This window comes from Citrus sinensis, chromosome 2 (assembly GCF_022201045.2).
Source record: "Citrus sinensis cultivar Valencia sweet orange chromosome 2, DVS_A1.0, whole genome shotgun sequence".
Classification (NCBI taxonomy): Eukaryota; Viridiplantae; Streptophyta; class Magnoliopsida; order Sapindales; family Rutaceae; genus Citrus; species Citrus sinensis.
Window position 1 is genome coordinate 3,253,866 of NC_068557.1, and position 61,097 is coordinate 3,314,962.

The 61,097-nt window shown below is 33.1% G+C and overlaps 5 protein-coding genes across 19 annotated transcripts; 3 read left to right on the forward strand and 2 right to left on the reverse strand.

The window, feature by feature from the left end:
- The first annotated feature begins 8,002 nt into the window (after nucleotides 1-8,002).
- LOC102612728 (ABC transporter G family member 15) lies at nucleotides 8,003-15,249 on the forward strand. Of its 2 annotated transcripts, none has more exons than XM_006470585.4 (9): nucleotides 8,003-8,546; nucleotides 10,424-10,503; nucleotides 11,329-11,790; nucleotides 12,413-12,535; nucleotides 12,636-12,767; nucleotides 12,918-13,202; nucleotides 13,508-13,780; nucleotides 13,894-14,001; nucleotides 14,606-15,249. In XM_006470585.4, exons 1-9 carry the CDS (start codon nucleotides 8,279-8,281, stop codon nucleotides 14,966-14,968), a joined length of 2,094 nt encoding a protein of 697 aa, XP_006470648.1. In that variant the 5' UTR covers nucleotides 8,003-8,278; the 3' UTR covers nucleotides 14,969-15,249. The 2 variants fall into 2 exon arrangements, with proteins under 2 accessions (XP_006470648.1, XP_024950968.1); XM_025095200.2 differs by lacking the exon at nucleotides 8,003-8,546 and adding an exon at nucleotides 9,949-10,291.
- A 4,184-nt stretch (nucleotides 15,250-19,433) lies between these two features.
- LOC102613039 (ABC transporter G family member 13-like) lies at nucleotides 19,434-25,939 on the forward strand. 3 transcript variants are annotated; one of them, XM_025094899.2, is made up of 10 exons: nucleotides 19,884-20,033; nucleotides 21,104-21,426; nucleotides 22,138-22,217; nucleotides 22,365-22,826; nucleotides 23,172-23,294; nucleotides 23,724-23,855; nucleotides 24,093-24,377; nucleotides 24,493-24,765; nucleotides 24,861-24,968; nucleotides 25,303-25,939. In XM_025094899.2, exons 3-10 carry the CDS (start codon nucleotides 22,161-22,163, stop codon nucleotides 25,657-25,659), a joined length of 1,797 nt encoding a protein of 598 aa, XP_024950667.1. In that variant the 5' UTR covers nucleotides 19,884-20,033; nucleotides 21,104-21,426; nucleotides 22,138-22,160; the 3' UTR covers nucleotides 25,660-25,939. The 3 variants fall into 3 exon arrangements, with proteins under 3 accessions (XP_024950668.1, XP_006470649.1, XP_024950667.1); XM_025094900.2 differs by lacking the exons at nucleotides 21,104-21,426; nucleotides 25,303-25,939 and adding an exon at nucleotides 25,053-25,283 and having other exon boundaries at nucleotides 19,434-20,033; XM_006470586.4 differs by lacking the exon at nucleotides 21,104-21,426 and having other exon boundaries at nucleotides 19,436-20,033.
- A 1,830-nt stretch (nucleotides 25,940-27,769) lies between these two features.
- LOC102613335 (protein TRAUCO) lies at nucleotides 27,770-32,958 on the reverse strand. Of its 2 annotated transcripts, none has more exons than XM_006470587.4 (4): nucleotides 31,753-32,953; nucleotides 31,529-31,651; nucleotides 30,783-31,092; nucleotides 27,770-28,284 (listed from the first exon to the last, which is right to left on the reverse strand). In XM_006470587.4, exons 1-4 carry the CDS (start codon nucleotides 32,710-32,712, stop codon nucleotides 28,019-28,021), a joined length of 1,659 nt encoding a protein of 552 aa, XP_006470650.1. In that variant the 5' UTR covers nucleotides 32,713-32,953; the 3' UTR covers nucleotides 27,770-28,018. The 2 variants fall into 2 exon arrangements, with proteins under 2 accessions (XP_006470650.1, XP_052291466.1); XM_052435506.1 differs by lacking the exon at nucleotides 27,770-28,284 and adding an exon at nucleotides 28,337-29,922 and having other exon boundaries at nucleotides 31,753-32,958.
- A 5,607-nt stretch (nucleotides 32,959-38,565) lies between these two features.
- On the forward strand, nucleotides 38,566-39,660 carry LOC102619462 (cyclin-dependent kinase F-4-like). Its single transcript, XM_006470698.1, has one exon. The coding sequence runs from the start codon at nucleotides 38,566-38,568 to the stop codon at nucleotides 39,658-39,660; it is 1,095 nt and encodes a 364-aa protein (XP_006470761.1).
- Nucleotides 39,661-41,406: 1,746 nt separating this feature from the next.
- On the reverse strand, nucleotides 41,407-49,254 carry LOC102613621 (exosome complex component RRP45A). Of its 11 annotated transcripts, none has more exons than XM_006470592.3 (12): nucleotides 49,117-49,233; nucleotides 48,890-48,933; nucleotides 48,632-48,782; nucleotides 47,858-48,067; nucleotides 47,361-47,456; nucleotides 46,474-46,588; nucleotides 45,561-45,641; nucleotides 45,287-45,475; nucleotides 44,155-44,441; nucleotides 42,527-42,585; nucleotides 42,009-42,276; nucleotides 41,407-41,792 (listed from the first exon to the last, which is right to left on the reverse strand). In XM_006470592.3, exons 3-11 carry the CDS (start codon nucleotides 48,766-48,768, stop codon nucleotides 42,053-42,055), a joined length of 1,398 nt encoding a protein of 465 aa, XP_006470655.1. In that variant the 5' UTR covers nucleotides 48,769-48,782; nucleotides 48,890-48,933; nucleotides 49,117-49,233; the 3' UTR covers nucleotides 41,407-41,792; nucleotides 42,009-42,052. The 11 variants fall into 11 exon arrangements, 10 of the variants coding, with proteins under 10 accessions (XP_006470655.1, XP_006470651.1, XP_006470652.1 ...); XM_006470588.4 differs by having other exon boundaries at nucleotides 41,407-41,779; nucleotides 48,877-48,933; nucleotides 49,117-49,223; XM_006470589.4 differs by having other exon boundaries at nucleotides 48,877-48,933; nucleotides 49,117-49,223.
- Nucleotides 49,255-61,097: the final 11,843 nt, after the last annotated feature.

The following is a 61,097-nucleotide window of genomic DNA, read 5'->3' on the forward strand; positions in this document are numbered from 1 at the left end:
TTATAAATTTTATGTTTTTTTTACAAGTATTTATTCTGTCCACAATTTTAAAACATTAATTTGACACTCTTATATTTATTTACTTATTTTACCTTCAATTTACTAGTCATATATATAATTTAGAAAATTTATATTTATTACAATATTGATGCCGCGATCATAAAATTTTCCTATTTAACAAATAACAAATATGAATTTATTCAAGTTTAGATGATGTCATGAAAGAGATATAATTCCAATTTTGTTGCTTGTTTTGCTTCTGGCAGAATTGTGTATGCCATCTAATCCATTCTAATTTCTGATGTTTCCCTTCTTTTTTTCTTTTTCTTTTTTTGGAGAAAAAAACCTGGTCGCTGTTCTCTTAGTACTACATGTAAGAATTTACATCAAGATTTTAAGACATTAGGTAACGATTTTCTTGTTCCGCTTGGTTTGCTCAATTACACCGTTCTGTTTTCTGATTTCTCTTAATAAAGGTTAAGTATTTTATTAAAAGGCAACCCCTAAGTTATACTTTAGTATAACCTACGACTAATAAGAACAAGATTAAAATGAATAATAAATGGTTTCATATCCTCCAAAGCAGTCAACATTTTGTTGATTGGAGTTGGCCAATTGTACGTAGCACACTAATTAATTGATTATAACTTCTAACCATTACAACAGTGACACCTTTGCAAGGATAATTTAATTCCCCCAATAGATAAAATGCATTTAAAATATTACATGTATCCTTGATGGGGGCCCGACACGGGTTATTCTCAAGGGTGTAGACTTCTATAGCCATTACCCGACACAAGATTATTGATAATATATACATGTAATTATTCTGAAAAGAATTAATTTATAACTAAACTAATTCAAGACTCGGTTAAAAAGTCGTGCATGTGGCATTCGAATTCAAGAAGGCATGTAAAATTTCAAAGGGCTGTCAAATAATTAAAGAAAAAAAATGAAAAGTTGGCAAATTTGTTAAATTTACCAAATGGACACCATTGACATATTTGCATGGGTTATGTGGAATAGTACTAGCTTCAAGCCTATAAATAGAGAGCATTTCTTCATTCTATTTCATCCCAAAATTGTTAAGCTTATAAGTTTCTAAACTTTTGAGAGAAGTGAGAGAAGTGAGAGAAGTGTGTTTGGAAAATTTATTTTTCCTGTAGAGTGTGAGAGTATTGGGTATATTTAGGTTTCTGGAAAGTGAGATTCGTTACTCAAATATATGTACTCTATTAATTGTTAAATAAACAATTATCATTTCTTGCCTCCGTGGATGTAAGTTTAATTACCGAACCACGTAAATTTTGTGTCCTTTATTTTTCAGTAATTATTTGGTGCGCTTGATTCCGCATTCAGAGCACAACAAGTGGTATCAGAGCTGATGGTTCGTACTTGGGGGATACGGTACTATTCACATATACGATACTGTTCACGTATATGGTACTATTCCTGTATATGGTACTGTTCACATACGGTACTGTTCACGAATACGGTGGAGACGGCCATTTATACTTGGGAGATAGTCTATTGTAAGTAGTGTGTATTTTTACATGTCTACGAAAGTTCTGTCAACAAGGCGATAAGAGTCTAAGGATTCTAGTTTTTAATTGGGACCAAATTCCAGTCCAGTCTCTTGGAAACTTTCCTAGTGCATTTATTCACGCAAAATTAACATCATAGAGGTTGTTTTTCAAGTGAAAATAGTTCGTTGAGAAAATGATAGAATGTGAAACTTCCAGAATTAGGGAGAGATCTACCGATACTATTTCAGGAGACACTTTAGGTGGGAGGCGAGATTTGTCAAATCGCCATTCAGCACCTGTTATAGGAGGCTAGAAGATCGATATTGAAAAGTTTGATGGGAAAATCAACTTCGGCATGTGGAGGCGCGAAATTATGGATGCCCTTATTCAAATCGATTTCGATGTTGTTCTGAAAAATAAAAGACACTTGTATGATGAAGAAATTTGGGATCGTATGAATGAGAAAGCATGTGGTCAGATCAGATCTTGTTTGACCAAGGAGGTGAAATATGAGGAGTGTGTGATGACTTTGTGGTATACATTGGAGGAGAAATACTTGCTGAAAAGTCCTGAAAATCACCTTGATGTAATGAGCCAAGTATATGGCTTTCGAATGAAGTCTGGGGTGTCAATGCACGATCATGTCTCAAGATTTGAAAAGTTACTTGCTGATTTGAAGAATCTTGATGAAGATATTAAGGATGAAGTCAAGGCTATGATTCTGTTACACTCACTATCAGAGGAATATAGTTATTTCGTGACTACTTTGATATATGGGAAGAGTGTGATTGTCTTTAAAGATGTTTGCACAGCATTGACTAGCTTGGAGATTCGGAATAATGATAAAATTTCTGAATGAGTATCGTTTGAAGCTTTGGTGAGCAGAGATGGGGCGATGGAGAAAAAGAAAAGCGTGGTGGAAAGAATTCTCGATCCAAATCAAGAAGCAGAAATATAACTCGAGACGAGTGTGACTTTTGTCATGAAAAAGGTCACTAGAGGAAAGATTGTTCAAAGGCTCAAAAGAGAGATGGGAAGAAACCAGCAGCAGCAAACATGGCACGGAAAGATGAGGACTTTAATTATTCACTAAGTATTACTCCTGCAGCATACGTGGCTAGTTCGAGCGAGTGGATACTTGATACTGTAGCAATCTATCATTTGTTCCTATTAAGAAATGGTTTACGGATTTTCGTAATCTGAAATCTGGTGTAGTTGTGATGGGGAATGATCAACCTTGTCGCACAATGGGGATAGGAACAATTCGGCTCAAAATGTTTTATGAAATGATCAGAGAACTAAAAGAGGTTAGATATATTCCAACTTTAAAGAAAAATTTAATTTCTGTGGGTGCTCTAGAAGCTAAAGGCTACAAGGTTACTATTGAAAATGGCACAATGAAGTTTACATATGGGGCTATGGTGATTCTGCAAGGGGTTTGGCGTTACAATTTGTACTATTTGAAGGGAGGTACAACTGATGAAGCAAATGTTGTTGAGGCGCACAGTGACACCACCAAGCTATGGCATGTACGATTGGGACATGCTGGAGAAAAGTCTTTGCAAACTCTGATGAGGCACGGACTCTTAAAAGGTACCAAAACTTGTAAATTAAATTTCTGTGAGCATTATGTAATAGGCAAGAAAACAAGGGTCAAGTTTGGTACAGCTAATCACGATACTCGTGAGATCCTTGAATATGATCATAGTGATGTATGGGGACCAACCAAGACTGCATCAATTGGTGGAAGCCATTATTTTGTTACATTTGTTGATGATTTCTCTAGACGTGTGTGGGTGTACACCATGCGAGCAAATGATGAAGTTCTAGAGATTTTCGTGAAATGAAAGAAATTGGCGGAGACTCAAACTGACAAAAGATCAAAGTATTATGATATGATAATGAGGGTGAATATACTTTTGATCCATTCTTGCAAGTATGCCAGAACGAGGGTATTAAAAGACATTTCATGGTGAGACATATTCCGCAATAGAACGGTGTTGCTGAGCGTATGAATCGTACTTTACTGGAGTGTTATCTAATGTTGGTTTAGATAAAAATTTTTGGACTGAAGTTGTGAGCTACACAAGTCACTTGATAAACCGGTTGCCTTCTGCTGCAATTAGAGGTAAAACTCCTATGGAAATGTGGTTTGGAAAGCATGCACAAGACTATAATTCCCTTCGTATATTCGGGTGTCCAGCTTATTATCATGTCAAAGATGGTAAATTGGATCCTCGTGCTAGAAAAATTATTTTTGTGGGATTCAAAGGTGGAGTAAAGGGCTTCAAGTTTTGGGATCTCGAAGATAAAAAGTTTGTGTGTATTAGAGATGTTACGTTTGATAAAGCTTCAATGATGAAAGCTTCAAGTTCTCAGCAGGTGGAGAACAAGACCAAAGAGGTATTACAGTGGGTGGAGTTTGATGCAACTTCATATGTACCAGTTAGTTGTACATCAGAGAAGAGTTCAGCTATGGATGTGACACCTAGAGTTTAAGAAGATGTTGTTTCTTCTGATGTCCCACAAAATAAAGAAACAATTGATGGCGTAAATAATAATGATTCTATAGCAACAAGGAGGCCAAGAAGAGAGATAAAGAAACCTAGATGGCTTACTAAAGACATGGTGGTAACCTATGCACTTCCAATTATTGATGATGACATCCCCAACACTTTCGGTGAAGCATTACGCAACAGTGAAAGTGATAAATGGAAGTTAGCCATGGAGGAAAAGATGAAATCTCTCCATCAAAACCAGACTTGGGAACTTGTGGAGTTACCAAAGGGGAAAAAGGCTATTGGCAATAAATGGTCTACACCAAGAAGCAAGGATCTCCAAATCAAACAACTCTTCGGTACAAGGCAAGGCTCATAGCAAAAGGCTTTACTCAAAAGGAAGGTATTGACTATAAAAAAGTGTTCTCTCCAGTTATAAAACATACTTCCATTTGTATCCTACTTGCCTTGGTTGCAAAATATAAGTTAGAGTTAGCTCAATTGGATGTTAAGATGGCGTTCTTACATGGAGATTTGGAGGAGGAAATCTATATGACTCAGCCTTGTGGTTTCAAAGTTGCTGGAAAGGAAAATCGTGTGTGCAGATTGAGTAAATCTTTATACTGATTGAAACTAATTCTTCGAATACGTTGAGTTTGGAGAATCATGAACTACGATTGGCTTGATCCCAAATTTGTGGGTACGTAGGCATTCACAGAGATGCAGCCACTCTGGGGATGATGGTTCGTTGGTAGTCGGCTCAGATTTGGACAAATTTTTGCCGAGGTGGAGAATTGTTGAAAAGTCATGCATGTGGCATCCAAATTCAAGAAGGCATGCAAAATTTCAAAGGGCTACCAAACAATTAAAGAAAAAAAATGAAAAATTGACAAATTTGTCAAATGGACACCATTGACATATTTGCATGGGTTAGGTGGAATAGTGCATGGGTTGGTGGAATACTGCTTGAATTAGGTGGAATAGTACTAGCTTCAAGCCTATAAATAGAGAGTATTTCTTCATTCCATTTCATCTCAAAATTGTTAAGCTTATAAGTTTCTAAGCTTTTGAGAGAAGTGTGTCTGGAAAATTTATCTTTTCTCTAAAGTGTGAGAGTATTGGGTATATTTGGGTTTCTGGGAAGTGAGATTCGTTACTCAAATATTTGTACTCTATTAATTGTTAAATAAACAATTATTCTTTCTTGCCTCCGTAGATGTAGGTTTAATTAGTGAACCACGTAAATTTTGTGTTCTTTATTTTTCAGTAATTATTTGATGCGCTTGATTCCGTATTTCGCGTACAACAGACTCAACTCAGAAAAGTGTGTGAGTATATTCTTACAAATTTTACACTAAACATCTACAAAATTTTTTATTGTAATCGAATCAAATTTTTAACCCGTTTGAGATTATGGTTGAGAAATTCAAAAATAATTTAAAATTAATTTTATCATTTTAGAAAATTTTTTAGTGATCATTTTTGGTAAAACTATGTGAACTACTTCATTTTGAAGCAAATTTTAAAAAGTAATAAATGACTAATTTTTTAAATTTGATTTTAAGAGTTCATTTTGTCCTTAATATAATTCCATATAAGTCTACATATATTTTATGTAAACTCAAAATTATCAAAAAGAAAATTAAAAATATGCTCATGATATGAGTTATAGATATTTTTATCATAATAAAAAGAAGAGAGGTCCCGATAATATCAATTATTGATACGCCACAAATGGCCAATTGATCAATTACGAGATTGATTATTGATACGCCAACTGATCAATTGGCCGTGACATGAATTTTATGCCAGCTTATCCTGCATTATTAATTCGATTATGACTCTTAGACATGTGTTTGTTATACAAATGATCAATTACGAGATGGATCTTTAATTCAAGAAATTAAAGAGAAAAATATAAATAATTAAAAATAATAACAATAATAAAAACTACATTGCAGGATTCAAAAGGACCAAAAACCATATTTTGCCACATAAACCTTAGCTGATAAAAAGCTGAAGCTTATCATCTGGGTATATGGACAGCCTGTATTCATTTGTAGTTCTCATTAATTGCTATAACCACTAGTAGAAATCAAAAACTAAAGAGGAAAGACCATGATATATGAAAGTTACTGTTTGTGATAATACTAAAAAGAAGGAGCTTGTCAAATATAAACTGTAGCCTAAAAGCACTTGAAAAAAATAATAATAATAATCATGTGTTGGAAATCCAAATCTCTTGCCATTTATATTTATGTGAGAGGCAGGGGTGGTTTTAAACATAGGTAATTAGACGGTCATTTAAGGCCCCATATATTAGAAAGGTCTCATTGTAACCACTTAGGCCTCATATGTTAGAAGGCTTTTTTTTTATTTCCTTAATATACTCAAATTAATTTTTTTAACTTACTTAAAACAAGAAAGCCTATTTTTTAAATCTCTCTTTAATTGATAATTATCTTACAATTAAATTTTTTTTACATAAATTTTATATTTGATAACATTAATGTCAAAGAGTTATAATTAATAGCATTAATTGTTAATTCATTATTATTTTTTTCCAAGAAAAATATTAGAAAATTATTTATCTATTTTTAAAAACTTAATTATTTAATATTTTTAAATTTCGTGCGCTCTTCTCTACAAAGAAAACTATTACATTTAATATTATATATCTGTTTAAAAAAAACCTTAATCATTTAATATTATAAAATTTCTTGAAATAATTGTCTCAGGAAATTATTTTTTTAAAAAATCTTGATTACTTTTCTTTTTTGAAATTTCTAACTATCTTATTGATTGTTAATTTTATATATAGTTAAAAAAAATTGATTAAATTTGGACTTTTTTTAATTTTTTTTAGTTTTGAAGCTAGAAGCTAGTAAATGCAAAGAAGTTTCATAAAGAAATTTTGCCTAAGGCCCCTAATACTCTAGAGCCAGCCCTGGTGAGAGAAGGTTGGAATCCTTATTTTTTATCATACTTTAATAAATTTTATTAGTCTAAAAAAATATATTTTATCGGTTAAATTAATTAGTGCCCACAATTCAAAAATATTTTGAGGCAAATTAGTACTCTAATGGTATAAGTATTTATATCTTCACCGCTAAAAAATCAATTTGATCTTTAATTTAAAAAAATAATTCAAAGTGCTAATTAATTAAATTTAGGGCAAGTTTGGTATTGTTAGATTTTAAAATAATTGTTGTTAACTATATCGCATAAATAATAAACTGCAAAGAGAATCAATTAAACGTTTGGTAAAATTTATTTTTAGAATAACTATGAGTTTTAAAGGTAGTCGTTTATATTTAGTAAATCTTATTGTTAAACTAATAAGAATGCAAAACACTAAAATATTGAATAAAATTTATTTACACATTTATAAATATGTATGTATGATATTTTTATTGTGTGTATGATAGTGGATAACTAAAAAAAATTATTTTGTTAATTTTTATTTTTATTTTATTATCTCAATATTATTAATAATAATGATAATCTTCAAATTTAATAAGTTTATTTCCTAATTGAATAATGATAATTTTGACTTTTTATAATATATGTGAGGATATATATGAAATTATATTAATTATAAAAACGATCCTCAAAATTTAAATTTTGAAAAGCTACTCTTTCCTTACTTTTCAAAATTTACTGTAAGATAAATGATTTTACACCAAAATTAATTTTTAATTTTTCAAAATCCCAAGTGGCCATGTCTCTGCCCTCAAAAAATCTGCTGCAAGATAAGTGACTTTACACCAAAACTAAATTTTAATTTTTCAGAAATATTTTTGAATCTCTTAAAAGTAATCTCAGGGTCCTTAGAGTAAAAACTAGTTATATGCTTTTATCAAATCAAAAGCAAACTTCAATTTTACCATACCGAAAGAAAAATTACATATAAAATCTGAAATTGAGAGAATTCTTCGCGACAAAGCAATGAATGTGTTTGGTCAACTGTCTATCATTCATATTAATCAGCCCACATTTATTTCCTTCACTTGCCACCCATAAGAGTCTGATCTGTTTAAAGTAATACCATTAATTTCTCTCTTCTCTCCTTACATATCCACCATGCTCAACAGCATGACTCTCCATTCATCAAATCATCATTGATAGTTAGTTGTTTGTTGTTTGTTGTTCATGTTCTTCTAACAAAAACCCTAGTCATTGATATTTCATGTTCTTGTTATCCATGTTCTTGTTATCTTAATCATTTTTGAAGTTTCAACTCAAGCTTGTGACATGGACTCTATGGAGATAGAAGGAGCAAGCAGCAATGCTTACAGCAACAGAAATGGTGATAATAAAACTATTTCGTTTGATCGAGCCGCCGCTAGGGGAACATTCTTAGTATGGGAAAATCTATTTGCTGTTCTGCCAAATTTTGGAAACAATAAACCAACAAAGAGATTGCTTCAAGGACTTTATGGCTATGCTGAGCCTGGAAGAATTATGGCTATTATGGGTCCATCTGGTTCTGGAAAATCAACTCTTCTTGACTCACTAGCAGGTTTGTTCTTTTATTACTTCTCATCAAATGTAATTATTTGCAGGTTCTTCTAATGTGTGAACAAGCCGCGAGAGAAATTCTTTTTCTTGTTTTAGAAATTTTGTGGGATGATTCTGTTTTTTCTTTTTCTAAAAAAACTATCGATATATATGGGCTGTTAGGAAAATTAAATTTGAGTTTCCATTTTAGGGTTTTAAGATTGCCTTTGCATCCAAATAAGAGAAATCCCACTTGTGAAGAAATTATTTTGGGATGTGTGAAAAAGTATGGGTAGCTAGCTGTCACTTAATATTATATCACGGACAATTGTTATTTTTCCTTTAAAATCTCTTCTCCTTTTTTCTCCCTCTTTTATACTAACGTAATAAAACAATCAACATCTTAAGTAATAGTGACCCGTTTGATTAGAGAGAAGACTCAGCATGAAAAACTAAGAAGAGAGTCATAGTACGAAGGTGTTTCTTCATTTTTGTTTTTTCTATTCTAGGTGACACTTTGATATATAGGATCAAATGTTGAGAATTTTCGAAGGCTAACGCAATTTGCCGATCTTCTTGCCTAAATTTTAATATTGGTAAAAAAGAAATATAACTTTTCTAACGCTGTGTTTCAAGAACATAATATCAAATGCTTTCCTAATCCTAAACAACATTGCTTGATTTTGTTGCTTATTTCAAAGTAAATTTCTAAAAACAAGTTAGGCCTATATCTCATTGATACTTCAAGCTCAACGGTATGAGATAGACATTTGGCAATTAATGCATTTGATATTGATAGGCAACTAGAAACTACATACATTGGATAAAAACTTATGTGAGGTAGGCATCACCTCAACCTGCTCTAAGTAGTGCCACCAGGCCCACCACCCATTAAAAGCCTGTTATTTAATAGGTCTATTGGATCCTATAATGAGATCCACAAATTAAATAATATAATTTTATATGCTTTTAAATAAAAATTTATGAATTCCGCTATAAGACTCTTTAAACTTGTTCAATGATGAGTCTTTAAAGAGTACGAGTCTGCTGAGATAATGCATTTGGACAACAAAAAACTGTTTTTTTCCATACATTGAAAATGGGTGGGGCAAAGCAAAGTCATTGTGTCATGTCCAATGGTCCAACAAAGACAAAAAAACTTGTTATCAATGACATGTAATAAAATGACTTTAAAAATTAAAATAGGGAAACTAGACTAGTAGGTAGGGACACATTCCATCTCTACGATATTAAATGAGACAGCTGGATTGCTGTTTGAGATAAAATGATTTTAAAAATATTAGCATTATACTATATTTAATTTGACTCCTTAGTTGTTTACACAAGGATAATGTCGTTCAATAAGCCTCATAATATATAAGAAGTTTATAGATTGAATTCTCCTCACAATAACTTCTAGAGAGAGATTAGTGTAATTTTTGTTTATATCGTGAAAGTTTGGAGTAGGGTATGTGACAAAAGAATAATTTTTTTTTTAAAAAAATAACTCTTTAATGGTCTATATTTTATCTCCCTAGTCCCTTCATGGCTACATGCTCCAAATTTCGGATTCAATTATTGAAATCAATTGTTTAATCGGATCACCAATAATTTTGAAAAAAAATAAAACTTTGGTATGAAGAAGTTATTTTTTTTTCTAATTTGTTTATTCTTCTAATATATTATTTTTATTATCCCTCTATTTAAATAAAATTTATATTTATCCCAAGAGACTTGACCGCGTGGTCGAATTCAAATTAAGGAAAGGTAGGAGCTAAAAGTATTTATTTCGAATTTATCAACCAAAAATGTCATTTGTATTTATCATACTTCTATATGAATAAATTTATGTTTATCATACCTCTATCTCAATGTTTTCGTTTATTTAAATTGTCACAGGTAGACTCTCAAGACATGTGATCATGACAGGAAATGTTCTTTTCAATGGGAAAAAGACTAGGGTGGACAGTGGTGTTCTTGTAAGTATTTTGGTTTTTTTTTTTTTGGGAAAAAATTAGTCAGTAATTCTGATATTTTCGAAGTGAAAAAGATAAAGGACTTCCAATTCACTTTTTAAAAAAATTTAACATTGAGTTTTACCTTCCATTTTGTGTTAGACTAATTCCCAATATCATGTATGATTTTTAAAATAATTACTTGAAAATTAATTTGAGTTTAATGGCATAGCTAGCCTTTTCTATCAATAATTACTTGAAATTATAGATTTTTTCTAAGATTTTACTATTTCAGTCTAGTTTATTTTTTTTAAAAAAAAAGTTTACTATTTGACTCTGGAGACCTATGCGATATTACAAAACATTTAATTCATAATTTTAAGAATTTAAAGTATAAATAAAATAAAATTTAATAAAATTAAAATTATCGGAGAGGAATGAGGCGACATATATCTTTAGGGTGGCCAAGTTGTTAAATGAAAAAATAATAAAGAAAATAAAATTGAAAATTTTAATTGATCCATTTTATATTAACTTCATCTTTAGCACCCTTTTTCTTTACAAAATTATGTTATAGCCTAAAATTTAATATTTATTCATTATAGCCCCCACTATTGGCAAATTTGACCTCTTGAGTTTTGCAAAAATTTTGTTGTAACTAATCGAAGTTATAGTTTCTCCATTATTACCACCGTTAAACGAAAATCCTGATACTATCGCTGAGTCAAATGAGGTGAATAATGTTACAAATCAAAAAAATGTATCTCGTAAAATTCACTCCAAATCACATGGCCTGTACCGATGCAACAAATATTTTAACCTTTTACGTTTCTGTTATGTAAATTTCAGGCTTATGTGACCCAAGAAAATGTGCTGTTGGGAACTCTAACAGTCAGAGAAACAATAACATATTCAGCTCACTTGAGGCTTCCAAGCTCCATGAGCAAAGAAGATATAAAGAGCCATGTAGATGGAACAATCCTGGAACTAGGTCTCCACGATTGCGCCGATACGGTGATCGGAAACTGGCACTTGAGAGGAATAAGCGGAGGAGAGAAAAAGAGACTTAGTATTGCCCTTGAGATCCTCACAAAGCCGCAGTTATTGTTCCTTGATGAACCTAGCAGCGGTCTTGATAGTGCCTCAGCTTTCTTTGTGATTCAAACACTCAGAAATATCGCCCGCGATGGAAGAACTGTTATCTCTTCAATTCACCAGCCGAGTAGTGAAGTTTTTGCACTCTTTGATGACCTTTTCTTGCTATCTGGTGGTGAAACTGTTTATTTTGGAGAAGCAAAGTTGGCTGTGGAGGTATGTCAAGAAGTTTCCTTCAAGTAATAAGCATGATTTTTAGAATTGATATCTTGATGTCAACATTCAAGTATTGACGCAAAAGTTATTAGAGGGAAAAAACAATAAACAATAAGCCAGGTCTTCTCATTTGCAGTATTAATCATATTAGAACTATTATTAATGAAGTTTCTATTGTTAGAGTATAATTAGACAGAAAACTGTTAAAAGAGACAGAGAGCTGACAAAAATAAGGTAAAATCAATGTCGGTTTAACTTGATTTTAAATTAAATTGGTAAACTGACAACAGATTTAACTTGCTTCTGTCAACATTTTATCAACGTTTTATTAAATATCATCGCTTAATTAATTAGGAAATCTGATTTTGAAAGAGTTGTGACGAGGGGATTCTCACGCTAGTCTTGACCGTGACACCATGTTATTAACCACCTTTAATCCCTTGGGTAAGGATAAGGCTAAGGCCAGCCATAGTAAAAATTAATGTTAAAATGTAACAGTTTGAGTTGAATTATTTATTTTAAAGTTCAATTATTTTATAAGCATTGTGATGCCTATTTGAATACTGCGAATGATGGCTAGTCTTGCGCATTTCAATCTGATTGTTTATACGGATTTTTGCAGTTCTTTGCTGAAGCTGGTTTTCCATGCCCAAGTAGAAGGAATCCTTCGGATCACTTCCTGCGTTGTGTAAATTCAGATTTCGATGCTGTAACAACAACATTGAAAGGATCTCAGAGAATTCGAGTAAGTACATATTACCTTTTACTAAAAATGAGATTAAATTTATATTCCTAGTAACCCATCCTAGTCCTTGAATTTAACTTTTCCATTTGTGTAATGAAAGGATGTCCCAAGTTCATCAGACCCTTTCATGAACATGGCAACAGCTGAGATCAAAGCAAGGCTTGTTGAAAGCTATAGGCGTTCTAAATATGCCAAAAGGGCAAGAGCTAGGATTCAAGAGCTATCGGCCATGGTAAGTATTTCTAATCATTCTTGGGCTCTCCAATTTTAATTGCTTCATTAATATTTCACATCTCCGCTAGTTACATTTTCGCTTCTTTTACTCTCTAAGTTTCTAAATTAAGAACACAACAAGAGAGGTTTATAAACATATGAATTGCAGGAAGGGCTGGAAATTGAAATCAAAACTATAAGTAAAGCAAGTTGGTGGAAGCAACTTTCAACATTAACCCGAAGATCATTGGTGAACATGTCAAGAGATGTGGGATATTACTGGGCAAGAATAGCAATCTATCTAGTTGTATCTATTTGTGTTGGCACCATCTTCTTTGATGTTGGCACTGGCTACACTGCAATCCTGGCTAGGATTTCTTGCGGTGCTTTTATTACAGGCTTTATGACTTTTATGTCTATTGGGGGCTTCCCATCTTTCATTGAAGAGATGAAGGTAATCAACGGAAATTAATATATTTTAGAAAAAAATAATTTAGTTTTTTTTTTTGGGAGAATGACACCTTAAGCTATATAACGGTAACAAAATAATCAATTATTAAAGGTAAATGTGTACTTTTCAGGTCTGAGATAATCTGTTTGCATGTGAAAATATTACAATTACCGTTTAATTATGTTTTTTTTAACTGTTCAATGAGAAGTTAAAAATTGATCAGATACCGTAGTAAAATAAGGATGTAAGTATCATTCTTCGTATATATTTTACGCTTTTGATTCATTTTCGTTATTTTCTTGAAACAGATTTTTTATCACGAAAAATTAAATGGGTATTATGGAGTTACGGTTTACATCCTATCAAATTTTCTCTCTTCATTCCCCTTCTTGGTGGCAATTTCTCTAATGAGTTCGAGCATAACGTTCTTTATGGTGAAATTTCGGCCGGGATTTTCATATTTTGCCTTCTTCACTATGAATATTTTCCTCTGCATTTCTGTGATCGAGAGCCTGATGATGGTTGTGGCTTCATTGGTTCCCAACTACCTGATGGGAGTTGTGGTTGGCGCCGGAGTGCTTGTAAGCAATGTTATTAAACATTAAATCTCAAGCATCTTATTATTATTATTATTACTACTATAATTAATTATGTATTTAGTTATAGATGTTAACAATTTTTGCAATTAATGTAGGGAATCATTATGATGACTTCTGGTTTTTTCCGATTGCTGCCTGATCTTCCCAAGCTCTTTTGGCGCTACCCTATTTCGTATCTCAGCTATGGTTCATGGGCAATCCAGGTACTTCTATGAATCCCAATCTTGTTCTGATCCTCTTTTGAGCTAGTTGCTAGTGGAAAGTCTATTAACTTATATATGCGGAAGAGTAGTGCTAGAGAGAGAGAAGCACGAGAGAAAGACGAGAGAATTTTATCCTCTCTCTCTACCCACTCATTCTCTCTCTACCTCTTTCTTCATTGTTTCTCTCATCTTTCTCTCGTGTTTCTCTACACCAAATATTGTTTCTCTCGTCTTTGACTGATTTTGGTGGAGGGGCAAAAATGGAAATATGACGGACTTACGGAGAAAATAATATAAGTACAAACTTAATGGGCTAAACGTAAATTTCAAATGGAAATTGGCAAAATTTCAGTAAGACCCTTAATCTTTGAAAAAAATAAAAATCAACTTGGGACTAAGTATGCCCCTACCCTCAACCTTTCTTTAATGTAATCCTACCCCATTAATACATTAATTTATTACCAAAAAAAGATGACTAAATTAACTATACATAACTCTTGTAACATAAAAAAGACAAAATTGCCGATAAAAACGCTGGCTATGGAAGAATTAAATGGTTGTTGTGCAAATTATTGCTCGGTGTTACATTTCTTGATATTTGTAGGGTGCCTACAAGAATGATTTCCTGGGCGTGGAGTTTGACCCCATGTTTCCTGGTGAGCCAAAACTGAAAGGCGAAGATATAATCAAGAACACATTTGGTATCTCAATAGATCGATCAAAGTGGTGGGATCTGTCAGCCATTGTTGTTATTCTTATATCTTATCGGCTTCTTTTCTTCATCATTCTCAAGTTCAAGGAAAGAGCTTGTCCAGTATTCAAGTCAATTTATGCCAAGAAAACTCTTCAGTATCTCGATAAAAGGCCTTCCTTCAGGAACATGCCATCAAGAACTTTCTCTTCAAGGCGGCACCAACCTCCCCATTCACTGTCTTCTCAAGAGGGTCTCAGTTCTCCACTGAATTAGAAAGCAGCTAATTAACAAAAGTGATTATTTTTAAGTTGAAAGCTGCTTATTGCAGCGGTTGCTACTTTATTTGTAATATTCTTCCTTATACAAAAGATACTGCCAAAATTTCAGATTTCCTTGTTGAAGTTTTTATTTACAGGAAATGTTTGAAATTGCTTCTGATTGATGAAAATAACGAACTTATTTGTATATGTAGCATAATGTATGAGACATATCGGTCCACTTGAACTTCCATGAATGTTATGATCTTAAATATCACTTTGTTTGATCGTTTGGTAGCAAGGGTTCAACTTGGTTTCTTTCTTCATTTTGATAATAGACAATAATCAATTTCAATAGCAAAGCTATTTTTTTCAGTTACTTGCACCCCAACCCCTCGCTGCACCCTCAAATTAAGTGTATGATATCCATCTTTGTGGTGATTACAGCGCCATCATCGTCCATCATAGTGATGTTCGTTCACCTTGGGCAGGCTTTTAGTTCCATTAAGGAGCCGCTTAAGATCATTGGCACGAACAATTGGCAAAACTTGAGACTTTGGTTTGATTTATTTTATTGTAGCTTGCCATTGAAAAGATTCTGATAACTGAATCTTTGCTGAATGTGTTTCATTACATCAATCATTAATACATGTTATGTTTTATAAAAGAGCCAAGTCTCAAAGTAAATAACCAGTGAAATAATAGAGATGTGTAAAGACAAAGCCTCATCTTCAAACATCCAGCTTGCTGTGTAAGTGTTTTCTTATGTCACAACGCAATTCAAAGAGCTTCGGTGTTGGCCCTCTTTCGGCGTCACTTCATCTGGGCTTTGTCTTGGGCTGTTGAATGCTATGGACCTTGAAACTATTTCAACCTAAAAAAGTATATATTTCTTTTAAGTTTTTACTTATAAATGCATACAAATCCTAAAATTTTAAATTATTTTCTTCTTATTACATAATCTTTATCTCCATAATTCTTAATTTTTTAAAAAAATTTCTCAAAAAATTTAATTAAAATTCAAAACATAAAGAAATATTACCAAATGGGATGGGTGTAAAGAAATATTAAAAGAATAATTTATTTAAGAGTTTAATTGAATTTTGAATCAAAACAAAAAAAAAGAATTAATTTATTTTTGGTTATTTAGAAAATTTTATAAGAAATTTAGAGGGTGTCAAAAGGCCTACTGTGCATATCAAACTTTGAAAAAAAAAAAAACTAGAGAGAGACACAAAGGAAAAAGGGTTATAGAAGTGCTAAAAGAGAAAGATAATGCGGAAATTTTGTTAATTTCGTATAAGAGTATAATAAGCGCAGAAATAGATTTGTAAGGTGAAATATGAAATTTTAAATTTTCTAATTGAGTTTATTTAAGTAAAATAGGTTTAATGAACATTTTAGTAGTTTCATATAACTCCACATTTTTTTAATATGGAGACATAAGCTTGATATATATGGTAAAGAGCAGCATACTAAGTGCTATAATTTAAAGCATTGTTGTAGCATATTTTCCTTGCCATCATAGTCAATAGCCTTAAATAATGTACCAAACTTGACATATGCAATTGCATCTGTTTCGAAAGAAAGTAAACATTATTTCCAAAAGCAAAAGATGAGTCGTCACCTTTGTCTCGCCATTGGTCATAGCATTTATATTGAGCTAGTGAGCCAGATGCCGAATTTCATGACCAATTAAACTGATCATTTCACATGATTGAAATGATTATACGAGAAATTTGAGGCCACATTTGAGTTCCCTTACTAGAGCATAGAGACATGAAATAAATGCTATACCAGCTTCCTCATAATGTTGTTGGCTTTATTTATTTATACCTAAACTATTTTTTTCTTTGAAAATTATATTATTAAATTAATGTTTAGGACTTGTCGTAGTCAGTACCGAACCCAACATGTTTTATTATCCTAAGCTAATTTACAAATTTACTGTAAATATTTGTTTAAATGTCAGTACATGTAAAAAAGTAAAAATAACACATATATTCAGTAAACTAATATCAAAACTCTTAGTATATATATTTAGTAAAAAATAATAATAATAACAATACAACAATAAGTTTATAATACAAATAATTAAAATTATACTTAAAAATATTATTTATGAAATTCATTTTAATGTGAAATTCTTGAATAATTAAATTTAATGAAAAGAAAAAGGATAGTATATATGATTGTAAAGGAAATAAACTATGAAATTATAAATTATTGTTAAATGATACGTGTTTCATTTTGTAACTTTCTATTATTAGTGATGGCGTTGTAATATATTGACATACATTTTTTTTTAATTAAACCTAACCGTAACATTTTCTTAATAATAAGTTAAAGCTGTATTAATTATTTTCCCTCATAATGATTTCAATTGATTTAATAAACATATAATTTAATCATTTTATAAAATAATTTTTTAATTCAAATTAAACAAATGAACTGGGGACATGCTTGAAAATAAAATAATAACTCTATTATTATTTGAAGAATTATAGAAAAAAGGGATATCGATGAAATTTTCCTGGTCCGGCTGGCCCTGGCTCCATGGTTAGCCCAAGATTACTCTCAATATTATTTTAGAAAATCTTCTGTCCCGAATAAACATCTAGAGACTTGAATGCCCTATTGCCCTCCAATATAGAAATGATTATGGGAATAAAATATAACGTGTGATGTTAGAAAAAAAAGAAAAAGAAAGATAAATTACCATTTAAATTAATGCTATAACACCACACAATTTTATAATTTATTTTATCAATACTTTATCAGTTTTTAATCTCTTGAATATTTTTTATGATTATGATAACATATGACCCAAATAGTAGTTACAGATTTTACACTGCAGCATATGAAAATATACTAATATGAAACTGTAATAAACAGAAGCTGGTATGAAAATAATATATCGTAATCTGAAGTTCTATTTGAACAAATACAGCGTCGTGATTAATGATCGATTAAGAAAATAATACAATAATAGATCTTGATCATGCATATTATACACAGTTGAATGGAGCCGGTTGTTACATTTTCCGCCTTTGAGTTGACGTCGGAGGCGGAGCAGCAGAGGGCTGGTAGTCCCTGCAAAATCTCCTTTACACCACTGATTTTTCAGTTTATTAAAATATAACTATACAAATTACAAATAATTTTTTTTTTCTTCTAGTGCATTTTGCTTCCTTATAAGTTATAATCCTTGCTCTGTATTTAAACATTGTACAATGATCTGGACAACAAATATTCTCTTCTTTTCAGAAGCATGAAGTCAGAAACCACACAAATGTCTACTGTTCTTGCTTTATTCTTTTTCATTATATTATTATAGGTAGATGTGTAATAAGCTTAAGTCGGTTTAATATTATCTAACCTTAGCATGTGCCACTCTGATCTAAAAAGGTCTAAAATTCAAAGGAACATAAAAAATAACTGACATAATTAATAAGCATATACGTTGGTCTGCTACAATAATTAATACGTATAAAGAAAGCTCCAATTTCAACTATACTTCCAAAACATTCAAACAGAAAAAAAACAAAAAAACAAAAAAAACAAAAAAAGGCAAGTACATTACACGAAACATATAATACTTATATGGCAATCTCTATCTTACATGCATGTAAGATACATTCTCCTCACATGAATAGTGTATGTGTGGAACCCACACACTATTCATGTGAGGAGAGTGTATCTTACTTATATGTATACTTTTAAGGATGGCAATGGTTGGGTGGTTGAGTTTGCCATAATGTGTTCCATAACTTATATATATACTTTTTAAGGAAAGAATGACCACAACTTCCCGTAATTTTATGAAATTTTTATGAAGACTTCTTTATTTTTAAAATAATTTATAAAAATCATTGCCATCCTTATTTTTACATTTATATTTTACAGTCTAATAAATATTCAGTACATTTAATATGTTGTTGTCTTTGTAGGTAGGTCACTGTTAATATAGTTGAAATCCTCGGCAATAAAAATTTGTAAATTTTTATGAAGACTTCTTTATTTTTAGAGAATGTACACTAAAAATCACCCTATTAATTACTTTTGTGGATAAAATTTAGATGAAGCAAAGTTGGTTAATTATAATTAAAGAACATATATAATTGTCTTATATGAGGTTTACATGACATTTTTTTTTAAAATAAAAGTGTTTTTATAATTATTTTACTAAATCATATGAGTGCTGCTGTCCAATTTCTAATTTTTTAAATGAAAAATTACTCTTAAATCAAAATGGAAAATTATCAATAAGCGCGTAAATCAGTTGCCATGGGGTTGTTCTAACTTAACTAAGATCTTTGGTTCGAGACTTAGGAATACAACTGCGTTAAATACTTGTTGGGAGAGTTTTGCCGACCTAATAGTCTTACCCAGCTCAAATCTAGATTAGTCAAGACCCAATATAATCTTCGGATACCAGATGGTAAGATGGTTTAATACACCCAAAAATGGAAAATTAGTTTTGTCCTCTCACTCTCATCTTCTTCCCTACACAAATATTAATCAAAGCATTGAATGGCAGGTTTTAATGCCTAACTGGCTTTGCTACTAACCTCTGACAGTATTCACTTCAATCTCTGAAAATCCTAGATGAAAGAAACCCACCATCTCATCTTTCATTATTTTCCTATATATAAAGTCTCCAGCTTCCTACTCCTACTCAGAACTTTTGCTAACTTTGGCAGCAAGAGCTCGAAGGATTCTTTCCTAGACCACTTGAACAGTTATTATATAGCAGGCCTAGAGTCACCACCATTTTGATTTGCTTTTTCAAAATCAAAACTTCTTGTTGCTAGTTATGGAGATTGAGCATGTTACCAGTGGTGGTGTTGAAAATGGTGGTGGTGCTGTGGAAACCGAGGAAGGGGCCGGTGCCGGGGCCAGGGCTGGAGGAGGGATGTATTTGGTGTGGGAAGAAGTGACGGTGGTGGTGCCAAATTTTGGAAGTGGACCAACTCGGAGATTGCTCAATGGACTCACTGGTTATGCTGAACCTGCCAGGATTTTGGCTGTTATGGGTCCTTCTGGCTCTGGAAAATCAACACTACTTGATGCTCTAGCAGGTTTGAATATCATAATTATTATCATCATTATCATTATTTCAAAGATTGAAATTGTTGGCTCATCTTTCAAGTTTGATAATCAAATCACGCTCATATAATATAATTTAGGATAAAAGAATGAAAAATAAAACTCAAATGTCTGATGTTGTATTTGCAAGTGGTGTTTTTCAGAATTTGTTTTGGAAATAAATTTCATAATGAGGTTTCGGAACTATATAATATGCAAGTAAAATATTTTAAAAAAAACGAGTTTAGTATAAAATATTTTAAAAGAGAATTATGAGATCAATTTTCTTTTTAAAAAAATAGTGAAATGATATTTTCATTTTTCATTTTCGTAATATATAATGCTATATTATATATAATAGCAAACAAGTTTTCATCGTTTTTATTTTCAAAAACAGAAAATCGCCTTTGAAAAATTACACCAAACAACCATGTTTAGCTTCACAACTCACTGCCGTGCACTTTATTTACTTCTTCAACTAAAAAAATTGTTAAACGATAAAATAATTCGGACGTCTTTGAAGTCCAAAATCTTTTATATACATAATTTTGAAGTTCTTTTTTTTTTTTTCCAATAACTGTGATATAAAAATTCTCATTTCAAATCGACTTTCTTCTTTCTTCTTTCTTCTAACCCTAATAAATATAAGCTTCCTAATTTAGTATAGCTCTACATTGTACCTGAAACATAATAATAGCGATATGAGAGAAGCTCCCATAGAGACCCTAAACAAAATTAGGATCTCCTCTTAATCTAAAAATACATAAATTTTAAATAATCTTACTTAAGTAATTAAATCACTTCTTGATTATTTAATCTAAAAATACTTAAATTTCAAATAATCTTACTTAAGTAATTAAATCACTTTTTTTTATTATTTCGGTTTTTGCTATGCACAAGCTTTAATTGGTCCCAAGTATTGTAGAAGGAAGAAAAAAAGAAATTGGCTTGTATGAGCTTTGATTCACCATCTTCTTTAGTCAACAAGAAGTAAAGATGCTGGACCTTTGAGACAAGCAATAAATGACTTTGTGATTGTCTTATAATTTCTTTGTTTTCTCAGGTTTTTAAACAGTTACATTATTTGACAAGATGGCAACATCATAACAATAAACGGTACGAATAGAATATAGGACAGAATGCAAAAGCATCAGTGTCAAGTCTCAACTACCGCCAACAAACCTGTATGGGCAATAATAACAGAATTTAATTTAATGAACTTGGACACTTAAGAAATATTGGTAAATAGGATCCGAATCCTGATAAAAGCGTCTTCAATTGCGCAACTACACATGCGGTGCGGCGAGTGTTTATTGGCAGAGAGCTGTGGGTTCCGCAGCACAGTTCTACTAATAATAAATTATCACAATATAGTCCCTTTCTAGTGTAAGGTTCTCCATTTTTTTTTATTCTGACATATTTTTAAATTATGAAATTTAATAAAGTTATTTTTTAATTTTTTTAAACTATACAGTTAAAGAGTGTATCCGTATTAAAAAAAAATGAAGGTATTCACGCTTAATCTGAAGATAAGTTGGAGAGAGAATAGGTAGATAGAGTCTGACATGTGTAATCACATTTCATGTTTTGACATATTATGAGTGTATTTGAGAGTGAAGTGCTGTATTTTTTAAGATACAAATGTTGTAGAGTAAAAGTTATAATTGTAAAATAGAAGTTAATAAAGAAAAATGCTAATGAGACTGAGGTCTAACGTAGCACTGACAAAAGCAACGTTACATAAATATATTGAGGCAGGTTTACCTTATTAATCGATTTTTTTTTTCAAATAATAAGATAAATCGAGTGCAGTACTGTATTATTGTTTTTATCAACGGGCTGCCAGATTTTTCTGTCCAAATATTTTTTCTAATTCCATTTATAACATGCAACCTAGACATCATATCAAATTATGTAAATCTTCTACTAACTGATAATTATTAAATCATTAGAGTAACATAAACTTAACGAATCATTTACCGTACCCGCACCATTCCTCGTGTGTATTAAGTTCTGCACATTATATGTAATTGTAACAATCAAAGAAAATTAAATTTTTGGTTTAATGATCATTGTTGATTTTGGGATTTGATGCAGGTAGACTCTCAGGAAATGTTGTCATGACAGGAAATGTTCTCCTTAATGGGAAGAAGAGAAGACTGGATTATGGTGGAGTTGTAAGTAACCTGTAAATCTTTGTTAAATGGTTTCAAGTCCAGCAATAAAAGCTAAGCCAAATTACTCAAATTCAAGCATTTATATTTGCATTTGGAACCATATTCAAGGAAGAATTCCATCTGATCATGTTCTAATTGATATCTCAGGCCTACGTAACCCAAGAAAATATAATGCTGGGAACTCTGACAGTGAGAGAAACAATAGCTTACTCTGCCCATTTGAGGCTTCCAAGCAATATGAACAATGAAGAAATCACTGACGTTATAGAAGAAGCAATCACAGAAATGGGTCTGGAGGATTGTGCTGATCGGCTGATTGGAAACTGGCATTGGAGAGGAATCAGTGGTGGTGAAAAGAAGAGATTAAGCATTGCACTTGAAATTCTCACCAGACCTCAGCTTCTGTTTCTTGATGAACCAACCAGTGGCCTGGACAGTGCCGCAGCTTTTTTCGTGGTTAAGATCCTGAAAAATATAGCTCATGATGGTAGAACAATCATCTCTTCAATCCACCAGCCGAGTAGTGAAGTCTTTGCTCTGTTTGATGACTTATTTCTTCTATCCGGTGGTGAAACTGTTTATTTCGGAGAAGCCAAATCAGCTCCCACGGTATATAACTCTTCATATTTCTTGCATAAACATGGCCCCGCAGTTCGAATCTCTCATCAAAACAGAACCTGAAATTTCAAATAAGTTGAACATCTAGTTCTGCAAGTAGAAATCTCAAACACTTTCAAAATACAGGACTTTAGTTACCAAAATGTTTGTGTTCCAACCGCATAAAGCAGCTTTTTTGTAACCAAAACAACTTTTTCATATCCATGTCATTAACATATCCATGAGGTGATGAAAGATTTACATGGATGCAACTCTGACGGTAAAATTAAATCTACTTAACAGAGAATATACTAAATCTTATCCTAATCTAATAATTTTGTATTATTAATTTTGCAGTTCTTTGCAGAAGCAGGGTTTCCATGCCCAACGCGAAGAAATCCTTCTGATCACTTCCTTCGGTGTATTAATTCAGACTTCGATGTTGTCACAGAGGTTCTGATGGAATCTCAAAGAATATGTGTATGTATATGGTTAATACATATTGTTATAATTTCCTATCAAATTCTTGCATTGATTTTTACTATGTTTCTCTTTTACAGTCTGTGATTGATATTGATTGCAGTTATATGCAGATTTACATGAAACATAGAAGTAGCAAATGCGGCTTGGCGTCACTTTTATTCTTTTATACTTTTACAGAAGCCATTGTATTTACAAGAAAGATAAAATCTGATCAAATACAATCACGCATCCATTCCAAAACGGGCATAAAGCTGCTAAATTTTATCAAGGAAAATGACTTGACTAAAACATAAGCATGTCACTTTCAAAATGCTACAACCAGTGTGAAAGCATTCGTTTCAGTTTATATTTTCAGCTTCCAATTCTTCAATTCAAATTTGGACTGTCGTTTCATAAAATTTATGTTTGTTTATTTGCTGACTCCAGGAAACTCAAAACCCTTTAGGTCCTATAAGAAACTTACCGACATCAGAGATCAAAGGGATTCTAATTAAGAAATACCGGTGCTCAGAGTATGCAACAAGAGCAAGAAGTAGGATTCAAGGAATTTCAAGCATTGTAAGCATTTCAAACCCAAGTTTTGTTTTAATCTACCTTTTTCCTTCAAAATAACTCCAGTCATTATGTAGATTTGTAGCTGCCCTCAAATACAATATTTGTGAGGTATTGTACAACTAGGTGTTGCAAAATCCTAAGTTGTAGTGATGAATGCCTAACCCAGCATAAGTTCATGTATAAGCAAGGCACAACAGTTTTCCACCAAGAATATTTGAAAAGCATTTATTGATATTGCAGGAAGGGCTTGAATTCAAAAGAAAGAATGGAAGCCAAGCAAAATGGTGGAAGCAACTCTCTATATTGACACAGAGATCTTCACTGAACATGTCTAGAGATTTTGGATATTACTGGTTAAGGATAGCAATCTACATAATCCTGTCAGTTTGTGTTGGTAGCATCTTTTATGATGTTGGAACAAACTATACCGCAATCTATGCACGTGGTTCTTGTGCAGCTTTTATATCTGGTTTTATGACATTCATGTCCATTGGAGGATTTCCATCTTTCATTGAAGAAATGAGGGTAAATACTCCCATCTCAGCATTTAGACAATTCTATTGTGTAGCTGTTAGTAACCTAACCATGGTGGCAATGGTTTTTAGGCTTTTACTGATACATTTTTCCTCCTCTAAAATAGGTCTTTTCTCGTGAAAGGCTTAATGGGCATTATGGGGTAGCTGTGTATATTCTATCTAATTTCCTATCTTCACTCCCGTTCTTGACTGCGATGTCCTTCGCTACCACATCAATTACTTATTACATGGTGAAATTTAGGCCAGGAATTTCACATTTCATTTATGCTGGCCTTGATCTTACTAGCTCCATTGCGGTAATAGAGAGCTGCATGATGATGATAGCTTCAATGGTTCCAAACTACTTGACAGGAATCATTATAGGAGCTGGATATCTTGTAAGAATATTAAGATCATTGAATTTTTCAGTCCCCCCCCCCCCCACAACAAAAGTAGGCTTATGTTTGACACTGATTAATGAAATTTTTCTTAGGGAATCATGATGATGACATCAGGGTACTTCCGATTGATTCCTGATATACCCAAGGTCTTCTGGCGTTACCCAATTGCTTATATCAATTATGGTGCATGGGCATTACAGGTAAGATTCATTGAAATTGCCTATCCCTATTGTTAACCAAAATGCCTTCTAAAAACCAGAAAACTAAACCGAATAGTTGTGCAGGTAATTCTAAATATATGGGACTCAAGAGACTGTTACTATTTACCCAGTCAAACATAAATAACAAATTTATCTCTAGTCTTGACATGTGAAAACCGAGATATCATTAAGGAAGGTTTCTCCAGATGAAGTCTTCCACAAGGCATCCTACTAGATTATATCAGAATAAAGCATTAGCACCAAGATTCATGTAAAGGCAATAATTTTCAGATCAAAATAGTTAAATTCACTGTTCTTATGATGCACAATGTAGGGAGCTTACAAGAACGACCTGATTGGGCTTGAGTTTGATGCTATCGATAGGGATGGGCCGAAACTTAAAGGCGATGTGATCCTTAAAACAATGCTTGGCATGAACCTGGACCGTTCAAAGTGGTGGGATTTAGCTGTTGTTGTTGCCATTCTCATTTCTTACAGAGTTATTTTCTTTGCTATTCTAAAGTTCAGAGAAAAAGCTTCACCTGTTTTCCATTCGGTTTATGCCAAAAGAACTCTCCATCATCTTCAGAAAAGACCTTCATTCCGAAAAATGCCACCTTTTCCTTCCAAGAGGCATCAAGTTCTGCATTCATTGTCTTCTCAAGAGGGTCTAAACTCTCCTATCCACTAGAAGCAGCAGCAAATTATTTTTACACAAATACTTTGATTATGTTTGGACATCAACTGTGGCAGGAAAGAAAAAGAGATCATAAAAGTACACTTTTATCTTCCAAATAGGTAACAGATGATACATGCTAATGTTCTCATATAAGAGTTTATTAAAGTTCTCTGTAGCAGAATCATATTGTATGCAATTATTGCTTTAGAACCTACATCAGGCATTGCCCAAGCTTGAAATAATATATGATATATTGCTACTCTAAAACTAGTAAAGAGTATATTCAAGACTCTCCAGGCCATACTCTCTGTTTCTGATTTACGCTTAGTGGACAAACGGTACACTCAGTTTTGATTTTTCTCCTTTAATACATTTTTGAGTTTCAAATCACTTTAAAAAAGAAACTCACCAGGATATACTGAAGCAATTATCAATATTCACTTGTCTGTAATATTTTGCTTTTGAAACTTTTCGAGTTCAAGGTTGCAGAGCAGTTAACCATTCCCATCGTTCCATGGAGTCTATTTCTGTTTGTAGACAACAAAAACCAGATTCCGCATAGTTAAGACAATGGAAAAGTAAGCAATATTGACTCTCAAAATGGAAGTGTTAGTGGCATTTTTGTCTCAAATTATCTCCAAAGTCTACCATGTTAGCCAAGGTTCAGCTCCAGATTTTATCATGTCTGCTCGAGCCACAACCATAACAGTTCCTTCAATTGATCATACTTCACAGTTAGATATATTAAGCTTTATCGCTGATATAAGCTTGAGATTTAGCTCAAAATGGTTGATATAGCTCGACATCTTATTGATAGAATTCCACTAAAGTTTAAACTTTACTTTGTCCTACAGACTCATCTCATGTTTTCTTTTCATTTTTGGAGCTACATCAATATGCCAAATAATTGATTCAGCTAAGTCCACTTGCATTCCTAAAAACCATGAGTGCTAGTCTAGGAGCAATTAGCAGACAACCAACCTAACAAGACTCGGGAATGGGAAGTGCATTTCTAGCTTCATAATCTGCCCCTATACGCACAAACCTGAAGATCCCCGGAATAATAAATATTTCCACACGGAGCACCATGGATTTCAATCCCCAAATAGATTAATGTATCACAATAGAATACTAAAGTGTAACTTTCAAATGTTTGAAAAGACAGTGTGTCCTTTTCAACTCGCAAGCATTTCACATCAATGCATATAAGAAGAATCCCAGTAGCCAAAAAAAGCAGCTAGTGGACAAAAAGACAAGTAGCTTAATCATATGTCTGAAAGCAATAACACCAGCCTCACCACTTTCTTCATTATGAATCCAACCCTGTTGCTGCCTCCGCACCAGCTGCCCTCTACTAATGTCAACAAATTAGTCAGCGACCTTGAAAATCACAAATAACCTGTCAATGGAAATGGAAGGGCTCTATTTTAATTATATAACATCACAGAAAATTAAAGAAGAAAGAAAAAGGGTAAATACTATCCATCTGCTCTCAAAGAGCTACATAATATACAAACAAGCATCATCAACAAGATGGTTGTTTTAGAAGCAGAAGATCATGTTATTATTTAGACCAAATGCAGCAACATAGACCAAAATTGCAGACAAGGTGTTGAATTTTTTATTATCATTTTCGATTCAATGCCGAGAAAGAAATACAGAAACATAGAACAACAGATAATCAGTTGCTAGTGCTTCTTCAGGACAAAGGAAGCCTACTGTGCCAGACTGTAAAAAACTGCAATAAAATTTCAGTAGATCCAAGAACATTGCCAAATCAAATACCATTTTTCCGCATCCAATGGAGTTGGGCAATAGATTTATAGAAAGATGAACCCAAGAACCTTTTCTTTTTTTTTTGTGTGTGTGTGTGTGTGTGTGTGAGAGAGAGAGAGAGAGAGAGAGAGAGGGAAGGAGAATAGCAGCAGACAGATCATACCAAGAAGCCAAATGCATGTTTTCTTCCACTTCAGGTTTGCTGGAGGAGTGAAAAATAACTCATGTATGATTGCTCTCTCCCTTAGTAGACAAAATTGAAATTATGAAACTATACGCCACCATTTCTGGAAGTATAACTTTTATCCTTAGTAGACAAAATAAAAACTAGAAATGTGGACAAATATCACAACAACAAAACCAGAAATTTCATTAAAAGAAATCATCTAAGAAACATAAGAGATCAATGGATTCATAAATAGATTCACACTCACAATCAGAATCATTTCTAGAAAATTCAAATCTTCAGAAAATACCAATTCATTTGTTAGTCTCAATGTACAATAGTCAAAGTACAATAGAATGCTCTCAACTAAGAATAATTTCCCGACTTTGCATACACTCAACAGTTAAGGTTGAAAAATGCTCCTGCTGGCTAATGTTTCTTCTCATTGGGAACGCCATTTTCAACTCGGCTGTCAAACCCATGATAAGGAACTTCAGCCATGGGACTAGGCACAGGACGCTCACCAAAGTCGTCAGGAAAGCATTCAAAATCAGGGCCAAAGTTGAACTTGACAACACAATTGGGTTGATTAGGAAGAGAATACATTGAAGCAGCAGGGTAGTATCGACCACCATATAAATCCTTGAAAGCCACCCCTTGGCATACCCCATTTTTGAAAAAAGATATCTCACTTCCTGCAGGGAAGCAATAAACATTTTATACAGTCAACAAAAAGACTCAAATGAACCAAATAAAAATAAATGAAATATGCCAAGTTAAGAGAGACCGACTATACCAACAGTAAACAATGATTTAAAACACACTCATCAAACATGGAAACTGTATACTTAATAGTAAGCAGCAATTCCATTCAATGCATGACATGGCACACAGCTGTATCTCCTCTGGAAAGAAATGAAAGCAGAATATCTCAAAGCAAGGTGAAATACTTATTTTTATGATGGTCACACCCAAGAAAAATTTGGGCAGCTTAACTGCAGAACACAGTCCGAAGTCGCCAACTCTTTTTCAAATTTATACCCAATTTACTAAATCATAATTATAACTTACAAATAGGCTGGGTTCAACTCAGTTCCTATGTAACATAACCATAGGAGCAATAATGACTTCCAACTCAAAGTGTTAGCTGATAGACACATGTTATATTTTTCAAAAAAATAAAATGAATAATTTTGAAGAAGGAATTAGTTGTGTATAATGACTTATATTTCATTTCACTAGGTATTGAATGAAGAAAAAAAATTTGATACTTGAATCACATAGTCAAATCCATGATATGTGATATAAACTGACAACTGCTCAGACCTTGATTAACACCCTACTCTAACCCCATAGTAAACACCTTATGCAAACATTGATAAGTAAATGATCAACGCCTTAAGTAATAACAATAAGTACAAGGCAAAACATCAAACAACTCCTAAACACAACCACTTTTCCAGTATACATTAGAAAACTCCATACTTATGATTAGTTTATTCAATGCACAGTTGTTGACTCTAAGAGAATGGGCATGGACACAGACAACCACTTTCTTAGCCTTCTTATTATCACTTCAAAAAGAGAGAAGAAAATAATTATAAAGCTTCAATTAAGGTATTCAAAGAATTAACAAGGGAAATTTTCTCCCACCCACCTCAAGAACATTAAAAGTGCAAGTAGCCTCCACGAGTTTCTAATAATATCTCAAAATCACCTCAAGTCCTAATCTTACATCAACCAGCCACTTTCCTGCTAACTCTGTTATCCACCACTAAATAATTTAAGATAAAACACTGTTGTGCCCCTTGAGCCTCCTAAAACAATGTTTTACCTTCTTAAATGAATCCAGAGGCAAAATAGACTTTTACCTTAGATTCTTTAATGGTGGTTGATGCAGTTAACAGAAAAGTGACTCGTTGATACAAAAGAAAAACTTGAGGTGGTTCTCAGATATTATCAAAAGCTGATGGTGGCTACTTGCACTTTTGATATTCTTGAAGTGGTTGGGAGACAATTTCCCAGTTAACAAAGACAAATATTGTATTTCAAAGTTCAGACCAAGCATTGTTCAGGCCAAAATTAATTTCAAATAGTCTTGCTAGATGTTATAACAGATGTACAATTCTATAACCTTCCTAAGGAATGAACCACAATAAATGGAGATATCTCTCTCAACTTTATAATAAATTGACTTTTCCATTGCTCACAGGATTTATCTCGCATTTCTCCTTGACTCCAGCTTCTGCACAACTATACATTTCCAACTTCATTACAAACTTCCACTACAGAACACAAAATCCTGGACCCGTATAAGAATGTACGATCCTTATCTACCCAAAGAAACAAATAAACAAAAATAAGAATTTATTCAATTTGTGAAATTAGATTATCTACATACAGGTATTCTCATTAAGCTTCATGAGTTATCATTATCAGTGTCATCTTTTATGAACAGCACTCTAGCACATAATGAAATTTATGTTAACCATTGTAAAATGAAAACATCAATAAATAAATTAGCCTATTAGACAAGACCAGATTCTAATAAATTAGCCTTCAAAGAGAAGGTAATCAGCAGGAAAGTTGCAATCATTCATAACAAGAACACTTTTAGAAAGATGTATGAAATTTTATGTTGACCATTGTAAAATGAAAGCTCAAATGCAGAGGTGCAACAAACCAGAAAGGTTCCATTATCTAAACAACATTTTACAGAGACAAAGTCGTCTTGATTATGCACATTTTAATCAGCAAAATTTCATCCTAAAAAATTATCCATGCACAAAATTGAAGACGTACAACAAAGTGTGCACTACTAATCCCAATATCAATCTTGAAGATACAAGTAAATCATATGTATAGCAAATGATGCAAACAGAAAAAAATCATAAATATTTCCTAGATAAAAACATCAACAAATAAATTAGTTTAACTTGGTTTGGCCTCTTGCAATAGAAGCAAGAGGTAAAGAGTTCAATCCCCCTCACATCAACTTTCGAGGGGAATCAGTTTAAATCAGGGTGGGGACATGAAGTGAGGTAGGGTTGGGATCAGTGTAAGTCCAGCGCAATGCAATTTTTATTCTCCACAATTCAATGCAACAACAAGATCAAAACAAACCAAATGTACATCAATGCTTGCTAATAATCAATAACATAACCAAAATTACATAAACCGATAATAAACTCACCAGGAACCACTTTAGGTGGATCTTCCTTGGAATCGGGTGCACAAACATACCTCTGCCCCTTGTACCAAACAAAATGGGGTGGCTTAGGTGCATATTGTCCTCCCTCTGGCAAATTGATATAAAAACCAATAACATCACCCTCCTTATACCCTTCCTCCCCATACTTCTCCCTCAAGGCCTTGTGCACCTTACTCCCATCAATATCCCTATACCCAAAACTGTTTCCATCGTACCCAACTGGCGCCTGCAAGTCTCCCTTCTCTGTAGACCACCCTAACCGTGTATGCCCCGTCTCACCCAATGCTACAACCTTTAATTAAAAGAACTTTTTTAAATTCCAATAATTTATTTCAATAAACCAGAAGAAAAAGGAAAATTTTGAAAATTGAGTTAAGACTTTGTACACTGCAAAAGAGTAGAACTCAACTCCACAAGTAGCACAAAACCTTTATCTTAGCCATAAGAAGGAAAGGAAAATTAAAAAATCTACCCCATCGATGACGTCAAAATAAATGATTTTCCTTTAACATCATGCATTTGAATGCTATATTATTTTAGAGCAACAATTTGGGATTTTGGTTTTCAACCATGAATACAATTTACAATGTAATTGGTTTATAAATTGTTTCCGAATATACATATGCATAGATATAAAGTTCAATAGCTGATTGGAAGCCAAGTAAAGAAAAATTACAAGATTCTTATTATACAACGAACAAAGAAAAAGCAATGCATCAAAACGTTACCTTTATTTCATAATACCATGCTCCTTCTACAACCCCTCTTGTGGCTCTCACCATTCTATAACCTTTAGTGCTACCAGCAGTCAGCCTATCATCACTTAACTCCACTTTCTCTGCTTTATAAACCTTCCAATAAACATAAAATATTTTTAAAAATTAGAAACAGAAAAAAAAGAAAAAGAAAAAAGTGTATGACAATTGTCTTTAAAACAATACATAAAATAAACCTTTGATAAGCAGATTTTCATTTCTGGGTTATCATCGCCTTTGTCAGGGAATCTTGGAACTGGCGTTATTAACACAGTATCCTCAGGGGATACTTCTTTCTGAGTGTTTGTTTTGTTCTTCTTTTTTCCCTTTCGTGTAGTTCGTGAAACCCACACATTGTTGTTCTTCTTCTTCGATTTCTTAGCTGCAGTTCCAGATGACGGTGCCAAATTTGCTTTTGAGATTGAATTGTTATTAGTAACCGGGGTTTGCTGCTGTTGTTCTAGCGCTTGTTGTTCATGAAGAGTCGTTAATGAAGAAAGTGGCTTTTGTTTCTTAGGTGGCGGGTCGTCATCCTCGTCGTCTTCTTCTTCGACGTCATCGTTTTGGGCGGCAATGCTGTCACGCTTTGGGGACTTTTGAGTGTCGTCTGAGGCTGTTGGGTCGTCTTCGGACACCGATTCGGAGATCATAGGCTCGGGTTGAATATCAGGTTGGGCTTCTTGTACGGCGCCGTTATGTGTTTCAGCTTCCTCAGCCTCTTCTTCGGATACAGAATCGTTAACCATGGGCTCAGCTTCAGGTAGAGCCTCCCGTGCGACGTCGTTCGGGGGCTCACGTCCCTGTGCTGCGGCGTTTTCAGTGATAGAATCAGAGACCACGGGGTCGCGCTGAGCTTCGACTTCCAATGCGACGTCGTTTCCAGAGGCAGGTTCCTGTGCGTCGTTCTCGGTGACGGAATCGCGCACCATGGGCTCAGGCTGAGGTAACGGTTCGTGATTAGCTTCTTCCGCGGAGTCGTCTAGTGATTCCGGTTCCCGTACGGCGTCGGCTTTCGGGGATGGTTCCGGTTCCTTTGCCACGTCGTCAGTTTCGGCTTGGGTTTCTTGTGCGCCGTCGTTTTGGGGCGGAGTTGATGGCAATTGAGGTGGTTCTTCTTCATCGTCATCCTCTCTGTAACTGGCTTGGAGAGAATCCATTATTACAGAGATCGATTAACTACTGGAACTAACTAACTAACTAACTAACAAAAAAGATATGACTTTTGAGTCAAGGGAGTTTTGTTAATTAGGGCATTTTGAATGGGGAATTGAATTGAATTGAATTGAATTTGGGGAAAGAAGAAAACAAGAGAGTGCGCGTACTTTGGTTTTTGGGGGAACTGACAACAAACTGCCGGGGACTTGAGAGTAACTGAACTGAAGGTCTCCTCTCCTACTACTCTCGTCCTTTTTAGTCTTTTTACTCCCATTATATTTGTTTTTATTTATTTATTTATAGGACAATTCACAGATTGCCTAATGGGCTTTGCATTGAAATTCGGGTGGCCTTTTTTCCTTTCAACCCTCATTTTTTTTAATCAAATTAACCCAATTATTTACAAAATTACCCTTATAAAAATTTAAAAAAAATTATGATTGCTTTTATTTTTTTATTTTTCTCTCATATGCTCTTTCTCAAGCATCGCTATCACCCCCACAACCTGTTTTCATCGCACCAATCAATGACCACCTGCAACTCATAATGTGTTTTGTTAAATTTTGTGAATAAGTTGTGGGTTTTATTGGTATTAAACTATTAATAATAGTGAATAATTAATTCACTTATTTTCTTTACCACCTGCAACACAAAATGGGCTTTGTTCGTGAATAAGTGGTGTGTTTTGTTATTGATGATGATAGTGATCTTGTTATGAGGAAAGCCTGAAAGGTTTTCAAGATTTAAAAGAGAATTTTTGCAACCCATATAAAAAAGCAATTTGAATTTTGTCTTAGTCAGGCCCAAATCCAAACTTTGAAAAAAAAAATACTATGAGAAACACGCGAATGGTTTCAAGTTTTAAAAGAAAATTGCCACAACATATATACAAAACAATCCGAATTTTGCCAAGAAATGTTCGAAAAATTCTACTAGGAATGCGTGAAATGTTTACGAGTTTTAAAAGAAATTTTCTGCAACGTGTATAAAAAAAGTACCCGAAATTCTAACCAGACTGGCCCAAACCTATAGTTCGAAAAATTCAACGAGGAATACGAGAAAGGTTTTCAAAGTTTAATAGAAATTTTCAGCAACACACATATATAAAAGTAGGGGGAACCTTAGGTGCAACTGTGGCACGGTGCCACAGTTGCATCTAGCCGTTGGATGCCAGTGAACCCCACCACTCTAACTGTATCCAACGGCTAGATGCAACTGTGGCACGGTGCCACAGTTGCACCGTAGCCTGATCCATAAAAGTATCCGAATTTTGCCTAGACAAACCCAAATCCAAAGTTCAAAAAATGTTACCAAGGACAAACCAGTTTTTTTTTTTTTTTTTTTGTGAACAAATTTATGAATTTAGCTCCCTTCATGTGGAACTATGGCGCCCATCGGTGGACCCAATTAAGGTCAAGGAGGGGCTTAAGCCCCCTCTGAGCCTTAAAATTTTTTTAAAATTTAGCCCGTAAAGCCCCTACTAATTATTAAGTCCAACACTAATATATTAAATAATTTGGACTTTTCTCAACAAAAACAAAGTATTTTGGGCTTTTAAATTAAATCCATTTAAATAATAAAAACTTTTTAATTTAATCAAATTCTAATTTAAAACTAACTTACAAAACTCATCGTTTTATATTAATAATAAAAAAATTAAAGAAATAAAAAAACAAATCCCAAAATCATGAAACTGTGAATCACCAAATCACAAACACTGGCCACCGCCACCGACGAACGTTTCCATTCCTGCTGCTAGTCTGCCACCAACTCGTTGTTATCTGTCGCCGCGATCGCTGAGCCTTTCCCTTGCTAGATCAGCCATAGATTGAAACATGTATTGTGCTTGAATGTTGTTTTGAAGTTTGACTAATGATTTTGGCCGAATGAATGTGCTGCATCTCTCTAACTTCGTTCATCAATTCTTATTCTGATAGCTATATACAAAATTCCAAAAGTAAAAGTGGATTTGTGAAAAGTGAGCAATTCTTTAATATTCAAATTGAAAGGGAAAGTGGTGGGATAGTGGGTGCTCTGTGAAATGATGAAAGTGGTGTATAATTTATTATATAAATTATAAAAGCAATCACTTTGTTAATGCAAATAAATGAGCAATTGAAAAAGTAAAATTTGCAATCATGTATCTTTCCCGTGAGCCCCATTGAGTGTGTTGTCAAATAATATTTTTATAATATCAAATTTGTATTAAATTAATTATTCTTGTTCGTTATTTTATTAGGATTTAGCTTTATTGTGAAATTTAAGTTGATGTTATTGAAGTTGATGCAATCATTTGATTTCGTATTTTGTTTATTCTTAATGAAAAATATTCTTGGCTATGCAAATGACTTGTCACGAGCACTACAAAGGAAAGATCAAGATATTTTGAATGTTGTAAAATTAGTTGAAGTTTATAAGCATAACTTTCAGAAGTTGAAAGATAGTGGATGAGATTCTTTATTTGGTCAAGTTTCTACTTTCTGTAGCGAGCACGATATCGATGTTTTAGATATGGATGATTTGTTTTTAATTCCAGGGCGATCACGCCGTAAAGCTCGAGAGATCACAAATTTACATCGGTATCGAGTTGAGTTATTTTATGCTGTCTTAGACATGCAACTTCAAGAGTTAAAAAATCGTTTCAATGAGTCAAATACTGAGTTGCTTATTTGTTTGGCTTGTCTATGTCCAAATGATTTGTTTGCAGCTTTTGACAAGGAAAAATTACTGAGACTTGCTGAATTTTATCTTAAAGATTTTTCTACAATAAATCTTATAGCACTTGAGATGCAACTTGATGTATACATTACAGATTTACGATCTAGTGCAGAATTTTCAGAATTGAAAGGGGTTGGTGAACTTGTAAGGACAATGGTTAAGACTAAAAAGGATAAGGTGTACCCGTTAGTTTACCAATTGGTTACATTGACTTTAATTCTACATGTAGCTTCAGCCATGAATTTTGTGAAGAATTGACTTCAAAACCAGATGAGTGATCAATGGCTGAATGATAACTTAGTTGTATACATAGAAAAAAATGTATTTGCTTGTATTGACAATGAAGATATTATTCAACGTTTTCAAAATATGAAAACACGTCGAGAACAGTTGAAGAAGTTTTAAAAATGATTATGTCAATAAAAGTGAATATTTTACTTATTATTTTTTCAGTTGGCTTTTATTATCTTGTCGATTTCTTTTATTAATTTATATTAAGCCCCTTCTGAATTTATTTCCTGAGTCCGCCACTGATGGTGCCAGTTAATTCAATCGATTTAAAAATATATATATATATATTTTGAATAAAAATAAAAAGTTTAAAGTTTGACGTACTCACATGGATTAATAAAAAAAAGAAATTTGACGAATATATTAATTGACTCCGAACTAATTTTTGTTTGACTTTATAACATGTGATAATAAGAAACAAAAATAACTTAAAAATTTAAAGACACCTAAATGGGTCCGGTTACGATGCAACGATGGTACGGTACCACCGTTGCATCCAGCTGTTGGATTCACTTGGATGAACGGATTCATTGAGATCTAGCAGCTGGATGCAACCATAGTTTTCTCCCACCTAAATAATTATTGCAATTAACCTTCATATAAATTGAGATTGACTTGAGTATTAGCTGAGCCCATGCACGTACATGCATGCTTCCACTTGTTGGACTTTAATCAATATTGAGGCCATTGCTATCTTTACCTTCACATGTATTTGCATCAATATCATGATCATAAACAAACTTTACTTTCATTTGATGAGTATTAATGTTTAATTACATTTAAATTTTAAATCTAAAAACTATCGATGACAGTCCCGTAACAATTAAAGCAAAATCATATAAACATTGAATCGAAATCTTAAAAGCAACATGATGCATGGCAGAATATCGGCCACTTTTATTTAGGAACTTTATTGAAAATTTTAAAACGTAAAAATATTGATGCCGAGAATCTGATCTCGATTGTGCAAAAGGCGTACAAAGCGACACAAATTAAACATGAAGTATGACAATGTTCCATATGTATTCATGTCAATATCCCTAAAGAAAAAGGTTATCCTAAAAAATTTATCGAGATGTAAAGCCAAAAATAATTATATGTATAAACCCTAAACATCTGAAAACATAAAAAAAATAATAAATAAAAATCTTACCTTCATGGGTCATTGGGAGTAGTACGTAATTGTTCCCATGCCATGGCTACCTTCTTCTCTTGTACTATCATCTTCAAGGTTCTTAATATTCTTATCTTCACGAGCTTTTATTATCTCTTCCATTATTACGATCAACCAGTACAAGTACAAAACAAAGTTCTTAATTGGTGATCTGAACTTCCACAGTTGAATTTCATCATCAAATTCGAGCTTATTTCTATTTTTAACATTGATCCATTCTTTTATAAACACATAACAAAGGCAACACGCTATCTCCTTCTTATTCGCATCAAACTTGGACATCCTCCGCAGCTTAAAAATCATGCTATCATATTCTTGAAGCAAAGGGTCAATGAACTTCACTTTCATCTCTCCTTTATTTTCTAGGTGCCTCTTCTCAGTATCAGTCAAGAAGTCGGGTGACTTTATTTGATTCATTGGAATTGACAGGCGACGCTGACGATCACATAAGTCCGCCTGATACAAATGCTTCTGTATTACCAAACCAATCTTTGAACCATTCAGTTGTTCGATTCTTTCCCTGAATTGTTCGGGCAGATCATCTGGAGTCACATTTAGAACATTTTCTTTTTCCCTCTTCGGTTTCCTTTTGGATTTTGAACCCTTTTGTTCGCTTTCAGCAACCCAAATGCTTGCCTTCATAGCATCACCAAGAAGTTTATTCGGAGTATTGTCGGAAAACTGTAGTCCTTTCTTAGAATACAAGTCAACAAAATCTAAGTTATAATAAGTAACAGGTTTCTTGAGAGCCTTTTCTCTTTCTTTTGCTGTCTCATCAGAAACCCTAGCCAGCATTGTCCGAGAATCATTACATGACCTTGAAGAGCTTCCACATTCAAAAACTCTTCCTTGATCCAAACAACTCGCAGTAGACTTTTCTTTTTCTTTGTGAATTATACTTTCCTGCTCAAGTTTGTCAGAAGCCAAACTTGCAACAGCCATTAGAGCTTCAAGACGAGTCCATTTTCTTCCAATATCGATTCCTCTTTCTTCAAAATCCTTCAAGGTCAACAAAGAGAAAAACTCTTCTTCTTCAGCCATCTCCGATTTCTTTCTCAAAGTTCAAACTATGAATGACAGATTTAAAAATAGAAGAATGACAGAAGAGAAAGTATACATACCAGTATACGTATCTTAATGTTATGATTTAATTCATAGTTTTTACTGACATGGACCTAATTATTTCTTTAAAAAAAAAAAAATGAGAGAACAAGTTCGAAGAGGAGATAACTTGAAGTTTTAATAACAGAAGCGCAATTTTAGGAGGAGAATTGATATGAGATTTATTGACACTGCACTAACTTTTTATTATTTAATTGGATAAGGAAAGCACTAAATTAACCATCAAGATTTGATTAGAATTCACATAAAAATCATATTAGACAAATTCTAATCATTGATTTGGTGACTTTTTCTATCTAAATTTATATAGAAATTATGAATTGGTCAGTCAGTATACTGAAAATTACAATTAAAGTGTGTTTGAAAATGATGGATTAGTAATCCTAATTTTGCCGGGATTCCTTCTTCTCCCATCATAGGAAAACTTTGTTATTCTATATATTAACGTCCCTTCTTTCACTAGCGCTGTAACAAATTTTGTGCGCAAAAATTTGTGAACAGGTTATTGCGTTTTTTTTTTCCTTTTTCTTTCTTCAAAAATCGTGAATAAATGGAGAAATACACATTGATGAAGCAAATTGGAGAGGGATCATTCGGAAAAGTCTGGCAAGCTATAAAGAAACAGTCCGGAGAATATGTTGCAATCAAAGCATTAAAACAAAGAATCTATTCTTGGGAAGAATGCTTGAATTTGAAAGAAGTGAAGTGTTTGCGGAAGATAAATAATCATCCAAACATTGTAAAGCTTCAAGAACTCGCCAGCGAAAACTACAGATTATACTTTGTGTTTGAGTACATGGACTGTAACCTGCACCAACTTATGTCAAACAGAAAGCAATGCTTCTCGGAAGCCGAAGTCAAAAATTGGTGCTTCCAAATTCTCCAGGGCCTAAATTACATGCACCGGCAGGGTTACTTTCACCGAGACCTGATTTCGAAAAACTTGCTTGTTTCTAATGACACGATTAAAATTGCTGATTTCGGACTTGCTTGGGAGGTTGATTCTTGTCCTCCGTATACCGAATATATAACAACATTACAGTATCGAGCTCCGGAGATGCTGTTAATGTCAGGCCAATATAACTCAAAAGTTGATATGTGGGCACTGGGGCTTATAATGGCCGAGTTGATTACATTTCATCCTCTGTTTCCGGGTACTTGCGAAGATGATCAGCTCTACAAAATCTGCAATGCAATTGGGAGTCCAACAGAGGAATCTTGGGCTGAAGGACTCGAGCTCGCAAAGGCTCATGGCTACAAATTTCCGAAGTTACAAGGAAACAATCTCTCTTTGTTGATCCCATCAGCTAATGACGATGAAATGAGCCTGATTGAATTGTTATGTTCCTGGGATCCCTGCAAAAGGCCGACGGCCGCGGAAGCGTTGCAGCATCCTCTTTTCCAAGGTTGCCTTCAGGTTCCGAGGCCTGTTTTTGGAGATTCGGAGACAGATGCAGTAAATGATGAAAACTTGGCAAGCATGAGCATTGATTCCTGCAAGATGAGGCTGACGCCTTCAGCTAAGAAGAGTGGATGGAAGGCTAAATTAATAGTCTGGTTTCTCAGATGGGAACCCTTTTCAAGTCTCCTTTTATTTGTGGCTTGCATTTTGCACATGATTTACTTTATGATTTGGTATCTGTGAGCATTCTTGTGGGTTTTTTAATTTGCATTAGGATTGTAAAAGTTGTAAAAGGCAACGAGAGTTAAGTAAACATTACATACAAAATAATAATAACAATAATAATGTTAAGTTCCAAATGATTCTTAAAAATGCATAATAATTATTTATGTAATTTTTAGTTCTCATATCTTCACAAGCCTCAACCAAAATTTTGATTTTATATGCTTCTAGAGGGTGTTAGAAATAGTGTAAAATAAATAGAAACCCGATTTAGATTAAAATTTAATGTTGATTTGATTTTATGCTTACTTTAATCGTACAACGATATACATGTACATAACAAATTATTATGCAAAAATGAGCCCAAATCCATTATTTTATATGTGTTTTTAAATTAGTTCATTTTGATTCACTTCATAAGGGAGGATTGATACTTAAGCCTCTTAGGAATTTATAATTTCAATTTGGTTTAATTGATCACTTACAATTTGAAATCTAATCACATTTATTATTACTTGTAATATAGTCCATAGGTCTAGCAAGTATCAAAACTAACTTATAATTTTACTTCCACTGTTATTAGATAGCCCTATTGCAAGTCTTATCAAAATCAAAGGTAAATAATATGTTATCGGCTGTTATTGAAAACATCAATTTATTTATTTTGTGTTTTCACCGAGAATTATATATAGTTTGGGAGAGAATTAATCAAGTGGATTCTTTAATTAACCACCTATGATTGATTAGAGGTTTGTTTGGTTCATAAATTTAATGCGTTCGAAAACAATCTAAATAAAGAAACATTAGAGGCAAGCGCCACCCCGGCTTGCCATTGTATATCAGAAAAAATTTTAATGTACTCTTTGGTTGTAATAAAATTTAAGAGAGATCGTATGAGTTCCTAGATCAGTTAAATTTTTATGTTTTCTACTCGAATTTCCTTTTTATTTTTTAAATTTGGTGTAGAATTTAATATGTGTTCAAGCACACTATATTGACTACTATATTTATAATATTAGTACATTATTATCACTTATCCTTATTTTATTTTTGCTACTAACTCCTTGATCGGGTTGGTTGCACCTCTTTCCTTAAATCTAAAGTAAAGGGTTCGAGTCTCTATAATATGGTTGTGGGAGTTTATTACTATGCCAAGGAATGAAAAAATGTAAATTAATGGGAAAAAAATAATGAAGATGCATATATGAAAGAATATTATTATATCTTGATTTATATGAATATTTTTTCCTCAATTTAATTATAAATGACATGTCGTCTAGTCTAGTGTATTTGCGGGCGCATACTAATAAAATGTCACATATTTATTTTTTAACGAGATGACATGTCATCCAATAGGCGTGAAAATCTTAGCCCATTTGTTTGTTTGTTTGGGGCTCTACAAGAGACGGGGCATATGCATGTAACTTATTATGTCGATTGCCAATATCCTCAGCAGAAAGAATATTTGAGTAATCTGCAGGCATACACCCTCATTTATTTCATTTATACCACATACACCTTTTAATTAATTAATTATTATTATTATTATTATTAAAAGGTGTATGTGGTATAAACGAAATAAATGAGGGTGTACACCTGGAGATTATTATTATTATTATTTAGCCCAAGTGCCTAACGCAACCTAATCTCGTTTCCATCCATGTGAACGGAGTTCGTATCTCACACCTTTTGTAAATTTCATCTTTCAGGCAAATCTGGAATAATGCACACAACAATTTCTTGCCATGTAGGAATATACACAATCGATTCCTTCCTGACAAAATTAACCGGATATTATAACTTAAATAATAGCTTTTCTCAGATTCCACGCTGCCAAACAGCAGCAGTTCTTACAACAGGGGATCAGTTAGCTGCTTGATCTCCATTTAGCCAACAAGAAACTAGCTCGGCACAAGACTAGTACAAAGACATTTGGTGCCAAACAGTCGAGTTCTCTTTCTGATCTCTATCTGGTGCACTCTGGTGAATATCGATCCATTCATTGCCTTGGAAGTTAAACATGATGGAAATCTTGACTTCGATTCCCTCCCAAAATTTGATGAAGAGCATCATCCCTAAAGAATCTCCGAAGCTAACTTGAAATTGATCTTCTTGTCCAAATGAATAATGCATCCAAGTCCTATAATTGGGCCCTTTAAAATATTTTTCAAGAGAAAAAAGTTGTACCACAAGTAGGAATTTTATTATTGGAAGTTTGTTTGATAGCATAGAGCATAGTTTTAATAAAAAATTTCAGAAAATTGACTTGCAATTGATGAAGCATTTGAGAAATATCAAAATAATAATAATAATAATAATAATAATAATAATCATAATAATAATTGAAGAACAAGAGCTGAATAACAAACCAGCAAGGGGAATATTCCTGTTGGTTGTATTGGCCGAAGTTCATCTAGCTTGCATCAGCTGTAGAAGAGAATGCCTTCTTTTTCCGCTTGTGCTTTGGCTTCACAGCATCTTTCAATGTTTTCTCTCCCCCTTTATGTACTCCAGTTTCAGAAACGTCCATCGCGGAAGTTGTTGGAATAACATCTCCAGGTGATTCCTCTGGCTTTGATTCATTGGGCTTTCTTTCACCTGTTGGGTCTTGCTGTTTCTTCTTTGGTGTTAATGTTCCTGCAAGTTGTAAGCTTCACACAGATCAGTTTCTCAGTGAATCTTGTGTGTCCCCAGTACATGCTCACTCTATAGACTAAATGCACCACTGGCCATCTGCCCCAGTGGTTGCTCCTCTCCGCAAATTTTGCCACCCGAAATAGCAATTGGTAAAGAAAGTTTATAATTCAAAGAATACATGTTCACAAAATATATGCAGCAAGATGCCAATGTAATTTCTTATGCTTCTAATACTAATTTCAAAAAGTACCTCGTGAAGCTAGAGAAGCTTTCAGGAAATCTGAATCAACACCCCTCGAGTAAGGATCCCTAAGAGGAGTAGGTAAAATATCTAAGAAATAATAATCAGCAAATCAAAGCAAATACAGAAATAATAATCGGCAAATCAAAGCAAATACAGTAATATCATATGTTAATACAAGTTACACTACCAGAACAAGACAGAAAGAAAAACAAATTCAAAAATTCTTGCAAAGACAACAACTGTCCAACAATCATTCATAATTGCATCTTAAAAAATATTCAAATATTGCAAGAAGCTAAACAAAGAGTTGCTGCTGTGGAAAAGATGGATCATTTATTCAGCAGATAATGTCCAGCTAGAGTACTCAGAGAAAAAAGGACTCTCCTTTGGTAAAGCTAAAGGAGTGTCTAAAATTCCAAGAGAATTTTTTCAAGCATAGTAAAAAGTAAAAATAAAACTAAGTTTGTTATGCCGTTATAGGATTCAAAAAGGATCTACTTAGACATTAGTAAGAATTTTTCAAATAAAATGAGTTCAATGACATCATTTAAATTGCACTCATCACTTTTGGAGAAGGTTCTTTTGGAGAAGGTTCATTTTTTCCAAATCTGAATTCATGTTTGCCTCAAGGGGCAAGATTCAAACTTGAAGGCGTTGAGCACCCAAGAATCTTCACTAACACCACCGTCACATGAATAACAAGTATGAGAAAGGAAATACAAGGTCCTTTATTGATTAGAAGACAAATGCAAAAGAAAATAATCAGAAATGTAATAGTTTCACCAAACAACAGTATGGATTAAAACTTGTAAATGATTGAAACCTCAGAAGAAATTAGCTTTTTCACAAACGTAATAAAACCAGCTGATCCCGAAATGGACATCCTGATCCCCTATTCAGTTTAAATTTTAACCAGATGAAGATAATATGAGACAAAAAATTGAAACCAAAAGCACAGAGCAGAGAAATGAGCTTTGACCCAATAAAAATGAACTTTTCAGGCATCAAGAGGTTGCTCTGCATAAACTTAATTTGATGGAGTTAAAAAAAAAAAATCTCTTTTATGTCTTAAGAATAGTGGTGAAGCTAGCAAAATTTTTTGGGCCGGGCTGGATTTTTTTCTAACTAAATGCTTTTCTATTTTATGAGAGAATTTATTAATAAGAAATTAAAGATACACCTTATAAGGGAAATAATAAGCCTTGCTCCCCAAAATATTATATTTGTTCTATAAAGACGAAATCATTGAAATTTGTAATTGCTGTTTATTTTTATTTTTTTAAAGCTTAACTTTGACACGGAGACATGAAAAGATGAGAGCTTGAAGTTGAAAGAGAGATGAACTCTAGCAAGAATTTGACAATAGTTGAAGAGGCGGTATAACTAATCAATATTGAAATTCTAATACAGGTTCCAATAAGGGCTTTAACTAAAATTCTAATATAGGTTCCAATAAGGACGCTTTTGTAATTTAATTAAAATCTTTCAACTTCCCCACTGCTTATGTATAAAGGTCATTTTACTCAAATGTGAGGTCTTCCATCAACACAGAAAGCTGAGTACTTCCATAAAACGTGTCTGCCTAAAATTATGATGCAAAACGTAATAGGAACTTAGAAAGGCAAACACCTTACCAACTTGCAGCACCACCAACAAAATTAGAAGTGGCACCATCTCTCCTGCTACTTCTGCCAAAATTTGATGATTTGGATTCACCTTCACCATTGTTACCTGGACTACTAGCATTTTCCGCAGATGCAAGCCTTGGCTTCTCCAAATGTTTCCTTGACAACTCATTCACAACATTATGGCCTGATGGTTCATTTAGTTTTTCTTTCAAATTAACACTGCCATCCAAAGTAATGGAAGTAGGATGACGCTTGATCTTACGTAATGCTCTTTCTGTGTTGTATGTTTCAACCTGCAGATATCAATAGAAAATTTCCGGAAGCAAAAAATTGTTAGTTTGATGTGCCAAAAATTTAGCAAAAGTTACTGGCAAGGCAAAAGAAAAAAATAAATAAATAATGAAATCAGGGGAAAAGTCCCCTGTTGAGCTGTTGAAGACTACAATCACTCTGCAAAACAGCCTCATTCAGTTCCCAAAATATAAAAGTCAAATTGTCAACATTTGATCCTCTGATTCCGTCCCTTTACTTCAAGCTGATCAAATGTCTATAGGAAAAGTCAACACAGCAAACATTCCTAGACTCGTTTAAGAGTGATAATTTTGGTTTCATTAGACTCATTTAAAATCCATAACGAGATATTTAAAATGCAGGGAAGAGATAGAAAAGGATTGCTGAGGCCAATTTTCTGGCAGAATCAACAAGTAATGATAAATAGGTCAAATATACATCTTCTAAAAATGGAATCTAGCAATGAGAAAAGACATGAATACAGTTAGAAAGGGATGGCTCATTAAATGCAGACATCAGTACCCTAAAGACCTGTATATAGCACTTCTGTACATGCATCAAAGTCAACCAATAATGGAATTAGTAGGACTTAGCTCTATGTATTCAAACAATAAAACAAATAAGGATCAAAGTTCACCTGTCTATCACTTCAAAAAGAATTGTTAGTGTGTCAATCCTAGAGGTAGAACAACAGTTGAAACTCTACACAGCTTGCCTATTACCATTTCCGACCCTAATTGCCGAGATTCAATCAGCAATAACTAGAGCATATTCATGCATACAATAGAATGGTTAGAAGGATATAACCTCCGTTTTCAAAAGACTGTTTAGAACAGCAGAAACTCACAGCATCTTTTATCTTCTTTGTAATGTCGCTAGCCATCCTGGATGCAAGCCTCAAACATTGCATGATAACACTCTGCAGAACACCCTCCCCTCCAGGTTTCTGAATAGCACAAACATCACCATTTGCATTAAGTGTAGCAGTCATTTTTCCCACCATAACAGCTTCTTCGTGGTGAGTTGGATCGATCACCTACACGGCATTTTGTCTCATTAGCCGCATGAATATGCATAATTGAAGATTACAGAAAGAATTTACAGGATAAAAGTTTGCGTACCAATAAGCTCTCACTACTGAAAAATCCAAAAGTAACTGCAATAGGAAGATGATGTATTATCAACGGCAGTGGCTCTCTCTCCTGTCAATAACCAATACTGATAAACAAGTTAATAACTAATAAAAAGTGAAACAACTATCAGAAAGAATAACATATTGCACCCAGGTGTGACATGGTCGCGTAGATGCAGACTAATATCCATTTAAGGTACAGATCAGCACATTGCAAGGACAGTTCTCCATGAATATTGATATTTTATTATTTGACCAAAATGCTTTTCCAACAATATCCAGGAGAAAGATTAAACAGCTGAATTTTGGAAAGGCTGGACAGTGGACCAGGCAGAAGAGTAATTGTCTAACAATTCATGATATGATCATATCTTTTTCTAGCTACATTGAAAGAACTTAGAAATTATGAGGAAAAAATAGTATCCTTCTTATTTACAATCAGTACAAGGATCCCTTTTAGATAGAGCAATTATAACAGAAAAGGAAACTAATTAAGCGCTAATATTTGACAGCTATCATCTATATTTACATAGGAAAGGATCCTAAAATATCTCTAGGATTAAGGCTAAAATCAAGGCCTAATTTCCAACAAAAGATTAATCCTTCACTACTATATAACCCTCTTCAGCAGTTGAAAGTGTTGTTCCTCATTATCCTTCAAAACAACAAAAAATCGTATCTTACTACCTCATTTTGAAGGTAAAATAGCAAGACAAAATATATTCCTTAGATATTCAACTCCCAATCAGGAATTCCCACATTTATTAAACAAATATGTCAGCCATAGAAGCATCAATACAGTGGAACTCAAAGCTTTAACGAATGCTTCCCTAAGTCTGAATGATGCTTACATACAGTCGTTCAACAATAACATTTAAATTTCAATCAACGGTATCACTAACCTCGGGTGGATGCACTATCACTTCGAGATCATCTTCTCCTCCTAGTGAGCATTCGGGCCTCCTAAACGTCAGGAGAGAAGCCAAAGCAGCAATATTGGCAGCATCAACAAGATTTCTGTTCCCACACAATGATTAAAAATTAACAAGAACACGACATTTAACATTGGTTAAATAAAATAACAATACAAATGCGCACACAAAACATATGGACAGTGGCAGGCCTATGCCCGGTCTACCACTGGAAAATTTGGCTTATACCCCTTAACTTTTAATAATTTTTCATAAAACAATGAAATGTTTATTTTATTTTCAAGACTATCCCACTTCAACCTTTTTTTCCCAATTTGAGGTAGAGACCTATTTTTTTATAAAATGATTCAGTTACATATTTATTGCATAAATTGAAATCATTAGGAGGCTAAAATGTTAGTACTGCTTTATCTTATTATAAAAAAGGTTATGATTTGGTCTAATTGGGGGAAAAAAATGTCAATATATTATAACATTGCCACTGGGAGTAATTTTACAATAAGGAAATATCTTACTTGTGCTAAAGTTCATATGAGTCTCAACTTTAATCCCAATACTATGTGTCACTCATCTACTAGACAATAAAGGTAAAATTACTTATTACCTATTCTACCAACCAATCGATAAATGTCACATTAGTCGGAACTCGAATTGGGACTCAAATGTTGGGATCCCTAGGATTACTCAATGATATAGTAACAATTAATATTTTCATAATTTCATGGTTCACACACACACACACACACACACATATATATACACATGAACCAACATTCACACAAAAATTTACCATAAATTTATAAATTAGCCCGAGATACCAAAAAGTATTGGGTCCGCCCCTGTACATGGATACTCACCCCCCATTGTCTAGAATGTGGAGATCAATACGTATAGCCCAAACTAACTTCCCAGCTAGAACACAAAGTGATTCCGTATCCACCGCCCTGCTTTCTCTGCAAGATTCCACAAAACCTTCAAAATTTTTATTTGAACGGATGACTGCAATACAAAACTTGTGTTTTCATCAAAAGGGTTATAAAAGATAGGTTTAATAGGCAGTCCTCACTCTTTGCTTAGTCCCACCAACAAGACTTTCCAAAATTTCAGAAAACCTTAGTGTTTTAAGAATTATGAATAACTTTTTGATACAAAATTGGGAAGAGAGAGATCATAAGATTGTTTTGTACCGCTCAAATTCATTGAACAAGCATACATCATGTAAGTTTATGACCTAAGGTGACTAACGTAAACTCAATTTCAAAAATACAGGTTAATGAAGACAAAAGTTCTGTAAAACAATAATAATGATAACAATGACAACAGTAGATTTTGAGAAGCATGTATAAATTATCACCTTAGACCACGATCTACTATTCGTCCCAACTCCACCGCAGATTCACTAGGGCGACCTGTCTCAAATGAAGGATCAGCCATTGGAGAGAATTCAGTAAAGATTGACAATGTCCCTTCATTAGGTCGGTCCCGATAAGGTTGAACCAGTTGGCCGGTTACAAAACCCATTATATGAGTCTGACCTAGCTGAACTTCTGATGAACCATCTTCCCTGCACATTCATCATACCATCAACACAAAAGGAAAATACTACATTAGACCATCTGTTCACTGAACCAATAAAACAACAATATTGCAATCATGCAAGGAAAGAGAATCCACCTGGAAAATTAAAGCACTAACGGTAGAATATAGTTTGAGCTTATCCTATACATGTAACCAACCATAATTAAAACACCTATTCAGTTCCGATGAACAAATCCTCACAACAAGCAATAAAAAAAATCTGGGAAAAATATGAAAAACGCACACTCACGGTACAAGATCACATCAACCCAAACAAGAAAAACAGAAAATAGTATTTGATTACAGAAATGGCATAAAGCTAACCATAACTGAAGTAAAAAATTTACGTCAACATATCATTTAAGGCCATAAACCCTCAGTATAACCTGGAAACTAAGTGCAGCAGGGCAAAAGCACATATTGAGCAAAAAAGAATCAGTATACGAAACGGAAGCAATTACATATTATCACCTAAACCAAGAAACACATTTGTGTACGTGTGTGCAAGTGCGTGTCTCTCGCTTCTATCTAGGAGAGAGCTAATACTTGCCTGCCAAACTTGATGGATAGTTTACGATATTCAAAAGGGTTGCGACCATCGATTCTGATACCAGAACTAAGCGCAGTCTCTATAAATCTCTTCTCATTCACAGTCAACCTCCACGTATTTGCTAATCTCGTATCCATTTGTTGTCTCGCTTCTGCCACAAAAGTAACAAAATAAAAATGGTTAGCTTCTCTTAGGCATTTCCACAAACAATTTTAAGCAAATAAACAAATTCAAAAATATTAAACCTTTACACGCAACTTTTCCGCTGTCTAAACTTCTGGGCAATCAATCAAAGCATGAAACTGAAACAAATTAAATTAACAAAGAAGAATTATACGAGAACGGTTCGGGTAACCCGGAATCATATTGGGTATTTGAAAACAGCTGATAAATTCGAATTTAAATCACGTGATTTAGTGCAAGGGAGCAAGCAACTCATAAAAGTACACAACTCAAGTAAAACCCTAATCTACTACAAAACTCACAAGTGAACAGTGACGATTTGTGGCGCGAGTCAGTGAGCTTTCCCTGGCAGTTTAGGGTTTTCCAATATTTCATTTCTTTCGAATTTGGGATAATAGCTCCTGGACCCCTAACGTTACTTGGGCTTTGGCCCGCTGGCGAACCATTACTCTCAAAATTAAACAGAATTATGAGGGTAGCAGTTTGATTTTTCATAAATTCAACCTTCCTTAATTAAGTAAAAAATTATATTACGTTAATTTATAAGTTTTTCTCCCTTACGAAATGTGAGTGGAGGAGAGACATCTCTCGTCTGTGAGGGTCATACGTTTGGACATGTACTTTATAGAATTAATAAATGGCCATGTACTTCATAGAATTACTTGTAATAATGTAAGTCCTAGACTCCTAGTTATATATATGATTGTAAATATCAGTATAATGTCTGCTCTAATAAAAATTATAAATATCTGTGTAATACAGTAATCTAATGCATAATCAGCATTAAAAAAAAAAAAGCTCATGCACCCCTATCCTCTTTTAATTTTTACGTCCAGGTCGTAATTTATCCATTTGCACCAAATAAGCTACCATTGCTTAATAAATTCTTAATTGGCTAATTTTTTCCGTACAAAAATGATAAAGAGACAAAATATTGACAAAGTGCTTACAAAAGCAATGTTAAGCTAAACTTTTTTCTATTTTCTTTTAAACATTAAACTAAACTTGATTGATCGTGTTTGATACTAAGTGAGTAAATCGAGCCTCGTTAATTTACTGTTGTTTTTGTTTGTATATTTTATTTAATTTTTTTGTCTAAATATCAGTGCTTTTTTAATTGATTTATCTGGTCATAAGCTATTCAACTATGATCCATCTCTCTTCATCAAATTTCATTTCTCTATCTCATTATTATTGTAATATGGACTTATTTGTTGTAATTATAGGTATACTAAATCCAATCTTTACACTAAATACATATACATAAGGTAATAATATTTGCATGGAGTGATGCACATGAAGTTCTACATAATATTGTATATGTGACTTCACAAATGAGGTAGGCACACTTATACATGGAGATAAAATCAATATATTGAATAAATTTATCTTGTAGTAAAATATTTTTTAATTTTAGTGGCCTATGCAAATATCATCGCACATTATCATTGTCCCTATTGACAAAGGAAATCATAAATTATAAATCATACTTTTCCAAGTAAGCCATGTATGATGTACCACGTTTATTGCTTTTGAATTAGGAAGAAACCTCACTAGCTATTTATTTCGGTGCCTATAAGTAGACAGAAAATCAAATCTTACTTGTTTGTTAATTTTTTCATTTGATTCTAATTTATAATTCATTAAAGATCAAATCCACAATATGGATGAGTGGTTAAAGGAAGCTAATGAAACAAAGTTGCACCATAAGATTGTAGTTGTAGCATTAGCTTTTGCATCCCTTTTTCTCATATACAAATTTAATTTTTTGAGTTCGGTTTTATCTCCAAATATTAATTCAAGGATACTTGTGAGAATTGAGATATTAAAAACCAAGTGATAAATCTTGGACCACAATAACAAACTTGGTGGAATCTAAATGCTGGGATTTTGTTGATGTTACTTACTATAAAAACGCAAGTTTTATATTGTAAATTCTAATGGTAGAATTTATAGTTGCTTGTGATTTTATAGGTGGTGATCCTGCCACAGTGACAATATTGGCAAGTTTGCCTAAAGAACTTGTTTCAATGAAATTTGAGCGATTGTATTTAGTAGAATCAGACATATCATAAATAGTGGCTACAAAATTTATAGAAGAAATCAAACATGTAGATTTGAAGTTTTTGAAACTGAGTTACTCTCACATTCAAAAAATTGAAGGATTTGGGCAGAAGAGTTGTCCTCTTGGGTTAGGTTATAATTATATTTCATTGTCTACTGAAGCATGACATAATTTTGAAAGCGAGCCAAAATGTATGATTTATGTTACAAAAATAGACAGTCACAAGCCTTGAATCAACTAAGGACAAATTAAAAGAGGCTAAAAATAAATTCTGACCAAAAGAATCAAGAATAAAGAAGAAAGAATCAACATATAGAAATAACATGGTTCAGTACTAAAGCACTTACATCCATGGCTGAAAAAACCTAGCAAGGCTTGAAGCTTTTCTTTTTTTATTAATTTGGTTAATTACAATGAAACTTTAGAATACAAGGATTAAATCTCTTGCATTGACAATTTTCTATCTCTCTCTAAGCCACTTAAAATTTGATCTTAGATATTGCACCAATCGGCTTGTCCTTTTTATATCCATCTCTAGAAACTAGTTGTTTACTGTAACAGCTTTACCAGTCGGTCCCACACACGCTAACTCTGCTTGCCACCTCAACAATGAGTGACAAAATGTAACTAACTACTTCATAAATCTTCACCTTAGTTTTATATTGTTATAGCTTTACCATCTCTACTCTAATACCTATTAACTTGACTTACAAGCTAATAACCCCAATCAAGTTCAATGAGTTTTTGAACTTGACTTCTAGTAATAGTTTTGTTAATATATTTGCTGGATTGATTTCATATGAGACCTTAATCACATCAACCACTCCACTACTAATTTCTTCCCTTATAAAGTGCACCCTTACATCAATGTACTTAGTTTTCTCATGATATTTGAGATTTTTACTTATATGTATAACACTTGAGCTATCATAGCTTATATGAATTGATCCTTACTTAAACCCCAATTCAGACACTAAGCCTTTCAACCATAATTTTTTTTACAGCCTCTGTAAGAATAATGTACTCTACCTATGTAGTTAAGAGAGCAACAACTAACTGCAAAAATACTTTCCAGCTCACTGCACCACCATATATAGTAAAATCAAAATCAATGACAGGCTTTTTTTTGTCCAAATCTTTTACAGAGTCTGAATCTACAAATCTAGTAACCTTACTCATATAGCTTCACCAAATCCTCCAAATAGAATACCAACCTCTACAGTACCTTCAAGGTATTTTAGAATCCACTTGACAACATTCTAGTGTTCTTTACTTGGATTCCTTATAAATATGCTATAACAAATCATAGTATACACAATGATACATATAACATTGAAATAAAGAATCTTCTTCATATACTCAATATCTATATTAATTGTAGGTTCTTGCAGTTTTGATAGTTTGAAGTGTGCAGCCAAAGGTCTAGAAACAAGCTTAAATTTTTTTATAACAAACTTACTCAGAACCTTATTTACATAACCAGCTTGTGTGAGAAACAAGGTCTTAACATGTCTGTCTCTTATAATGTCTTCCCTAGAAGTCTAGTTGTAGTACCCAAGTCCTTTATTTCAAATTCAATGCTTAATTATATCTTAAGTTCTCTATTTTCTTCTCTTTGCTCACATGTTATAAGCATGTCATAAAAATAAAGAAGAAGATATATGCCACTACCAGAAGCAAAAGTTTTATAATATACACAACTGTCATATTGACTTCTGCAGTATCCATGTTTGACCATGAACTTATCAAATCTCAAATATCATTATCTAGGTGGTTGGTTTAAACTATATAAACTCTTTTTTAGCAAACATATCATATCTTTAGTCTTTTCTTCAATGAAACCCTTTGGTTGAGCCATTAGTATCTCTTCATCAAAGTATTATGCAAGAAGGCAAGTTTAACATCCATTTGCTCTAACTATAGACCATAGAATGTTGTAATGGCCAGCAAAACCCTTATAGAGCTATGTTTAACCACAAGTGAAGCATCTTATTAAAATCTACCACCTCCCTTTGTGTAACCTTGTATCTAAGTAGTTTAACACTAGATATTCTTTCTTTGAGTTTAAAGATCCATTTACAGCCAACCAACCTTTTATTTGAAGGTTGCTTGACTAAGATCCAGATATTATTCTTCTTAAGTAAAATTATTTCTTCTTTCATTGTGGCCATCCATCTTTATTTATCACTGTTGTTCAGAGATTCCTTAAAGTTTTTAGGTTTTTCACCATTCACTTCATCAATAATTGCAAGTGTATATGATATTATATTAACAATGCCATATCTTTTTGACATTTTAGTGACTTTTCTTTCTCTATTCCTTGCAAGTTGACAGTTATACAACTTTAGTGACTTGTGCATTTTCTGAGAATGCATTATTCTTTGACTATTAGTAGACTCAATTCCCAACTCAGCATCATTTCTTACATTAGCATTAGTAGATCTTCGTTTCCACTTTTGTTTGCAACATTGACCCTTCATTAAACATTATCTCCTTATCGACAACTATTCTTTAAGGCTTGCCACCAATGCACTAAATCTTGTACCCTTTAACACCTTCTAGATATTTAATGAAGTACATCTTCACAACCTTAGGTTCTAGTTTAGCGTGACTTATATGAGCATATGTAGGGTAACCAAATATTTTGAGATTACTTAAATTTGGTGGTTTTCTTAACCAGACTTCTTGGGATGTTTAGAAATCTAAAGTTGATAAGGGATTCTACTTATCAAATAAACAATTTTAATAACTGCCTCAATCCAAAAATGCTTAGCGAGATTAACATTAAACAATATACACTCAACTTTCTCAATTAAGGTCTTATACATCCTTTTAGCAAGACTATTTTGCTATAGTGTATTTTCCACTATTTTATGCCTTGCAATGGTTTGTTTCTTGCAAAATCCATCAAACTCACTATTGCAAAACTTTAAGCCATTATATGTTCTTAGTTTCTTCACTTTTCTTTTAGTTTGGTTTTCCATCAATGTAGTTCACTCTTTAAATTTCTATTAAACTTTATTTTTCTGTTTGAGCACGTAAATTCAAAGTATCTAGCATTGCCATGAAATGAACCTGAGAGGGTCTCTAAAGTTCTGAATGAATATAGTCTAAGGCTTGCTTGGTTTCATGTTTCCCTGTGTTAAACTTCTACCTAATTGTTTTCCCGAAAATATACTTCTCATAGAACTCTAATAAGTAGATCTGATCATCACTAAATAACTCTTAGTTGCTCAGTTCTTTCAATCCCCTTTCATTCATATATATTAACCTTATATGTCAGAGCTTAGTCTTATCACTGCTCGCACATACTGAAATATCTAACAAATGTGAGGATCCAACAAGAACATACAATTCATTTCTTCTAATTCCTTTCGTGATGACAACACTATTTTCAAAGACTTGAATTTCACTATTTTTAACCTTTATACTACAACCTAATTGATCAATCATTTCTAAAGATATTAGATTCTTTTATGATCTAGAACATATCTCACTTGGTTTAAGTCTTTGACTACTCCGTCAAACATCTTATTGTTAATGGTTTTTATTCCAGCAACTTTACAAGTAAGGTTATTTTCCAATAAGATTTTACCACTAATGCAATCAAAAGTTTTAAAAAAATCTTTATTAGGATACATGTGAAAAGAGCAACCAGAATTTAATGTCCACTTATCAATACGTTGTTTTTCTATAACAACAAGAATATTTGCAGCATCTAAGTCACTTTCATCTTCTAAAGCAACTATAGTCTTTCCATTAGATTCCTTTTGAAGCTTTCTAAGCTTTTTCTTCTCATAATAGTCTTTGATGTAATGTCTCTCCTTATGACAGACATAGCATTTCCTTTTCCACTTATTCTTATCTATTTTATTCTTTTGATTATTATTATTTTTCTTTTTATTGTCCTTTTTCTTTGATTTTGCTTTGGCAACCAAACCCTAGTCATAGCTCTAATATCTTCTTTCTATTCTTTTCTTCAAATCTTTAGATTCTAGAGAATTCTTGACATCCTTTAAGTGAGAGTTTATCTTCCATACAACAAAGTATCCATAAAATATCCATATAAATATGGAAGTAAACTCAGTGCCATATCTTCATTTTCAAGATCAATATTAACATTCTCAAGATCTAATATTAGTTTGTTAAATTCATCTAAATGATCCCTTCATAGCTACTCTTTCCTCCATTGAGAATGTATATAATCTTGTCTTCATATACAATCTTTTGACCAAAGATTTCTTTAAGAATAACTTTTTAAGTTTTGTCCATAAACTAGAGGTAGTCTTTTCTTTTGGTAATTCTTTCAGCAATTCATCTGATAAATAAATGCAAGATGATAGTGTTGTGAGCCTTATTGTTTATGAATTTTGAGTCTCCACCTGAACTTGAAGAACCCTCACCCTTTTCCTTCTTTGCCTTTAATCTTTATCATCAAGTGCACTATCAAGCATTTGTTGGATGAGAACTGCTCGCATTTTAAGGCTCCACAAATAGAAGTCATTCTCACTAGTCACTATTAAATTTCTTAAGATAAAAAATAGTACTTGCTATTTGGAAATCAAGAACTACCAACACCAAGCTCTGATACCAATTTATTATGAAATAAGAGCAATCAAATGCCTTAAATTAACTAAGAACAAATCAAAATAAGCTAAAAATAAATTCTAACCAAATTGTGCAAATTTTATTGAACTCGCAAGTGTACGAATCTATTGTAGAAAAAATCAATGGTGACGAGTATCGATCTTACGAGGAGGTTGATTTTAATTGCGTGTAAAATTAATTTTCTAAGTAGGTGGTTGGATTTGTGGTAAAAGTGATTTAAATTATCCTAAAATTTAAATAAAAATGACGGGAATCAATTAAAGTGAAACTATTAAAATGAAGCGCTTGAGACTCTGGATCCACATTCAACATGCACCATAAGCTTAATACTCCTTATTAGTGTCAACTAAATCATGAGGGAAGTTTTCACTCCTCATGAACCTCACTATAATTGTTGTGCAAATTTTAATGTACTTGCAAGCGCACGAATCTATTGTAGTATAGACTAATGGTGACGAGTGTCGATCCCACGAGGAGGTGGATTTTAATTGTGTAGAATTAATTTTGTAAATGGGTGATTGGATTTGTGGTGGAAATGATTTGGGATATGCTAAAACTTAAATTAAAATGGTGAGAATAAATTCTAAAATTGGAATTGAAATGACGAGAATAAATTGAAGAGAATTCTATTAAAATGACGTACTTGAGTATCTGGATCCGTATCAACATGCATCATGGGCTAAATAATCCTTATTAATGCCAATTAAATCATGAGGGGGGAATCCACACCTCATGAATCACGCTCTAATCAATATGGTGCTAAGGGCTTATCGTGCCAAATAATAATAACCTTGTACTAGGGGGCCGGTGAAACCAAGACGGTACTAGACAAGAATATTATTATTTGTCGACGAGAAGTCAAAACATCCACAAAAACTAGAGGGGAAGAGAAAATAAATTTACCAAATTAAGCCCATGACACATGTTGAGACTTCACCTTCAACCCAAGCTCGAACGGAAATTAGCTACTCATAATTGAATTAGGGGCAAAATGGGAATTTATTAAAATACGAAGAAAATACAAGATGGAGAGGGAATTACAGAAAACAAAGTCCAAAAATGGATTCAGAGATATCAAATTAGGGGGGAGAGGCCCCCTTTTTATAGATACATGGAGTAAATCATGGCCATCGGATTAAAAACAGTTTGGAAGCTCAGGATTGCGCCACGTCATCAGTCAACAGTCCACGGTTTGACCACGCGGATGAACAGTAACACGGTTTGACCCGACTTTAAACAGTAACACGATTTGACCCGGATGAACAGTAATGCGGTTTGGTTGAAAATAATCCTGTGTGATGCATGCACCGTACGCGAGATTTTTCGTTCACTGATATGCTGCCACGTCACCATCAACAGTACATAAGAATTTTAGTCCAACAGGATCGTGACACCTCATCAGTCAATGCCACATCATCGGTCAATGCCACGTCATCATCCGTCTATGTGAACAGTGTCGTGAACAGTAACGTATACAGTACCGTACACGTGAATAGTACCGTACATGTGAATAGTGTCATTTTTCCTTTTATGCTCCTCCTAAGGTTTTTGACCATCCTGAGTTCAAAAGTGATGTCCGTTTTGCCGTCTGATTTCTCCTTTATTGTGAAATGACTATAATGCCCCTAAAATACATAAAATACTTAATTAAAATAAAACACATGTAATTAAATTACAAGAAGGTTAAATACATAAAAGTAAGGGTTGTTAGTAAGACTTGAAATGTAAAATGACGGTTTTCTCCTTTATAAATATGCATTTTCTAACACTCAACAATAATCACTATGGTGATAAGAGCTTATCGTGCCAAATAGTAATAACTTTGTACTAGGGAGTCGGTTATACCAGTGCGGTATCTAGATAAGATTATTACTATCGTCGACAAAAAGTCAAAATATCCACATAAATCAGAGGGAAAGAGAAAATAAATTTACCAAATAAAGCTCATGGAACATGTTGAGAATTCACCTTCAACCTAAGTTTGAAAGAAAATTAGCTACTCATAATTGAACTATGGATAAAATGAGAATTTATTAAAATACGCAAAAAAAAAATATAGGATAGAGAAGGAATTACAGAAAATTGAGCTCAAAAATAAATTTATGGGTGTCGAATTAAGGGGGAGAGTCCCATTTTTATAGATACAATGAGTAAATCATAGCCATCGAATTAAAACAATTTGGACACCCAAGATTGCGCTACGTGACCAGTTCTAATTGGATATAACACATCATCAGAGCTGTCATTCCGTGTAATGCATGTATCTTACGCACGTTTTTTGGTCCACTGACATACTGCCACGTTATCGGTCAACTCTACATAATCATTTTAGTCCAATAGGATCACGACACATCATCAATCAACGCCACATAAACATTCAATGCCACATCATTCGTCCAATCGAATGTTGTCATGTCATCAGTCGGTGTCACATCATCGGTCAATGCCACGTCAGCATACCGTATATGTGAACAGTGTCGTGAACAATATTGTGAACAATACCGTATATGTGAACAATGTCATTTATCATTTTATGCTCCTCCTAAGGTTTTCAACTGTCTTGAGTTCAAAACACACATAATTAAATTATAAGGGACTTAAATATATAAAAGTATGGATGTTAGTGAGACTTGAAGTGTAAAATGACAATTTTCTCCTTTATAAGTATACATTTTCTAACACTCAATAATAATCAAGAAGAAAGAAGAAAGAATCAACACACAGAGCTAACATAGTTCGGTACCAAAGCACCTACATCCATGGCTAAAGAAACCCAGAAGGTTTGAAGCTTTTTTTATTGATCAAATTGATTACGATGAAACTTTAGAGTATAAGGATTAAATCTCTCACAGTGAGAACTTTCTATCTCTGTCTCTGTCTCTCTGTCTCTCTCTCTCTCTCTCTAAACTACTTAAAATTTGATCTTAGATGCTACACCAATCAACTTGCCCCCCTTTATATCTCACTCCAAAAACCAATTGTTTGTTGTAATAGCTTTAACCACCAGCTTGTCTCATACATGTTGACTGTATTTGCCACCTCAACAATGAGTAATAGAATATAACTAACTGCTTTACAACTTTACCTATGATAATTTTATTCAAGGTGCTGATCCTTGAACAAATATGATGAAGATTTGTATCATGCAAAGAGTGAGCATTGTCTCACAAGTTTGTGGCATGTTTCGCATATGTGTAAATATAAATATATATATATATATATATATATATATATATATATATATATATATATATATATATATATATATATATATATATATATATATATAATAAAATAAAATGTATGTATGTATGTATTTTGATTTTTGATTGATTTTATTTAATTTTATGAGTCAAACTTGTCCATGTGCATGCGTGATAAATAAATAAAATAAAATGAATAAATGAACAAATTAATGTTAGGAAATTAATGATCGTAGCAATTTTGTAACCAAAGAAAAATTGAAAACAAATAAAGATAAATGAGACAAAAAATTTATGTGAAAAACACCAGAAAGATTAGGGTAAAAATCATGGATAAAAGTAGAAGAATTTTACTATTAAAATGAGGATTACAACACTTTTTTCTCTAAATATAAGAAGAGAATAATTACATTATTTCTTATATTAGGAGAAAACAACTTTGTCATTTAAAATTGAGAAAAAATAACAATTATAAATGAGAAACTAATTTTTCTCTCTTCACCAAGCTCACAACTCTTTTTTCAAATATTAAATGGGATGCTTTGCTCTCAAACAAGAGCTCCCTTTCATAGCTAACCGGTGGCTTAGATTGTCAATAAAAGCATAACAAAATATGTTGAAATGGCCGCGTTTCTCAGCTTGATAATCTAAACAAAAGTAACAAGTAGTATTGAACTATTCTCATATTCCACCAGGTGAGAAATTCAATCCTCACCCACTTTCACTTGCATGGCATTAAATTCCCATTCAAACTTGTCAACAAAATGAAATTAAATCCAACATCATAATCATTTGATGGAGAAAATTTTCGAAACTTTAATATAACTAGTTTTCATTTAATGTTGATCTTAGGGACCGTTTGGGAGAGTGGTGATATGACAACCAAATAGGTGGATTACCACAACTGCTTGCACTCTCTAAATTTACTTGAAATCGACCTGAGAACGCTACCAATCAGTTTAATTGTGGCAGCTTTCCACTGTTTGGCAGCGATTCCAATCGGACTCTCGGAATATTACCTAAATTGATCGATAGTAATATCAAATTAAACCGGCCGCGGCTCCACCAAAACTACCCATTTTTATGTTTTGCCTGCCCGAGCAAAATTTGATGTTAGATTATACGAATGTTTAATTGCTGGGGCTAAATAGCATGACTGTTAGATTATGAGAGAATTCCCACTATAGCCTCGGGGCTTCGAGGGACTAGAGCAGAGCAATTAGTCCTCTCAAATCTACAGTTAACAGAATTCTTTAGTCTTAATTTGCACTTTTGCATTAATACAACCTTAGAAGTAGTTTATTTGGGAATTTATAACACACAAATATAAATCCCTCTACTTGGGTTAGTTTTGACAGATTCAGGTAGAAAATACAATTAAAGTACATATTATAAAACGATCTTATACAAAAATTCTTGTAATTGTATTATTTTGGTTTTTGACTTTTTGATATTCTTCATAACTATATAAGCGTACGAGGATTGAATTTTGAACCCCGAATTTCTTTGAATTTACCAACCAAACTAATTGACTCCTACAAAGAATTAAGTAGTTTTCTTGACGCGATATATTTTTAATTAGTATTTAAAAATTTAATTTTCGCCGCTATCATTAATAATTAACAAAGTTAATTTTTTGGCATCATCAAACGCCCATCTAACAACGACTAGGCACAGGTGAAGTGTCACAATTAATGAATTATAAAGCCCAAATTAACTTTTCCACAAGAAATTAAAGTCGTAAGCGTGCATTATCATGGGGAATGAATTTATTTGAGCATGTCCCCCACGACCCACTATTATTTATGTTATATTATTATCACGTAGATCACTTTAATGAATGAAATTGTATATTATCTAGCTAAGCCAGTCTCTATCATGTAGTGATCGTTAATAATTGCAATCGGTGTGCAATTCATAATTTATCCCCATGTGTTGGAAGCTCTGTTTTTGAAATTCAATTATGGCCGACCATGCTTTCATTTTCTTCTTCATAAATTTTCGACCAATCACCATACCTCTTGCAGGAAAATTTCACCGGCACTTTATTGGGATTTGTTGAAAAGTTAGCTTAATTAATCATGTAAAACCTGTTCAAGCTTAATTAATCATGTGAAACCTGTTCAACACACAAAAATTATTGGGGGTAAGAATTAAAACCATAGCAATGTTCTATTGAAAATAGTTACAGATAAAAATATGTAAATATAATATTTTTAATTGTGTATTATAATAATTTTTATTAAAAATAAAATTTATAATATATTAATTTTTTTATATTAAAACAATTGATAATTAAATTTATAATACAGTGAAACAAATTTAATAATAATTCGACCAATAAATTGATATTAATAAATTTATATTGATGAACTATAATAAAAATTTATTAAAATATTGATTTTGT

What these genes read in the sequence shown, in the direction of transcription:
- LOC102612728 (XM_006470585.4), top strand. Translation starts at nt 8,279, where the DNA reads ATGGACTCTATGGAGATAGAAGGAGCAAGCAGCAATGCTTACAGCAAC. An exon ending in GGGTGGACAGTGGTGTTCTT is followed by an intron (nt 10,504 to 11,328) that starts GTAAGTATTTTG and finishes TGTAAATTTCAG; the next exon opens with GCTTATGTGACCCAAGAAAA. An exon ending in TTCAAGAGCTATCGGCCATG is followed by an intron (nt 12,768 to 12,917) that starts GTAAGTATTTCT and finishes TATGAATTGCAG; the next exon opens with GAAGGGCTGGAAATTGAAAT.
- LOC102613039 (XM_006470586.4), top strand. Translation starts at nt 19,769, where the DNA reads ATGGAGATTGAGCATGTTACCAGTGGTGGTGTTGAAAATGGTGGTGGT. An exon ending in ACTACTTGATGCTCTAGCAG is followed by an intron (nt 20,034 to 22,137) that starts GTTTGAATATCA and finishes GATTTGATGCAG; the next exon opens with GTAGACTCTCAGGAAATGTT. An exon ending in AAGCCAAATCAGCTCCCACG is followed by an intron (nt 22,827 to 23,171) that starts GTATATAACTCT and finishes TTAATTTTGCAG; the next exon opens with TTCTTTGCAGAAGCAGGGTT.
- LOC102613335 (XM_006470587.4), bottom strand. Translation starts at nt 32,712, where the DNA reads ATGGATTCTCTCCAAGCCAGTTACAGAGAGGATGACGATGAAGAAGAA. An exon ending in TGAAAATCTGCTTATCAAAG is followed by an intron (nt 31,652 to 31,752) that starts GTTTATTTTATG and finishes GTTTATTGGAAG; the next exon opens with GTTTATAAAGCAGAGAAAGT. An exon ending in TCCACCTAAAGTGGTTCCTG is followed by an intron (nt 28,285 to 30,782) that starts GTGAGTTTATTA and finishes GCTTCCCTGCAG; the next exon opens with GAAGTGAGATATCTTTTTTC.
- LOC102619462 (XM_006470698.1), top strand. Translation starts at nt 38,566, where the DNA reads ATGGAGAAATACACATTGATGAAGCAAATTGGAGAGGGATCATTCGGA.
- LOC102613621 (XM_006470591.4), bottom strand. Translation starts at nt 48,768, where the DNA reads ATGGATACGAGATTAGCAAATACGTGGAGGTTGACTGTGAATGAGAAG. An exon ending in ATAGTAGATCGTGGTCTAAG is followed by an intron (nt 47,457 to 47,857) that starts GTGATAATTTAT and finishes GGAATCTTGCAG; the next exon opens with AGAAAGCAGGGCGGTGGATA. An exon ending in TCAGTAGTGAGAGCTTATTG is followed by an intron (nt 45,476 to 45,560) that starts GTACGCAAACTT and finishes AATGCCGTGTAG; the next exon opens with GTGATCGATCCAACTCACCA.